The 72,089-nt window shown below is 38.4% G+C and overlaps 2 protein-coding genes, 1 long non-coding RNA gene and 2 pseudogenes across 3 annotated transcripts; 4 read left to right on the plus strand and 1 right to left on the minus strand.

Annotated features, from left to right (window-relative positions):
- LOC103960721 overlaps positions 1 to 2,536 on the plus strand; it is a 7,766-nt pseudogene extending 5,230 nt beyond the window's left edge.
- Positions 2,537 to 35,588: 33,052 nt separating this feature from the next.
- On the minus strand, positions 35,589 to 38,730 carry LOC103932340 (protein TORNADO 2-like). The gene is made up of 2 exons (XM_009341902.3): positions 37,720 to 38,730; positions 35,589 to 35,943 (listed from the first exon to the last, which is right to left on the minus strand). The coding sequence occupies exons 1-2, from the start codon at positions 38,215 to 38,217 to the stop codon at positions 35,632 to 35,634; spliced, it is 810 nt and encodes a 269-aa protein (XP_009340177.1). The 5' UTR covers positions 38,218 to 38,730; the 3' UTR covers positions 35,589 to 35,631.
- Positions 38,731 to 41,962: 3,232 nt separating this feature from the next.
- Positions 41,963 to 43,515, plus strand: LOC125472264. Its single transcript, XR_007254189.1, has 2 exons — positions 41,963 to 42,327; positions 43,142 to 43,515. It is a non-coding gene; the product is annotated as an uncharacterized LOC125472264 (long non-coding RNA).
- Positions 43,516 to 48,325: 4,810 nt separating this feature from the next.
- LOC103932358 lies at positions 48,326 to 51,264 on the plus strand (annotated as a pseudogene).
- Positions 51,265 to 56,547: 5,283 nt separating this feature from the next.
- LOC103932341 (RING-H2 finger protein ATL52-like) lies at positions 56,548 to 58,866 on the plus strand. The gene has a single exon (XM_009341903.3). It carries the CDS (start codon positions 57,423 to 57,425, stop codon positions 58,587 to 58,589), a length of 1,167 nt encoding a protein of 388 aa, XP_009340178.2. The 5' UTR covers positions 56,548 to 57,422; the 3' UTR covers positions 58,590 to 58,866.
- Positions 58,867 to 72,089: the final 13,223 nt, after the last annotated feature.

Genomic DNA, 72,089 nt, shown 5'->3' on the forward strand with positions numbered 1-72,089 from the left:
GAAGTCCTAGTGGACAATCCGGGTTGGGATGTGTCAAAATCTCTCCAATTCCCTCGAATTCCCTAATTTTTTTAAAAATCCTTTAAAAATCTATTTCTAATTGAATATACTTGCAATATTATAAATTCTTTAAAATTCTAATTAAGTACACCTAGACATTCAGAGAATCTCTTGAAATCCTTATTGAATATCCCTGGACTTGTAAAAAGAATTAAAATCTCTAAAAGTTCCAATTGAATACACCCCTCTAATATGCAATGACAATTTTGACCTCATAAGGTTTTGAAAAAATAAAATAAAATTCTAAATACACCCAAATCACTTTTAACATGTATATCCCAAGATTATTTATCTTCCAACTCTCAAAACCACTTTCACCCTACATTGTAGAACATAACCCTAATCAATGTAACTACAAATACATCAATTGAGCATCTATTTATCGAGAAAACTAAAGTAAACCCTAATTTTCCTATACAATCGATATAGTTCTTGTATCTTGAGCAATTGGTTTCTATATGCTTTTCAAGCGAAAGCTTCATTCCTCTTTGTGCATAGTTTCAATGCATGGTTCTTGGTTTAGTAAGTGAACAATTCAAATACAATCTTGACGGAAAAATCGAATATAACAAGCATAACTACAAATATATATATATATATATATATATATATATATATATATATATTCTTCTGGTTAGTTAATTCTTTCAAATAGTAGGTCACCGCCATTTGTATTTTCTTACAAATTGTGTCTTCAGGCACGAAGCAAAGCTTATCAGGAAAATTATTGATGAGAATATTTGGGAATGGCTCCCCAGCACAGACTAATTACATGTGGCCAAGCACCAAGTTGGAATCAATTCTTACATTCAAGATATTATCAGTTATCTTTCAGATGGTGGATTGGATGATGTTCTCATGGTTGGAATTCTAGGGATGGGTGGATTGGGTAAAACAACAGCTGCCAAAGCTATTTATAACCAAATTCATCATAAGTTCCAATTCAAATGTTTCCTTACTGACGTTCGCGACATTACAAGTAAACATGATCTGGCTTATTTGCAAGAAAAACTTATTTATGACATCTTGAAAAAGAAGTCTATAATAAACAGTGATGTTGAAGGCATCGGTCGGATAAAAGATCAATTGTCACATAGAAATGTACTTCTTGTTATTGACAACATAGATGAAGTGGGAACAACTGGATGCAATAGCTGGAAATCATGATTGGTTTGGTCCAGAAAGTAGAATTATCATAACGACACGAGATAAACATTTATTACTAAATGTGGACAAAGTATATTTAGCTCAAAAATTGAAGGATGGAGAATCTCTGGAGCTCTTTAGTTGGCATGCCTTTGAAAATAGTTGGCCTGATGAAGAATATCTTGAACTCCCAGAAAAGTTTGTTTCTTATTGTGATGGATTGCCACTAGCCATTAAAGTTTTAGGTTCTTTTTTGTTTAAAAGAACCATAGTAGAGTGGAAAAGTCAATTGAAGAAATTGGAAAGAACTCCTAAAGGAAAAATAATAAAAACCACTACGAGCAAGCATTGAAGGGCTAGATGAGACAAAGAAAGCTATATTCCTTGACATATCTTTTTTTTTTATTGGAGAAGACAAGGACTTTGTCACAAAAGTATTAGATGAATGTGAATTTTTTGCAACAATAGGAATCAGTGTCCTCTATGAACAATGCTTTGTATCTGTTGAAGGCAACAAGTTGAATGTGCAAGATTTGCTTCGAGAAATGGCCCGAGTAATCATTTATGAAAAATCCCTTGGTCATCCTGGAAAATGTAGTAGGTTGTGGAATCGTCAAGATGTTACCAATGTATTGACAAATAAATCTATAAGTACATTCCCAATTTAATTTTGGATTAATGCATCGCACAAGAAAATCATATATGTAATGTCAATTAAAACAACATTCATGTGTAATATATTCACCGTAGGTGATTTTGCGTAATGAATAATAATACATGTAAACATATGCAAATAATCCGTTTCTTACCATCATAACCTTTTTTTGTTAACAGGGAACTGGAAAAATTGGACGTGCTCTAGATTTGCAAAGCTCTGATGATGCTAGTTTCAGTACAAAAGCATTTGCCAAAATGAAGAAACTGAGACTGCTTGACCTCAGCAACGTAGCGCTCAATGGAGAATACAAACAGCTTCCCAAAGAGTTAATATGGTTGCGCTAGTATAATTGCCGTTTGCAGTCCATACCAGATGACTTTTTTGATCAAGATAAACTAGTTTTTTTAGAAATGATCAACCGCGATCTCGTAGAAGTTTGGGAGGCTTCCAAGGTACAATCAATTACACATAATGATGTTCTGCTTCTATTTGTTTTTGGATTCCCTTCTCTTTTTTATGCCATGTTCCTTTCGGATATTAATTTCTATTTTTCTTTGTTTTCTACAACAGTTGCTTCAGAAAAAATTTAAAATCATTCATCTTGGTAGTTCCCATTCCCTAATTAAATCACCAGACTTTTCACAAGTCCCAAATCTTGTGTTAGACAAATAAGGAATATGGTTGGAGTCCTTGTGTAATTGTATATAATATTATTATTGGAAGAATAAGCCGTCCTACAGCCGTCCTACCTTGTCCTACCTACACACTAGGACGGCTACCTTGTCCTCTACAGTCGTCCTACCTTGTCCTACCTACACATTTGTATCATGTATATATGTCCTTGTAATCTTGTAGAGAAAAAAATGAAAAATTAAGCATTCTCTTCCATTTGCATTCTCTTCCATAAGCATTCTCTTCCATTTTTCCACATTCACGTATCAATAACAAATATATTTTTTAGCCTACATACCTTTTTCTACATGGTATACAGAGCAGGTTTATAACCCTAGCCCTAATTTTTTTTTCGGCAGCTTTCTCTGCCGTTCCCATGGCTGTTCGTGGCCCGTCCCGTCCCTCCTCTGCTCGTCCTCCCCTCCACTGCACCTACTGCAATTTTGATTATCATACCCGAGACACCTGCCATAAACTTCATGGCTATCCCGTTGGCCATCCCCTCCATGGCCAACCGTGGCGACCACCGCGCCGTGCCACTGCTTCCAGTTCTTCCCGCAGCCATGCACCTTCCAGTCCTCCCCGGCAGCCACGGTTTTCTGCTTCCCGGCCCCATAATTTCACCCAGGCCCATCACGTGCAAGGCACCCAGGCCCCCGCCTCCTCTTCTACTCCAACGACCCACCAAGTGCACGGGACCCAGCCCACTTTGCATGACTTGCAGCTTGCCATGCCTGACCTCTCTGCCGAGCAGCACTCCTGTGTTCTAGCTGCTCTACGTGACACCACCACCCCTCCTCAGGCCAATGCCGTGCTCACTACTGATTTTGCCCAAGGTTTGTTACCTGTCACCTCTCGTCATGGTCAATGGATTCTTGACAGTGGTGCTACGGATCATATTACTTCTTCCGCTTCATGTTTGGTTAATCGTTCTCCTTCACATTTGCCGCCTGTTTCTTTGCCTAGTGGTGCTTCCGCTCCCATTACTTTTACCGGCACTCTTCCTTTAAATTCCTCAGTTACTTTGAAGGATGTTTTATGTGTCCCTAATTTCCGAGTGGACCTTTTATCGGTTGGTAAACTTATAGATGGATTATCGTGTTCCATAACCTTCTTTCCTTCTTAGTGTGTTTTGCAGGACTTGGTTTCGAAGGCGATGATTGGTGTGGGTAAGCGACGTGGCGATCTGTATTACCTTGTGGCCCTTACCTCTTCTCTCCCCACCCGTCAACCTCTCTGCAACATCATTACCATCCCCTCCTCCCTCTAGCATAGGTGTCTAGGTCACCCCTCCTCCACTCGTTTGCAAGCTTTAGCATCTAGCTCTCTTAATTGTACTTTTGATTCTTGTCATATTTGTGATGTTTGTCCGTTGGCAAAACAAACTCGTCAACCTTTTCTTTTGAGTTCAATTTCATCAACTTTCCCTTTTGCTTTAATTCATTGTGATATTTGGGGCCTGAATCGTCAATCTTCTCTTTCTGGTGCTCATTATTTCTTAAGCATTGTGGATGATTTTTCTGGCTTTACGTGGGTCTTCCTCATGAAACATAAATCCGACACTCAACAATTAATTAAGGATTTTTTTGCTTATGTCACTACCCAATTCCGCACTACCATCCAATGCATTCGTACTGACAATGGTGGTGAATTTTTATCTCTTCGTAGTTTTTTCTCTGATCATGGGGTGCTTTTACAAACTTCTTGTGTTTATACCCCCCAACAAAATGGCGTTGTTGAAAGAAAATATCGTCATCTTCTTGAAATCGCTCGCGCCCTTCGTTTTCAATCCCATCTTCCTATCAAGTTTTGGGGGGAATGTGTTCTTACCGCTACTTATCTCATCAATCGTCTCCCTACCCGTCTTCTCCATCATAAATCCCCATTTGAGGTTCTCTTTTCGAAAACCCCATCTTATGACCACTTCCGCATCTTTGGTTGTCTGGCATATGCCACCTCTGTCACTCCCACCACCAAATTTTCCCCTCGGGCTCATCGTTGCATTTTTCTCGGTTATCCTCATGGACAAAAGGCCTATACCCTTTACGATCTCGACAATCACCGCATTTTCACTAGTCGAGACGTCATCTTTCACGAAACTACTTTCCCTTATGCCGTTTCTCACCCTCCTATCCCATCCTCTTCGCCTACCCTACCCATCCCACCCCCTCTGGACTTTACATATAACCCACCCCTTCCTGCCCCGACGCCTCACCCTCCTCCACCTTCCTCCCCTTCCACGCCTCCCACAGATTCCCTTGCTGCCCCATTACCCATTCCTCCCCATGCCCCTGCCCTCTCGGCATCCCCTCCTTCCCCCCCCTGCTACTTCCTTACCTTTCACCCTTTTACCCACGGACATCCCTACCCCCCCACTACCTACCAATCCTCCCCTTCCCCGCACCTCTTCCCGTGCCCATAAACCTCCATCCTATTTAAAAGACTACGTTTGCTCGCAGGTGATTCTGCCATCCCACCCATCTTCGACTTCGCAACCCGGTTCTACACAAGGTACGCGATATCCACTTTGTAATTTTCTCTCTTATCACCGTTACTCTCCCAGGCATTTTTCTTACATTAACTCTGTCAGTCGGACTGTGGAGCCTTCCTCCTTTGCCGAGGCTGCCACTGACCCCAATTGGCAACGTGCTATGACTGAGGAGCTTCAAGCTTTACATGCTAATGGTACTTGGACTTTAACTTCCTTGCCCCCTGGCAAAATTCCCATTGGTTGTAAGTGGGTGTACAAACTCAAGCACAATTCCGACGGCTCTATTGACCGCTACAAAGCTCGTTTGGTTGCTAAAGGCTTCACTCAGGCTGAAGGTATTGATTATCATGACACTTTTTCTCCTACTGCTAAGATGATTACGGTGCGTTGTCTTCTTGCTCTTGCTGCTAGTCAGTCTTGGTCTCTTCATCATCTTGATGTTAATAATGCTTTCTTACATGGTGACTTACATGAAGAAATCTATATGTCTCCTCCTCCTGGTCTTCGGCGACAGGGGGAGAATCTTGTGTGTCGCCTTCACAAGTCACTTTATGGTCTTAAGCAGGCTTCTCGCCAATGGTTTGCCAAATTCACTAGTGTCATCATTTCTGCCGGTTTTCAACAATCCAAAGCTGACTATTCATTGTTCACTAAAAAGTCTGGTATTTCTTTCACAGCTTCGCTCATTTATGTGGATGATATTGTGATTACAAGCAATGATGCTAGTGCCATTAATTCTCTGAAGTCTTTTCTCCGTGATCATTTTCGGATAAAAGACCTTGGTGATTTAAAATATTTTTTGGGTATTGAGGTTTCTCGTTCCAAACAAGGGATTTATATTTCTCAACGCAAGTATGCATTAGAGATTCTCAAGGACTATGGTTTTTTGGGAGCACGACCCATTGCTTTTCCTATGGATGACACAAAATTATCTGATAAAGGAGAACTTCTCAAGGATCCTGAAAAGTATCGACGATTAGTAGGTCGGTTAATATATCTCACTATCACTCGGCCAGATATAACCTATTCTGTGCATGTTCTAAGCCGTTTTATGCACGAGCCAAGGATATCTCATATGGATGTTGTGCTTCGTATTGTTCGTTATTTGAAGGCTACTCCAGGTCAAGGTTTATTATTTCGTTCTGACAACCAGACCAAGTTAACTGCGTTTTGTGATTCTGATTGGGCAGGTTGCCCTATCACTCGCCGTTCGACTACTGGGTATTGTGTATTCTTGGGCGGTTCTTTGATTTCTTGGCGGACGAAACGACAGAAAACCGTTTCGCTCTCTTCAGCAGAGGCGGAATATAGGGCCATGGCAGGTGCTTGTTGCGAGATAGTTTGGCTTCGTTTTTTGTTGAAGGATTTGAACATTCCTTTGGATGGTCCTTCCATTTTATTTTGTGATAATCAAGCAGCGTTACATATAGCTGCCAATCCTGTTTTTCATGAACGAACTCGTCACATTGAGATGGATTGTCACTTTATACGAGATAAGATTGTAGATGGCACAATAGAGACCAAGCATGCGGGTACGACACAACAGTTGGCAGACTTGTTTACCAAACCTCTTGGGAAAGAAAAGTTTTCGGGTATGTTACGCAAGTTGGGAGTTCTTGACATCCACTCTCCAACTTGAGGGGGAGTGTTAGACAAATAAGGAATATGGTTGGAGTCCTTGTGTAATTGTATATAATATTATTATTGGAAGAATAAGCCGTCCTACAGCCGTCAAGCCGTCCTACAGCCGTCCTACCTTGTCCTACCTACACATTAGCCGTCCTACAGCCGTCAAGCCGTCCTACAGCCGTCCTACCTTGTCCTACCTGCACACTAGGACGGCTACCTTGTCCTCTACAGCCGTCCTACCTTGTCCTACCTGCACACTAGGACGGCTACCTTGTCCTACCTACACATTTGTATCATGTATATATATCCTTGTAATCTTGTAGAGAAAAAAATGAAAAATTAAGCATTCTCTTCCATAAGCATTCTCTTCCATTTTTCCACATTCACGTATCAATAACAAATATATTTTTTAGCCTACATACCTTTTTCTACATCTTGAAGAGTTGATATTGGAAAACTGTCTTCGTATGTTCGAGAGTCACCCCTCCATTGATGATCTTACAAGAGACTCATTGGTGAACCTTGAAGGATGTGACAAGCTTGTTTCTCTGCCAAGCTTCAATGGTGACCAAATCACCAACTTTCATATCATTCGTCTCAGAATGAGCGCATTAAATGATGATGGAATCCCCAAGGATCTTGGGATTCTAATTTCTTTACAATATTTGGATCTTGGAGGGAATGACTTTCATACCCTACCAAGCTTCAGTGATCTTTCAAAGCTTGAAACTCTATGGTTAAGTAAATGCGAGTTTCTTCATACAATCCCTGACTTACCTAGAAATTTGAAACTTCTGGATGCCGATGGTTGCCCTGCATTGGAAACAATGCCCAATTTTTCAAAAATGACAAATATGAGAGAACTGGATGTAATGAGTTCACCCAAACTCACTGAGGTTCTAGGCTTGGATAAGTCATTAAACTCCATGACAAGGATTGATATGAGTCATTGCACCAATCTCGCAGCTGATTTTAAGAGGAACATCCTACAGATATATATATCTCTCTCTCTCTCCCTCAATCTCATAGTTGATTTTAAAAAGAACATCCTACAGGTATATCTCTCTCTCTCTCTCTCTCTCTCTCCTTGCCTTCCTATAGTGCGCATGCACACAAACGCACATATTCTATATATACATATATATATATATATATATATGTGTGTGTATGTGTGTGTGTGTGTGACACTTGCAATGTGTATATAAGGATGGACTTCTTGTGGATTCGATGGCATTTTCCTTTATGTGAATTATGTTCCTAATTGGTTTGAGTTTGTCAGGGAAACTTCTAAGTTTATCTCAAGAGACTTACATTAGGAAGGTACTTAAACGATTTAAGATGGAGAACTCCAAACCCATAGACAATCCTATGGAAATAGGCGCAATATTATCCTTAGAACAGTGTCTGAAGACTAAGAAGGAGAAAGAACATATGGCAAACTTCCCCTATGCCTCTGTAGTAGGAAGTCTGATGTACGCGGTGCTTTGCACGCATTCGGACATTTTGAATACACGCAAGGAACAAAAAGGTTTAGCCCTAAGTTACCAAGAAGGGGATTTGAAGTTGAGAGGATATAGTGATGCAAACTGGGCAAGCGATAGAGATGAACGCAAGTCCACCTCAGGTTATGCTTTTGTCCTTGGAGGTGGAATTGTTTCTTGGTGTAGCAAGAAGCAAAGTTGTATTGCTTTGTCCACAATGGAGTCAGAATATGTTGCCCTGGATCAGCTGTTCAAGATGTTTGGCTTAGGAGGTTTCTACGACAGATGGGAGTTACAGCTTATGCTCAAGAAGCTGTACTTGTCTACTGTGATAGTACTTCGGCCTTAGCATACACTAAAGATCCTAAATATCATGGCAAATCTAAGCACATTGATACACGATATCATTCTTTAGGAACAAGGTTACCAAAGGTGAAGTAGTGTTGAAACATATCTCGACCAGCAATATGCTCACTAATCCCATGACTAAACCCATAATTAGAAACTTGTTTCTAGCTCATGTAAAGAATATGGGTTTATGTAGGGTTTGATGTGGTTTTCTTTGTATTTGACATTATTATTGAATACAAAGACATTGAAGTTTTTCATTTCATATTTATTTTTGAAATGATTGTTTACACATCTTTACGAGTGTCACCAAGCTAGAATCGGTTTTTCACACAAACGATTTGCCCTGGCACTAAGATAACGAGTAGGATGAGACATTTGTGTCCTTAACGCATTGGACTGTGAGACCGAACGTGTATGTTGAACATACCAATATGCACAAGGTAAACGTCGCCTTAGAAATGTCTAAGATGAGACTTAACAAAAGTCGAACATGAGATTTGTTTCATGATGAAGCTTGTAAAGCCGATATGAGTATCTAGGTGGGAGCCGTGAAGGCGACTAGGCTAGAAGACTCAGGTTAGGTGCTTGTGTAGCGACTAGACTAAGATCCATATGGTGTATGTCCAATGGACATGTGACACACTCATTGAAATGAGGATACACCATAGCATACAAATCATACTGTATGTGCCATAATCGACTGATAATGGGAGTGATGAATTGATCCCTGCTTCAATCATTGTGTGAACCACAAGGAATCTACACAATTCCACCCTTATGCCCTTTGAACTAAATCTATGTTAGAAAGATGAGGTTTAATGATCGCTACTTTAGCACGTTTATCTAAGATGGTCAAGTTAGCTACTGTCCCAAGATGTGACTAGACAAGCAGTTAAATCAAATTAGATTGACATGAGAGCTTAAGGAAGATAGTTTGAAGAAAACACCATGTCATGTGATTCATTAGCTGCACGGCGTCTTTTGATATTTGATATCAAACATAAGACATGGATACATGATACTTGTGAGACATGACATTGTTTTTTATTTCATAACGAAGGATAAAGAATATCAAGTCTGGTGTGTGACAAACAGTCTGGGGCATAAAGCAATGAACTTCCAAGTGATGCTCTGTTGTTAGTTTAGTGATAGCTTAATGGTAGTGCTCCTGGTTATGTACGTTCTTTCTAGCAAGGTAGCGCGTCCCATTTCCTATATAGAATGGATGTGAAGTGTGTTGATTGAGACTATGCCACACCCTATGTGGGTGAGTGGGAGATGTAGGATTTATTTTATGGGATAAATAAATATCAAAGGATATTCCATCCACATGACGATATTAACCTCCTAATTATCTATGTGATAATTAGATGAAAATCAAGAGATATCATATTAGAATAGACTTGGGATTTTCATGGCCTTTTCGGACTTGTACACTCTTCCCAACCACTATATAAGGAGACTTTGGGGAAGAGAGAAAAAAACAAGAAACACAAGCTTTTCCACAGTTCAAATATTCTAGTTAGGTCTTTAGAGCCATCACTTGTGGTTCTAGTTCTTGGGAGGTAAAAACCAAGGGGTAACTCGACATACCGTAGTGATGCTAACTAATTAAGCACACAAATTAAAACCCTCTTTTGACAATTGTAGTAAAGATGCAAGTAGGGATCGTTCTAGACCGGGGATTAGGAGGGATTACTAAATCACTTGGAAACTGACTCAAAAACGTAAAACACACGTTAAAACACTAAACTAGACTCAAAGAATGCAAAACTAACAATAAAACACTAAAACAAATCAAAAGACTCAAAGAATGCAAAACACTTATAAACACAAACTAAGACACTTTCTAACTGAATTGGACACTAAAATAAAGGGGGATTGAGGTTTTGACGAAATTAACTAAATGCGAAGATTGTAATAAAAAGGCAGAATATAAATATGAATGTGATGAAAATATGGATGAATGCTAGCTAGAAGGTTCTTCTCCACACATGTTACACTTGCATACAAGATGATTTTCAGTTGGTCTTTCGATGAATTATGAAACTCAACACCCCGGGTTAATTAGGTTCGCTTAAATTAACCGTCAAGTTTTCCTTAAGTTAATGAATTGGATGGGTTAGCGCAACGCAATTCAAAACATTCTCCAAAAGTCCTTTACGTGAAAAGCACAATAAAGATACAATCAAAGATCATTAAACATCATGAAAACTATAAGTGTTGACGAGGCATTCGTTACTATGATGAGCATGAAACTAGTGCCAAGAATTCATTTAACGCGATTGTTTATAAGCAACCTCCACTACTTGTGAATATAAGTTCATAACTATTAGGTGAAACTTACTTATATTCTAGCGTCATATTCATGCATGAAAATTAAGCGTGCACTCTCAATCAACATCCATAAATAAGTTATCGATCAAGCAGTTAAACAAATTGAATTCACCATTCATGAAATTCCAACCAAAAGTAATCAATTCATATTGCAAGCATAAACATGGTTTTGAATCACCCCCTAGCTAAATAGGGGATTAGCCTCTCATGTTCACAACAAGAAAAATAAAATTGAATTTAAACATAAAGAACAAAGGATAGATTACACCTAGAACGCCCAACGAATCCACTTGAATTTCTGGCGCGACTAAGCTAATCTTTCCTCTTCTCCTTGCTGCGGCAGAGATGGTGTAGGAAGGTGTGGAATGGTGGCTGCACGGTTTTGGGAGGAAAAATGGCGGCTGTTAAGGGAAAAATAGGGTGGATGTGTGTGACGGCTTGGGGAGTGGCAGGGAGAACAAAGTGCGGCTGAGAAGATGATGCTGGAATGGATGGTGATTGGCGGCAGAGAAGAAAAATGGGTGCAGGTGGCTGCGGCAGAATGGGAAAAAACTGGAATTATGGAATGGTGGGATGCGGCTGTGGGTTTTTGGTTTATTAGGGTAAAATAATATAATGGAATGGTGGTGGCTGCCTGAAAATATGTGTGAAGGGGGCTGGGAAGGTGGAGGAAGGCTGCGGCAATGGTTTTGGGTGTTGGTGGATGCACGGCTGATGGGAGAATGGGTGTTGGTGGCTGCGTGAAGATGGGGGAAGGCTGGAATTGGTGTGCCACCTGCACGGCAGAGAAGAAATAATAATATATGGTGCTGCGGCTGAGAGCTTTTGTTGGTTTATTAGGGTACGGTTTTAAGAATGAAAATGGGCTGAAAAGTGATGGCATGCACGGCTAAAAAAATGGAAATATGTGAATGTTGAAGTCCATGAAAAATAGTGCGGCTGCATGGGGAATAGAAAATGATATCATGGCTGATTAAAAATTGGAATGAATGGGATATATGGTGCTGCGGCAATGAATGATTTTTTTATGTTTATTAGGGTGAATAATTAGAGTGGTGGGTGATGGTGGCGGCTAGGGAAAGAAATGTGAATGCATGGAATCAATTAGGGTCAATATGCTACGGCTTAGAAAGGAAAAATAGGTGCGGCTTGGGTTTAGGGTTAGGGCTTTTGTACATAAAATTGGACCAAAGTGCCCCCCCTTGCACGGCAAGGGAAGGGAATTAGGGTTAAGGCACGGCAAGGTTGTGTAATTGGGCTCGGGCCTTGGTTTTGTGTCCTAAAATGCATACAAGGCCGTCAAAGTGGCTAGAAAATACGGACGTTTAAGTTTAGGAAAGGTTACCAAAACGGGAAACTTAGGGTTAACTTTCCTATATCAAATAGGAAACCTTGTTTGAGTAGGATTCCTCGTTTTGGTAAGAATTCATCGTTGGAGTAGGAATTCGTCGTTTCTTCAAGTCTTCAACTCATTCATTCCTCTTTCGCTCCAAAAGACTCCAATTTGCATCTTATTGCACACTTTGGCCTTATAATCTGAAAATACACAAAAGTAGCCTTAAACACTAAAATAGCTAAGTAAACACAACATAAATGCACGAGAACAAGCTAATTAAGTCGCACGAATCTGCTCCTATCAAATTCCCCCACACTTAACTTTTGCTAGTCCTCGAGCAAAACAAAACAACTAAACTAAACAAAATGAAACAAAACAAACAAAACATAACCTAAACCTTCCAACGTTTGCCTCAGGGATTTCCAATGAAACATGACATGTCAAAGATCATTACTCACATAACTTTTAGTCTTCCTTCCCCTCAAGCACATACTTAATCATAGTCACCATTCACTAGTTCGCATTTAATCAATTAAAACACATTTTGAATGTAGTAACATGCCTTAGAGAACTCCCTCAATTCCTCACTAGTTATGCACTCAATTTTCACTCAGATTTTCTGACTACACACCCTACACTAGTTATATGTGAGAAGATTGATGTAAACATGAAAGACTAATACTCACATATGTTATAACAAAGAACGCAATTTCTGGAGTAATTAAACGTGTTTAGATATGATCTCATGAATGGAACGCTACTACTTAGATGCGAGAACCAGTGACACCATATGCTCATACCAAATTCAAACTCCACAATTGAAATGTACAACACTCAAGATAGAAGTCAAGGGTTGTAACGGGGCTTGGGGTATTGGCTAACAACGAAAGGTAGGGATAAACAAAAGTTCTTTAAGCAATAGCAAGCAAAGTAATGAAATTAAGACCTAGAATTCCCTTAGAATGCAGAAATCAACTGTTAGACAAATAGGGGAGATTCAAACAACTCTTACGGCCTAATTCATTGTTTTGGGCCCTTACTTCAACAACCAATACTTTTCAACTATTTTCAACTCTTTTTTCACTTTTTTTTTTTCTTTTCTTTTCTTTCTTCTTTTCTTTTTGTTGTTTTTTTTTTTTCTTTTTTCTTTTTTTTTTCTTCTAACCATGCCTATGGCACATAAACTCATAGCAATAATCCTTCCCCCACACTTATTTTCTGCAACACATTAATCAAAGGGAATTCATTCATGCTTACTATGCTTCAAGAACAAGGATACGGATGATCCTAATCTAGGCTAGGTGAGGATGATATGGGTTAACAAAGAACATGGCTAACATGGCTAACACGGCTCAATGGGGTTAAACTTAAACACAAAATGAGTGAAGGGCACATGGTTGTTTGGCTTTTGGTGGTGGTCACTACACAACTTCATCTTGAATATGTGTTATGCAAATCAATGACATGCTTTGAATGAAATGGGCATGAGTTCTAGCATTTGGAACTAAGTGATGAAACGCCTTCTAGGTAGTAACCAAGCAATGAATAATGAGATCATGCAACGACTTTAGAAAACAATAATGCACAGATTTTAACTCTCCAAATAACGTTTAGGCTCAAGTCTCACCGGGATGTAGCGTTTGTTTAAGTTCCTTCCTTCAAGCATGTTACAAAAACTAATTTTTTCTTTTGTGATTACATGTGAATCCGTAAACTATAACTACAACCAAGCATAAACCAAAGAGTATATCAAACGTCCATCCATGTTTATAACTTTCTTTAACCATCATGCAATTAAAAACCAAATCCTCATCATTGTGTTGGAAGGTAACCTACGACACAAACAAACACACAAAAACAACTCTTTTTGGGTTTTTCAAAGCAATTTTTCAAATTTTTATGGGATTTTCGGATTTTTAAGTCAACACACTCTAAAACACTCTAAAATAGCCTAAAAACACTTAAAAACAGTGGGAAACAAGTTTAGACATGTTAGGTGGTAAAACCCTACAATTTCATGCAAAAATATCTCAAAACAGAATGTTACCCCCCCACACTTAAACTAAACATTGTCCTCAATGTTTTAGACACAATTAAACACATTACACATAACATAAAATAAGCAACAAAGGAAAGGGTTTAGGGACGCAAATCTGAGTGTGGAGCGATTCCCAAATTCTTCCTTTGTTGATTGCATGGGTTGCCTCCCAACTAGCGCTTGCTTTAACGTCTTCCAGCCGGACGAAACCTTCTTTTAATCTTCACTCTGGCTCACGGCATGGAGGGGTATGTCCTCCACGGTATACTTCTTGAAATTTCTCGTAGTATGGCTCACTGAATGGGCGGGGATAATGATCCTCCCTGATGGTGGTGTTTCGGTTCCGACAATCCATATAACTGCTCCCACCACCTTTATATCGATTGGGCTCCTGCACCAACGAAGGTAACAACCTATTAGTTGAAATAGGAATTGAGATTGGAATTGAAGACTTACAAACATAGTGTGGTGAGGGCTCAAAAATGGCAGCCCTTTCAACAATGTTACTATGGCTACTTTCGGCCATATTGGGTGGTTGTAGACCAATCACTCCAAGTTCTTCTCCAATGGTGGTGCTTGATACATCCTTCGTGGTAAGTGTGGATCCTTTCGGCCCTTTGTCCTTATGCACATCTACGACAAAGCAAGAACGGCTATCGTTAGGATTCTTAATAGAGTCATAAACATTAAATTTAATTACATCACCACCAAACTCCATTGTTAGTGCTCCTTTGGCCACATCAATCTTTGTTTGGGCCGTTTTCATGAACGGACGGCCTAGCAAGAGTGGCAATGATGGAGCATCGCTCGAATCCTCCATTTCTAAGACATAAAAATCTGCAGGAAAGATGAGATGATTGACCTGCACTAAAACATCCTCAAGGACTCCCTTGGGATAAACATTAGAACGATCGGCCAATTGAATTATAACGCCATCTTGTTTTAACTCACCCAGGTTCATAGATGCATAAATGGAATATGGCATGACATTAATAGAAGCACCTAAATCTAACATGCATTGTTTAAATCTAGTGTTTCCAATTGTGCATGGGATAGTAAAACTCCCTGGATCCTTACATTTTGGAGGTAACTTTCGTTGCAAAACCGCATATACATTTTCACTTACTTTCACAACTTCTTTGTTTGAAATTCTTTTCCTAGTTGTGCATAACTCTTTTAAAAACTTTGCATACCTGGGCACTTGCTTAATGGCATCAAGTAAAGGAATGTTTACTTGGACTTTCCGAAACGTCTCCAGAATGTCTTTTTCCTGCTCCTCCTTCTTTGTTTGCATAAACCTGCTAGGAAAAGGAACATCGGGTGGAACAAAGTTAGAATTAATCAATTTTGAACCCAACTTACCTTTGGTGGCCGAATGGGATGAGTTGGGTGCATTAATGTCCCTAGGTAGTTGCGGCAAGGGTGTTTGTACCCTTGCCATGGGCTTGCTTGCCTCCTCCTCTTCATGTTGCAGCTTTTCATCCTCTTCTTCGCTTGATTTTGGTGGTTGTGGGGTGGTTCCAACTTCCTTGCCACTTCTCAAGGTAATTGCGTTGGCGGTTTCAAAGCCTCCCTTCGGGTTTGGAATGGTTGAGCTCGGGAGCTTGCCTTGGTCTCGGAATTGCCCTACAAAATCCGCAATCTGCCCAATTTGCTTCTCCAATTGATCCACCCTCTTATCTTGGTTTTGCATGGCTTTGGCTTGGTTTTCTTGCCCCTGAGACAAATTAGTTAGTAACTTAAGAAGTGTATCATTATCTAAGGTGTTACCTGAACTTGTTTGGGCAGATTGTGGAGGTGCTTGTGTGGGTGCGAATGGTTTGGTGAAGAAGCCCGGGGGTTGTTGCCTAAAGCCTCCTTGTTGTGGTGGTTGTTGGGGCTCCCTCCATTTGAAGTTCGGGTGGTCTCTCCAACCTGGATTATAAGTGTTCGAGTACGGATCGTTCCTTGGTTGGTTTTGGCCCTGAAATCCAATTGCATTGGCGCTTTCCCATCCACCATTTCCTATGAGTTGTGGGCACTTCTCAGAAGCATGTCCTTGGATCGAACACACCCCGCATACAATCGGTCCTTGCACCCTCATTCCTTCGGCCATCTGAGACACAATGGAAGTAAGATTAGCTAACTGTGAATGAATATCGGGTGTGGAACTTACCTCATGCACTTGCTGCCGTGGGGGTCCTCTTTGTCCTACACCTTCGTATTGTTGAGCGTTCAACGCTCGGTTAGCGATCAAGACCTTGGCATCCATGGGCGTCTTGTCCACCAATGCTCCACCCGCCGAGGCATCGAGCATTTGACGTTCGATAGGTAGGAGCCCCTCGTAGAAGTATTGCAAAAGCAACTCCTCCTTCATCTGATGCTGTGGACAAGAAGCAACAAGGGATTTAAAACGTTCGTAATACGTAGGAAAAGACTCACCATCTTCTTGCTGAATGCCACTAATCCTTTTACGCAAAAGGATGATTCGAGAAGTTGGGAAAAACTTCTCAAGAAATGCCCTCTTCATGCTCTCCCATGATGTGACGGTTCCGGGAGCTAAATCGTACAACCAATCCTTGGCTTTGTCCATTAAAGAGAATGGAAAAGCCTTCATCTTCAATATCCTTCCGTCAACGTTGACGGGAGTCATGCTTGAGCACACCACCTCAAATTCCTTTAGGTGCTTATTCGGATCCTCCATGGCCAACCCATGGTATTTCGGAATATGGTGGAGCAAGCTTGACTTCAACTCGAACTCCTCTGTCTTCCCTTCGGCAGGTGGGGGATATTGGATACACAAAGGTGCTGCATTACCCAATCCCGAAGCCGCAAGCTCCTTGAGTGTCCGGGTGTCCACGGCCATGACTTGTGGTTCCTCAAAAATCCCTGCCGTGGGTTCCTCCTCCTCCTCTAGGACTTGTTCCTCGAGGTCAGATTCCGGGCTTGGTGGATTTGGTTCGTGTTGCTTCCTCGTCCGTCTCAAAGTCCTCTCAAAATCACTGTCAAAGTCTGAGATATGCTCACGAATCGGTTGAGAACTCCGAGTCATACACTAGTACCTAAAACAAGGAAAACAAAACGAGGTCAGAATCTTTAACAAAAACTAAATTAAACAGAAAATAACAATCCAAGGGATTAGCAAAGTTGCTAATCCCCGGCAACGGCGCCAAAAATTTGATGCTAACTAATTAAGCACACAAATTAAAACCCTCTTTTGACAATTGTAGTAAAGATGCAAGTAGGGATCGTTCTAGACCGGGGATTAGGAGGGATTACTAAATCACTTGGAAACTGACTCAAAAACGTAAAACACACGTTAAAACACTAAACTAGACTCAAAGAATGCAAAACTAACAATAAAACACTAAAACAAATCAAAAGACTCAAAGAATGCAAAACACTTATAAACACAAACTAAGACACTTTCTAACTGAATTGGACACTAAAATAAAGGGGGATTGAGGTTTTGACGAAATTAACTAAATGCGAAGATTGTAATAAAAAGGCAGAATATAAATATGAATGTGATGAAAATATGGATGAATGCTAGCTAGAAGGTTCTTCTCCACACATGTTACACTTGCATACAAGATGATTTTCAGTTGGTCTTTCGATGAATTATGAAACTCAACACCCCGGGTTAATTAGGTTCGCTTAAATTAACCGTCAAGTTTTCCTTAAGTTAATGAATTGGATGGGTTAGCGCAACGCAATTCAAAACATTCTCCAAAAGTCCTTTACGTGAAAAGCACAATAAAGATACAATCAAAGATCATTAAACATCATGAAAACTATAAGTGTTGACGAGGCATTCGTTACTATGATGAGCATGAAACTAGTGCCAAGAATTCATTTAACGCGATTGTTTATAAGCAACCTCCACTACTTGTGAATATAAGTTCATAACTATTAGGTGAAACTTACTTATATTCTAGCGTCATATTCATGCATGAAAATTAAGCGTGCACTCTCAATCAACATCCATAAATAAGTTATCGATCAAGCAGTTAAACAAATTGAATTCACCATTCATGAAATTCCAACCAAAAGTAATCAATTCATATTGCAAGCATAAACATGGTTTTGAATCACCCCCTAGCTAAATAGGGGATTAGCCTCTCATGTTCACAACAAGAAAAATAAAATTGAATTTAAACATAAAGAACAAAGGATGGATTACACCTAGAACGCCCAACGAATCCACTTGAATTTCTGGCGCGACTAAGCTAATCTTTCCTCTTCTCCTTGCTGCGGCAGAGATGGTGTAGGAAGGTGTGGAATGGTGGCTGCACGGTTTTGGGAGGAAAAATGGCGGCTGTTAAGGGAAAAATAGGGTGGATGTGTGTGACGGCTTGGGGAGTGGCAGGGAGAACAAAGTGCGGCTGAGAAGATGATGCTGGAATGGATGGTGATTGGCGGCAGAGAAGAAAAATGGGTGCAGGTGGCTGCGGCAGAATGGGAAAAAACTGGAATTATGGAATGGTGGGATGCGGCTGTGGGTTTTTGGTTTATTAGGGTAAAATAATATAATGGAATGGTGGTGGCTGCCTGAAAATATGTGTGAAGGGGGCTGGGAAGGTGGAGGAAGGCTGCGGCAATGGTTTTGGGTGTTGGTGGATGCACGGCTGATGGGAGAATGGGTGTTGGTGGCTGCGTGAAGATGGGGGAAGGCTGGAATTGGTGTGCCACCTGCACGGCAGAGAAGAAATAATAATATATGGTGCTGCGGCTGAGAGCTTTTGTTGGTTTATTAGGGTACGGTTTTAAGAATGAAAATGGGCTGAAAAGTGATGGCATGCACGGCTAAAAAAATGGAAATATGTGAATGTTGAAGTCCATGAAAAATAGTGCGGCTGCATGGGGAATAGAAAATGATATCATGGCTGATTAAAAATTGGAATGAATGGGATATATGGTGCTGCGGCAATGAATGATTTTTTTATGTTTATTAGGGTGAATAATTAGAGTGGTGGGTGATGGTGGCGGCTAGGGAAAGAAATGTGAATGCATGGAATCAATTAGGGTCAATATGCTACGGCTTAGAAAGGAAAAATAGGTGCGGCTTGGGTTTAGGGTTAGGGCTTTTGTACATAAAATTGGACCAAAGTGCCCCCCCTTGCACGGCAAGGGAAGGGAATTAGGGTTAAGGCACGGCAAGGTTGTGTAATTGGGCTCGGGCCTTGGTTTTGTGTCCTAAAATGCATACAAGGCCGTCAAAGTGGCTAGAAAATACGGACGTTTAAGTTTAGGAAAGGTTACCAAAACGGGAAACTTAGGGTTAACTTTCCTATATCAAATAGGAAACCTTGTTTGAGTAGGATTCCTCGTTTTGGTAAGAATTCATCGTTGGAGTAGGAATTCGTCGTTTCTTCAAGTCTTCAACTCATTCATTCCTCTTTCGCTCCAAAAGACTCCAATTTGCATCTTATTGCACACTTTGGCCTTATAATCTGAAAATACACAAAAGTAGCCTTAAACACTAAAATAGCTAAGTAAACACAACATAAATGCACGAGAACAAGCTAATTAAGTCGCACGAATCTGCTCCTATCACGTAGCCAACCCTACGACCTGAGAGGTTCTAGAAGTGCACGAAGGGTCAGAGCAGTTGTTCATGTTTGTAGGAGCGTGTTGAGATTCAAGCTTCCGCATTAAAGGTACACACGTCCTTTCAAATTTATTTATAGTCTTCCAACACGCAATATGTTCCCGCTGCCACCCTTCAAACCTCATCCCTTTCGACCAGGAATCAATCGTGCGGTTCAGCTTCTGAGCTCCTCTGGACACCTCCATAAGCTGAAAAGATGAAGGGCTCTGATACTCCCCTGTGATCACAACATCCTTCTCTGTGTTGTGATACAAACTTGTTCTCGAGTTCTTCGATTTTCCATCTTCTGCTCTGTTCTCAGGGAACCACTTTTCGATTTTCTAATCATTCCACAATCAACAACTCCTTTTGGATCATCACATGTAACAAATGATCTGTACACAGCCGTCTTGAAGCATAATTCTGTGACACAAAATTAGTCACTAAAAGTCAGAACATGTCTGATGCTACAAAAAACTATAAAATCCAATTAAAAAACTAACGAAATTACAAATAAGTTAAGTGAGCATGAAACACACATGGTCTTGGATATTCTAATCCCTAGCTTTACCAGCATCTGGTTTTCCTTTCTCTAAGGAAGAATCATAGAAACAGTCTTTACTGAAGTCAGATTATCGCACCAAAATTTGTCTCTAGGATTAGATGAAGAGAGAAAATGGACTAGAGAGCTCAGCAATGTCGAACCCCTAAGACCATTAACTAATGCAAGTTAGAATGTACCAATCAAATAATGGGGTTTAAGGAATGCATTTCAGAATGCTAGACCAAAAATGTTGATTCCAAGTTGTGCATAGATTGGAGTGAAGAAGCTATCCACAAAGCTAATAAACCACCACGTGATACTGAAAGCGATCGCTATTGGAATAAAGAGTGAGCAACTAATATGATATATAAGAGCAAAAAGCAATCTCAAAGAAAGAGAAGGAAGCTTTGATCTCATTAGCTACTGCATTAAACGGATGCATCAATAAAATCCACACAAATGACATGGTTAGCATAAAATTACATGAAATCAGCTCAATCTGGAACTTATAAGAGGCTAAGTTGTGCATTCTTGAAATCATCTATTGAGAGGCTATTTCTCTATCTTATCCAGCTATTCCTTTGCCTGCAACAAAACTCCTAGAGTTCAAACAAATGATATACTTCTGCTTTCGGAAAGAAAGAAAAATAGATTATAAATACCTCATGGCTCAAGCTAATAAATTTAACTACTCTCAGATCTAAATCTTATGAATAATCAGATATACAACAACTTTAAAGATATTTGACCCTCCCCACAACATAGAATGATGGTTTACACATGCAGTATCGAATGGAAAATAGTATTGCATATGAACATGATTTGAACGAAATAGGAGCCAGAAGAAAGAAATGCCCATCATCCTGTCACGAACATTTTTGATACCCAACTTCTAACAACTTTGGAAAACGTCTACACATAGATAAAAAGAGATCAGAATGATTGTTATCAAGAATAAGAAAAAGGAGCACAAACACTCAAAGTATGGGAAAACGTATACGGCAACTTGGGTCACCAAAATTAACAAACTTTGACACACTCTAACCGGTTCTTGATAAATTACTGCCGACTTACGAGACAAATTTTTACGTGCGTATCAGTGGCATAATGCAGCATCAACACCTTTAAACTGATTAAAAGTAAAACGCAACGATCACTACAAAAAATATGGGCAGTGCACACAATAAATTATTTGTGCCCTTTGAGGCCAAAGGGCACCAACTTATGTGCCCATAGACCAATGGCAACAGTGCAGCAACTATTATATTATGGGTGCCCTCTATAGGCTTTGCCTTTGATCATTGGGCACAATATGGTCTTTGCTGCTCAAAAAGCTCAGCACAAATAAGGGTTTTGTGTGCCTCTTTTCTGACACCTGTGTCAGATGACTTTTCTGTTAGCACAAGTTTGTTATTGTGCTCAGTAGGAGAAATATATAAAAATAATAATAATAATAAATTCAAATAGTAATACCATCAATAAGAAATTATTCATATAGATAATGAAAATAATTCCTAATACATTTTTCTTCCATGAAAAACTCTTAACTAAATCTAAGAATCTAACAAATACCATTACTCTCGAGTTCCTCGCATGCCAGACAACCCTCAACCACCGCAAACAACCTTCAGCCCATGCTCCAGCCTCTGAAAATGAACATGAGTAAGAAATCTATCGAGCAGTAAAAGCAGCGATGCTGATGCATTGCTACTTTCTTTTCAAACACCATGTAGCAAAGTGTTGACAGAAACGCAAAATACATAATATTTTTCAATCATTGCGTAAATACACACACCATAGACTTTAACGATTTCTTATGTAAGGGAGTAGCTAAATAGCAAGTTGTTATACTAATCTAAATTATAATAGTAGAAAGATATACTCATCGCAGCATAATGCAAAAACCAGCCAAATTGAGGAAAAGGCAAAGAATAAGTAAAAACAAATAACCAGGCAAGCACAAGCTAATAAATAAGTTTTTGGAAATTTAACCTGCTTATAATCAAGTAGTTTTCAACTTTAATGATGTCTTTCGGGCTTCCACTCGGTAGGGAACTATACAACAATATGAAAAATCATTATAATTTATCAATTTATTAGTTTATAAGTAGGAAGAGAGGAAAGGTAACTTATCAATTCTAATACAAAAAAAAAAAAATATGTAGTTACTCTCCAATGATTTGAATAAGTACATAATATCACCTAAACAAAAGGAATCCCCAACGGGAAATAATAATGCACTTAGTGTAGCACATACAGAAAGAATAAACTTTTATAATCCAATACAACAGAGGAGAAAACATATGCCCTTAAAAGAATAAAATTTACAGGAAGGTGAAAACCTAACCTGTTCTAGGATGGAAAAATCTGAATCTCAGCGTAGTCCTAAGGTGCACTGGCATCAATTCCCCTCCATGTTTAATGCGCTTAAAACTGAACCCAAACAGAGCAACCTGTATGGGAAAAGAGGGAAACAAAGTTTACGTAAAAAAATTCAGCATTTGAAAATGCAGATTTACAAAAATTCAGCACTTAAACAAACTAAAAGCCTGCGAATTCAGTGTAATAGATACACATACATACATACATACATACATATACATATACATATACATATAAATTCATAGATAAAGAAAAACCAAACAATTTACAAGAGCAGAGAAAATGAAGAGATAAAGAATGAAAGACATACCTCTATCATCTGTGGGAGGACTCATATTTGCTTTAGGGGCCTTTCCACCACCTGCTTAAAGATGATTCTTATATAACAACTCCACCATCCAAAACAACCAACAATGGAAGCAGAAGATTAATAGGGGAAACTAAAAGTACTCCTCATAAGAAATACAATTACAAGTGTTCAAGATAAAAAACAAACAAAATTTCTGAGATTTTCCATAAAGTAGTTCACACAACCAATAAGAGGGGAAACTACCACATATTTCTAGTGATGTTCAAGGACCAAAAAACTTTCAAACATTAAAAACTTAAAAATGCATTACTAGGTTGTTCAGTCCCATAAGACTTTGCAAAAGGTTACATGGCTAGTTGCCCAAGGTTCAGATTCGTTATATAGATAAATGTTATCATCTTCATTTTGATTCCAGTATTCAAGCACACAGACTAGAGAAGTTTTCCATCCTTTAAAGTTATGTAACAGACCAAAGAAATTGACCAACCGGAATTACTGCTATTGAAACCGGCTAACATAACCCCTAGCTTGATGTTAGTGGGTAAAAGACCCACTCGGCTAACAGACTACAACATTCATTATGTAGTCATCAAAAGAAATACAATCGAATTCAAAACCATTCCCACAATCAGTCAAAAATGACACCAACAAACAGAGTTAATTAAAATCAATACTTACAAGTTCCAGATCTGCCATGGAGTAAGGCTACCTCAGCATCTTTCAGAACCTGCAAATTCAAAATGTCTTAATCAAATATATAAAAAGAAAAATCAGGTAAGCAAATACAATAGCTCTCAAGGTTATTATCATAATCTCCTGTTTGTTGCAGAAGCCCTCCGCAAGGTTTGTAGGTTTGTGTTTTCTTGTGCTTCTTTTTCTTGAACATCCCTTAGTTCAAAATCTTCGCAGCCTACCAATGCAAGAGACCTGTAGAGTCAATAAGGGGCAGGATTGGAGTTAGAGAGATGGCAGCACCTATCTTCTTCTTAAGTAGAGAGACATGGAAGACTGGGTGTATTTTGGAGTCAGGAGGCAGATTCAAATAGTAAGCTACTTCACCTATGTGAGCTTTCACCTGGAATGGGCCATAAAACTTAGGTGCAAGTTTGTTGAATTGCCTAGTGGCCACAGATTGTTGGCGATAGGGCTGGAGCTTGAGATAGACCCAATCACCCACAGTGAATTGGCTTTCAGTTCAGCCTTTGTCGTAAACTTATTTCATTCGATTCTGTGCCAGCTGCAAGTTAACATGTAAGAGACGGAGGAGCTTGTCACGGTCCTGCAACGCCACATCAACCGAGTTAATTGTCGTAGTACCAGGTATGTATGATTGAATGGTTGGGGGTGGTAGTCCATACAACACCTGGAAGGGCGACATTTTAATGGCAGATTGAAAGGTGGTGTTGTACCACCACTCGGCATAGGGAAAGAGGGCATCCCACTTGTGAGGACGATCTGCTGAAAAGCATCGAAGGAAATGCTCGAGTGTGCGGTTTAAGACTTCTGATTGGCCATCAGATTGCGGGTGGTATGCAGAACTATGACACAATTTGGTGCCTTGTTTGTTGACAAACTCTTGCCAAAAGTGACTTAGAAAGGTTCGGTTATGATCAAAGACAATCGATTTTGGCATACCATGGAGAAGAAAGATTTCCTTGACGAATGTGTCAGCAACGGATGTAGCTGTGTATGGGTGTTTGAGCGGAATAAAATGGCCATATTTAGTGAGGTGATCGACAACTACCAAAATGACTATGTAGCCATTGGAAGACAGTAATCATTCGACGAAGTCAAGAGCAATATCCTGCTATATGCTAAAGGAATGGGGAGCGGTTGCAAGAGACCCAGCGGGTGAATATTCTCATGATTCTAGCGTTGGCATTCCGAGCATGTCGGGCTAAAGAAAGTTGCAAAAGACTCGGTTATAAGTACGGAGAAAGCCGGAGTGGCCACCTTGCAGCGAGGAGTGGAATTTGTCTAAGATCTTTGGACACCATTGTGGTGTAAGAGGGACAAAAACTCTGTTTGTAATGAAGGACACCATTAACAAGTGTGAAGCCTCGCACAAAACTATTTGGTGTTTGGAGCAATGAAGACCAAAATGTTTGAACCTGTAGATCTGTAGCATATAATTGTTGTAGGTCCGATATACAATCAAAAACTGGAGAGGACAAACCCATAAGAGGCAGCAGCTCATGTTGGCGAGAAAGTGCATCTGGGGCACCGTTTTGGCAAACCTGCCGGTAGTCCACTGTGTAATTACGCCCAAAAAGCTTAATAAACCATTTGTGTTGTTGTGGAGTCGTTATACGTTGCTCAAGGAAAAACTTGATGGGTTTGTGGTCAGTCACAATCTGAAATTGTTGACCCAGGAGATAATGGTGCCAATTCTCCACAGCAAAGACGATGGCAAGCATTTCCTTGTCATACGTAGAGAAATCGAGATTCCAACCGGACTGTGCCTTACTGAGGTAAGCTATTAGATGACCTTCTTGGCATAAGACATAACCTATACCCATACCAGGTGCATTTGTTTCCACTTCAAATTGTTTGGTGAAATTGGGGATAACAAGCACGGGTGTGGTTACTAGCGCATGCAAGCTTGTCAAATGCAGCAATAGAGTCTGGTGTCCATGAGAAATTGCCCTGTTTTGACATATCAGTCAAGGGCTTTCCAATCAGGCCATAATGACAGACGAACTTCCGATAATAACCCGTGAGACCCAAGAACCCACGGAGGCCTTTACGAGACTGCGGTTGAGGCCACTGTGTGATTGCTTGAATTTTGGAACTATCCACCACACCTTGGCCCGAGATAGAGTGGCCTAAATAGTTAATCATAGGTTGTCCAAAGGAACATTTGCTTATCTTTACCCTCAAGCTGTGAGTAGATAAAACTTGAAAAACAATCTCCAAATAGGAAAGGTGAATAGCCAATGAAGGACTATAGACAAGGGTATCATAAAAAATAAAAAATAAATAAAAAATAAAAAATAAAAAATAAATAAAAAATAAAAAATAAAATAAAAAATAAAAAAACCTAAGACAAACTTACACAAGTATGGCCTAAAAATGGAATTCATCAAAGCTTGAAAAGTTGATGAAGCATTGGATAAGCCGAATGACATCACCAAGAATTCAAAATGGTCGTGGTGTGTACGAAATGTTGTTTTTGGGATATCCTCGGAACACATGCGGATCTGATGATAGCCTGACCGAAGGTCCAGCTTGGAAAATATGGCTGCCCCATGCAATTCATCAAGTAACTCATCCATAATGGGATGGGGAAACGGTCCTTGATGGTTGCTACATTCAAAGCTCGATAGTTAATACAAAGACACCATGAGTCATCCTTCTTTTTCACAAGGAGGGCTGGGGAGGAAAATAGACTATTGCTGTTTTGAATTACTCCCGATTGTAGGAGTTCCTGCACTTGTTTCTCAATTTCGGCTTTTTGGGAGTGTGGGTACCGATAGGGACGTATCGAGATAGGTGTAGTGTTAGGTAAGAGTGGAATTTTATGGTCTATGTGGCGTTGGGTTGTGAGACCAAATAGTATGGCAAAAAGATGGTGGTATTGTGTCAGGAAGGAAATGATGGTTGGGTCGATATGGGTTGGTGGAGAAAGAGAGGTATCCGTGGGTTGGGTTGGTTGGGGAATGAGATGGTTGGGTGGGTAAGTGGGTTGCAGTGAGTGATAGGTGCTAAAAGGTGGGGTGGCTTTGACTAGTCTCTGAAGAGTGTGGGTTTGGCCTTGGACATTGAATATCATTTTTTATGTTTGAAGTGCCACCCTATAAAGCCAAGAGACTCCAACCACTTGAACCCCAAGATAAGGTCATAACTTGGTATGTTCAAAAGGAGGAATGAACCTCGAAGGGCTTAGCCTTCCAGATTTACATCAACATCATGAACTCGCGAGGATGCAACAACTCGAGTGTGAGAGGTTGTGGTGAAATAAATTGGGGCAATATGTTCAATTGGCAGGCCTAGGTGGTGTGCAACATCCGTATGGAGCAAATTGCAAGCAGCTCCAGATTCGATCAAGACCGTAATCGGAAAGGAGTTAATGGAGCCTTGCAATCTCATTGGTTAACCCATGCTAAGTCCAGCGAGAGAAAAGAGCTCTAGCATGTGACATGGGGGATCGGGAGGAAGTTCTACCTCCGATTGGCAATCATGAAATTTAGTAGAATCATCCTCAGTGGTAGGGGCATCAAGAATCACAATCATAGGAAATTTGCATTTGTGTCTACGGACATGAGGTTCAGTGCAATGGAAGCATTCACGTTTGCGAATTTTTTCTTGAACCTCAGCGGGGGTTAATCGTTTGAAATGAATGGTTTGGGGTTTAGGGGATTTAAGGGATGAGATGGTAGGGATGAAGTTGGGGTTGGCTGGTTTTGGAAAGCTAGATAGGAGGTATTGCCGAGAGAAATTTGGGCGAAAGGTTCTTTTAGACTGATTTTTTGTTTCAAAAATTTTGGCCAATTTTTGAGCTTGGTGTAAAGAATCGGGTTCGAAAGCTAGGACATCATGGAGAATATCCTCTTTTAAGCCCCCCAAGAAAACATGTTTAAGCTAATTTTATGTCCAATCAATCACCTTACAGGAAAGTTTAGTAAACTCTACTATATAGTCATCCACAGTGCCCATTTATTGGATGTGGATAAGCTATGATTCAATATTAGCTATGTCACCCTCACCAAAACGTTGTAGCAACAGTTCAACAAATAAACCCCAATTGTCTTTGCCATGTCTTTGTTCGAAACCCCTCATCCAAATAGAGGCATCTGACCCAAAATTATATGCTGCCACAAGAACCCATTGTTGAGAAGGGACCTCGTAATAGTCGAGATAGTGTTCTACCATGGCTAACCACCCGTAGGGGTCTTCCCCATTGAAATGAAGAAGTTCCATTTTGATGGATTTGACATGATCAGGAGGGTGTTGGTAAGTATATGGTGTTGGGTGGGTATGGGTAGTAGAAGTAGAGGTGGGGGACGGTGCGACATGGAAAGAATGGGAAAAGGATGGGCCCGAGGTGTAAGGGTGGAGTGAGAAATTGGATGAAGAGGCTGGGTTCAGTTGAAAGTGGGTGGGCCTATTTATAATTGTATTAGGAGATGGAGTGGGCCGGGTTGAGGGAGTGTAAGTGGGTAGTGGATTTAAAGTAGGTAAATTAGAAAGGCCTAAGCCCGTGTAGGTGGTAGTTGATGGAGGAAAGAGGGAGCGGAAAAATGGTTGGAGGTTGGGTGTAGAGGATCGCTGGGGGTTGGAGGTAGCAGTGGGTGGTACGGTGGTGGCTGGGGTGGAAGTAGCTGGTATGGTGATGGGTAGGGTTGGTGGGAGGGCTGATTTTAGGAGGTGCAACTCGTCAAGCAACAAGAACTGGAAGGTTGCAAACTGGGAAGTCATGGTATTTTGGAATGCAGTGTTGGAGTCACTGAGTTGGTCGAGCGACTTCTGGAATAAAACTTGCTGGTTTTCCAAAACTACAATGGTGTCGCAGGTATCATCAACCTGGTTATGAAGGTGCCTATGATGAACATCCACTGCGACAGGGACGGCGTCGAGGTCAGAGCTAACGAATGATGTGTTTTTGCCCATCTGTCGACGGGCTCTGATACCAACTGGTATGCCCAATCGAATCAGAAGCTGAAATTGTTAGAGAATAAATAACAGTGTAGGAATTTAAAAGAAGAGAAAGGAACAAGTCGAGACAAAGGGTAAGAGGATTTTTTCATTCATTCATAAGCCCTATGGGGTTGAGATTAACACACACACACACACACACACACACACACACCAAGCCAAGAAAGGGAAACCCTAGCTAATGGGCTTAGGCTTGAAGAAAAGACAATGTAATTATTAACAAAAGGCCCGAGACTGAAAGAGATGAGCAAGGCCCAACTGTCAGGTCCTAACAAGTCACGATTCAGGGGACGGATCCACAAGTGAGGACTGAAGACTGCTGTGGGTGGGTTCGCAATTCAACTGACAAATTTGGGTGATGTCACTAATGTGGGACTAAGGAAGGATGATAGCTCGATTGGGTTTCGATGGAAGAGACAGGAGACTGTGAGTGAAGTGAGGTCGAGATAGAGGTTATTTTAGGGTTAATTATACATAAACGGTCTAGAATGAGGGACTGTCGACCATGTGCTTGGGCTTGTCCTCTTTCGAGCCCCTTGGGTTTTGGGCTTTGCATTCTCTTATCTACCTTGCTGGGTTCCTCTCTTGGTTGGATCCATTGTTTGGGCCTAAAAGTGCCCAACGTTAACAAAGAAAAGTTGACTTAAGTGTTTTCTATAAAAAAAAAATTAAAATAAAAAGTAACTTTTTATTAGTTCTCTCTTTAAAATAAGCAGAATATTTTAGTTTTACCAAATCCTTTTTATTGCTTAATTAAGCAATTTTTGGTATTAAAAAAAAAAAACAAAAACCAAATGAGGCCTTTGTCACACTAACTTAATCCCTAAAAATAGTCTAGTCTGAAAACACTATGTTAAAGAGCCTCAGGTTAGGGCAAGTACAGTAACAATTTACAAAATGATTTTTTAAAGAATTGTTTTGTTCTTTTAAAAAAACGAAATTGTTATTGGCATCAAGATTTTCATTTTGCACTCCGCATTTTCAATATTAGAATGAAAAATAAATTTGTTAAGAGTGCAAAATAATATTTTTGAAGTGTAAATAGCAGTTTCCAAAAAAATAACTGTTTTGCAAAACGAAAACGAAACAAAAGTAACAACTTTGTATTTTTGTAAATTTGAAAATGTATTTGATAGTTTAACTTTAGAATTTAAAAAAAAAACATTGAAAACGTGTCCAATACTAATATCAAGTCACCCCTTATTATCTGTTGTCTAGTAAGATGAGTTTCAATCCAGTCGCTTTTATATTTGTTTGACTTTATAGTGGATTGAACTTTGACTGGAAAAGTGCCAGAAGATTTTTCGTAGTGGAAGAGTTTTACCTTGTTGAAATCCTTGTGCACGGAAAAGGATCCTTGCGGGATCCTTTTCCTATAAATCGTAGGAATTCTGCAATTATATTCGTTTATCGTACATTATACAATCAGAAATTATTTAAAATTTAAAATTTAAATATAAATAGTACATAACGAAAATTGACTACACGATGTACGATGAACAGACATGATTGCAGGATCCCTAGGATCATTAAGAAAAGAATCCAGCGAGATCATTTTCTATTGTGCACCTGGAAACTTAGTTATCCGTATGGAGAAAATTGCAAGCAGCTCCGGAATCGATCAAGACCGTAATCGAAAGGGAGTTAATGGAGCCTTGCAATCTCATTGGTTAACCCATGCTAAGTCCAAGGAGAGAAAAGAGCTCTAGCATGTGACATGGGGGATCGGGAGGAAGTTCTACCTCCGATTGGCAATCATGAAATTCAGTAGAATCATCCTCAGTGGTTGGGGCATCAAGCATCACAATCATAAGAAATTTGCATTTGTGTCCAGGGACATGAGGTTATGTGCAATGGAAGCATTCACATTTGCGAATTTTTTCTTGAACCTCAGCTGGGGTTAATCGTTTAAAATGAGTGGTTTGGGGTTTAGGGGGTTTAAGGGATGAGATGGTAGGGATGAAGTTGGGGTTGGATGGTTTTGGAAAGCTAGATGGGAGGTATTGCCGAGAGAAATTTGGGCGAGAGGTTCTTTTAGACTGATTTTTGGTTTCAAAAATTTTGGGCAATTTTTGAGCTTGGTGTAAAGAATCGGGTTCGATAGCTAGGACATCATGGAGAATATCCTCTTTTAAGCCCCCCAAGAAAACATGTTTAAGCTAATTTTATGTCCAATCAATCACCTTACAGGAAAGTTTAGTAAACTCTACTATATAGTCATCCACAGTGCCCATTTATTGGATGTGGGTGAGCTATGATTCAATATTAGCTATATCACCTTCACCAAAACGTTGTAGCAACAGTTCAACAAATAGACCCCAATTGTCTCTACCATGTCTTTGTTCGAAACCTCACATCCAAATAGAGGCATCTGACCCAAAATTACATGCTACCACAAGGACCCATTGTTGAGGGGGGACCTCCTAATAGTCGAGATAGTGTTCTGCCATGGCTAACCACCCGTAGGGGTCTTCCCCATTGAAACGAAGGAGTTCCATTTTGATGGATTTGACATGATTGGGAGGGTGTTGGTAAGTATATGGTGTTGGGTGGGTGTGGGTAGTAGAAGTAGGGGTGGGGGACGGTGCGACATGGAAAGAATGGGAAAAGGATGGGCCCGAGGTGTAAGGGTGGGGTGAGAAATTGGATGAAAAGGCTGGGTTCAGTTGAGAGTGGGTGTACCTGTTTATGATGGTATTAGGAGATGTATTAGGCCGGGTTGAGGGAGTGTAAGTGGGTAGTGGATTTAAAGTAGGTAAATTAGAAAGGCCTAGGCCCATGTAGGTGGTAGTCGATGGAGGAAAGAGGGAGCGGAAAGATGGTTGGAGGTTGGGTGTAAAGGATCGCTGGGGGTTGGGGGTAGCAGTGGGTGGTACAGTGGTGGCTGGGGTGGAAGTAGCTGGTATGGTGATGGGTAGGGTTAGTGGGAGGGCTAATTTTAGGAGGTGTAGCTCGTCAAGCAACAAGGACTGGAAGGTTGCGAACTGGGAGGTCATGGTATTTTGGAATGCAGTGTTGGAGTCGCTGAGTTGGTCGAGCGACTTCTGGAATAAAACTTGCTGGTTTTCCAAAACTACAATGGTGTCGCAGGTATCATCAACCTGGTTATGGAGGTGTTTATGATGAACATCCACTGCGGCGAGGTTGGCGTCGAGGTCAGAGCTAGCGAATGATGTGTTTTTGCCCATTTGTCGACGGGCTTTGTTTGTAAGAGGATTTTTTCATTCATTCATAAGCCCTATAGGGCTAAGATTAACATACACACACACACACACACACACACACACACACACACCAACCCAAGAAAGGGAAACCCTAGCTAATGGGCTTAGGCTTGAAGACAAGACAATGTAATTATTAACAAAAGGCCCGAGACTGAAAGAGAGGAGCAAGGCCCAACTGTCAGGTCCTAACAAGTCACGATTCAGGGGACAGATCCATAAGTGAGGACTGAAGACTGCTGTGGGTGGGTTCGCAATTCAACTGACAAATTTGGGTGATGTCACTAATGTGGGACTAAGGAAGGAGGAGAGCTCGATTTGGTTTCGACGGAGGAGACAGGAGACTGTGAGTGAAGTGAGGTCGATATAGAGGTTATTTTAAGGTTAACTATACATAAACGGTCAAGATTTAATCTCAACCAAGCCAACGATCCACATAAGTTCTCCATTATATATATATATATATATATATTTGGGATTACCGAATTCCTATACCATCTTTCGGTGTGGTTGGGTTAAGTTAAAGGAAAGAAAGAGAGAGAGAGTAGAAGGGGAGAGTGAGAAAGTGGGGTTAGTGGAAGAGAGAGAGAGTAAGGAAAGAGTGGGTCATAAGTCTTTGAAATAATAATAATAAAAAATATATAATTGTGTCTTTTGACGACACCAATGATACATTTGAGCCTATTTTTTGAAAAAGTAGGTAATGAGAAAAAGGGAAGGAAGGCAGGACTGGAGTTTTTGAAAAACTCATTTAATGCTACTGCTCACCATTGTCTGGTGTGGGGTGCGATGGGCCTTGATCAATAAAAACTAATATTAAAATATGATTTGTGTCCAAACTTGTGAAGGAAGGCCCGAACTTTGTGTTTATAAAATCATTTGATTTAAATATATTAAATCAAAGAGCACAAAAATTGTTTTTTGTGTTTTTATAAATTAATAAAAAATTATGTTTACTGATATCTATAAATAGGGGCACAATATACTTTACTGAAGACACAAACTAATATGTCTTTTTATTTAAGAAAGCACATTTGAGATATTTTTGTGCTCATTGACATTAAAAAGCACAAATATATATATATATATATATATATATATATATATATATGCGCTCAATGAAAGTGAAAAGGACACAAATCAATTGTGTTCTTAGACCACTTTCTTTGTAGTGGATGTCACTAAATTTCTTGTCGAAATGCCTATACATACCCGAATCAATTGTTTGATCTTCTTATCACATTACTTGGAAGCTGGAGCAGAGAAATAGAGATATACTCACAACCAAACTTTGAACCAATGAGCGGAAAGTAGTACTGAAAATCCAAATTAGCACATTACAAGTCCAAATGAACTGATGAAAATTTGACAAACAAAATAAGGTTGTCATTTTGCCCACGTGCTTACGACGTCCGTAATCCTTCTTGCGCTTCCTAGTCGTCTAGAATGAGGGAATGTCGACCATGTTCTCGGGCTTGTCCTCTTTTAAGCCCCTTGGGTTTTGCATTTTGCATTCTCTTATCGACCTTCCTGGGTTCCTCTCTTGGTTGGATCCATTGTTTGGGCCCAAAAGTGCCCAGCGTTAACAAAGAAAAGTTGACTTAAGTGTTTTTCTATAAAAAAAAAATTAAAATAAAAAGTAACTTTTTATTAGTTCTCTCTTTAAAATAAGCAGAATATTTTAGTTTTACCAAATCCTTTTTATTGCTTAATTAAGCAATTTTTGGTATTAAAAAAAAAACACAAACCAAATGAGGCCTTAGTCACACTAACTTAATCCCTAAAGATAGTCTAGTCTGAAAACACTATGTTAAAGACCCTTGGGTTAGGGCAAGTACGGTAACAATTTACAAAATGATTTTGTAAAGAACTGTTTTGTTCTATTAAAAAAACGAAATTGTTATTGGCATCAAGATTTTCATTTTGCACTCCGAATTTTCTATATTAGAATGAAAAATAAACTTGTTAAGAGTACAAAATAATATTTTTAGAGTGTAAATAGCAATTTCCAAAAAAAAAAACTGTTTTGCAAAACAAAAACGAAACAAAAGTAACAACTTTGTATTTTTTGTAAATTTGAAAATGTATTTGATAGTTTAACTTTAGAATTTTTTTTAAAAAACATTGAAAACGTGTCCAGTACTAATATCAATTCACCCCTTATTATCCGTTGTCTAGTAAGATGAGTTTCAATCCAGTCGCTTTTATATTTGTTTGACTTTATAGTGGATTGAACTTTGACTGGAAAAGTGCCAGAAGATTTTTCGTAGTGGAAGAGTTTTACCTTGTTGAAATCATTGTGCACGGAAAAAGGATTTTTTTTGTAATTATATTCGTTTATCGTACATTATACGGAAAAATGATCCTTTTCCTAGAAATCGTAGAGATTTTGTAATTATATTCGTTTATCGTACATTATACAGTCAGAAATTATTTAAAATTTAAAATTTAAATATAAATAGTACATAACGAAAATTGACCGCACGATGTACGATAAACAGTCATGATTGCAGGATCCCTAGGATCATTAAGAAAAGAATCCAGCGAGGATCATTTTCTATTGTGCACCTCGAAACTTAGTTACCCGTTGTTTTTGCATTATGTTATTTAACATGAATTGCAAGATTGTTTCAATCCTTCGATCTTATCTGAACAAATTTGTGTGATATTATTGTGTTATTTGTTTTATTGAGAAAGCAGAATTTTTTTAACACGTTCTATTTAAATTTCAATATCGAATGACATAATGCCTTTATATGAAATGACTAAGTTTTACAGAGTCTTTAATGATATTCTTGTGCAATGCAGAGATCCTTGACGAAAAATGTAAGCAGTTTTCGGAAAATATTGTTGAAGCTTTATACAATTTCAATTGGAAATTACAAAAGTTTTAAAAAGTAGGTGTCGGTGTGAGAGTAGTTTGGGTAAGTTACGTGGGTGTTCTAAGATAATTTTTTATTTAAAAAAAAAAAAAATGTGAGGTGATTTCAGTAAGTGACGTGTGTTAAAAAAATTGTGGAGTGCCAAAAAAACCAACCAGCCGACGTGTGTTCATGCCCTCTAATAGTTATATCACATTATTAGGGTTTTTATATCACAAATTGTCTTTTATGTTTTGTGAACTCATTAGTTTGGTTCTCAATATTTTAAACTGATCATTTTCATTCCTTATCTATTGCTCTACTCATCAATGTTGTCTCTGACAGAGTTGGACGTCAGAGACAATATTAGTGAGTAAAGCAACAAATAAAGGATGATGTTGATGAGTTTGAAATATTACCAAACTAATGAGTTTACGCTATTTGTGATAAAAAAAAATAAAATAAAATAAAAAACCACAATTGTACAATCTTTGTACTAAGCTTTCTTAGATGTAGAACCCACTAATACAAACAAGGCTCTATTGAAGATGTACTACGAAGTATAGTACAATAATGTAGTCTTTTATCATACGTAAATGTCATTGCAGCAGGTTGTGTCCTATAGTTGCAAAAAGTCTTACATGCATAGTTGATTTATGCATAAAAAGCATCAATGGGGTTTGTAATTCAAAAGTAATGACCAGCTTTCGGTTCCCTCCCGCAAATCATGCACGTATTGTCAACTTTACACGACAATCGAAGCTTGGAAAATCATAAAACTAAAACTAACAAATATGATAAGAATGTTCATGTCACGAGATAAATCAAATTAATTAAACAAGCTAGAGAAAGAAAAGGACGATTATTCATTAATATAGATTATATGATAATTAGGTATAGCCTTGCTTGTATTTGCGGAAAAGGTCTTCGGTTTTGGCATTCCTAAAGGCACAGCAGCCTATCAAATAAACGGCAACGAGAGAAATAAGAGTGATGAGCAATATAATGTTGGTTCTTCTCCATTCTTTCTTGAGATTAGCAAGTAATCCAGCTTTGCAGGAATCGCAGTTGAAGCAAAGTTGGGTCTGGTCGTTGCTCCATTGCAGGCAATCCATGTCGGCTGCGTTGTTTATGGGACTTATCCAGTACGTTGGATTCACGAACGTGTACCCACATTGTGTGGGTGGCTTACAGCATCCTGACTGTAAAGATAAAAAATTAAATTAGAAAAAGGAAGAAGCTTCACCACAAGGAATAAAGCATAAAGAGATCTGTGAGGACTTGTGAAAAAAAGAAGAATCTCTAAAATGAAAGAGTAAAGTGGGTTTTGCTGATAAGTTAGTTTGTTATTTATTATTGAGAAACCTAATTGAAGATGTTTTTGAACAAAATGGTTATCAAACACTCTTAATTTTTTTCTTTTTTAAACAAAGGATATGGTCGACATCAAGGGGTGGAAAAGTGAGTCAAGCATCACAATATGCTTGCAATAATGTGGTTCAAATTCGTTTTTAACGAAAATCAAATATAAAATCTTCCACTTACAAGAATCAAACATAAATGAAAAATAATCATTATTTATTAATTTGAAGAGCTGAAAATTATAGTGGGATTTGAAGAAGAAAAAAAATATAGAAAAGAAAGGAACAAGACAGGCAATTGGTAGATTTTGAGAATCCAATATTGTGCATAGTGTAAAAGTTTCAGAGACACGGTTTAAATGATTTAAAGCCGATATTATTTTTAGCTTAATTACTTGTAGCCTAAGAGGTGTAAGGTTTAACTTAAAAAGCCTACGTCATAATTAATAATGAAATTATTTGTATATAAATCATAATTTGTTTTATCAAACCTTCCATGTGGGATTTCCAACAAATTGGATGTAACATCCCACATCGTCCAGGGGAGTGATCCTTAAATGTATATTCTCATCCCTACCTAGCACGAGGCCTTTTGGGATCTCACTGGCTTCGGGTTCCGTAGGAACTTCGAAGTTAAGCGAGAAAGGGGCTAGAGCAATCCCATGATGGGTGACCCACTGGGAAGTTGCTCGTGAGTTCCCAAAAACAAAACCGTGAGGGAATGGTAAGCCCAAAGCGGACAAAATCCTGCTACGGTGGTGGAGCGGGCCCAGGAAGTGGTCCCCCCGGGCCGGGATGTGACAATTTGGTATCAGAGCCTAACCCTGGTCGTGGTGTGCCGACGAGGACGTCGGGCCCCTAAGGGGGTGGATTGTAACATCCCACATCGCCCAGGGGAGTGATCCTTAAATGTATATTCTCATCCCTACCTAGCACGAGGCCTTTTGGGAGCTCACTGGCTTCGGGTTCCGTAGGAACTTCGAAGTTAAGCGAGAAAGGGGCTAGAGCAATCCCATGATGGGTGACCCACTGGGAAGTTGCTCGTGAGTTCCCAAAAACAAAACCGTGAGGGAATGGTAAGCCCAAAGCGGACAATATCGTGCTACGGTGGTGGAGCGGACCCGGGAAGTGGTCCCCCCGGGCCGGGATGTGACATTGGATTTGAAAAAAGAAAAGGAATTGGTGCAATTAAATTTTTTCTTGCCACAAAAAATGGTACAATGGATTTGAAAAAAGAAAAGGAATTGGTGCAATTAAATTTTTTCTTGCCACAAAAAATGGTACAATAAATTACAGAAAAAGAAATTTTATTTGAATTCAACTTTCTTATCTTTATGCCCAACTACAAAAAAAATTAATCTACCAAATTTTTAAATTTGACCTTGCATAAATAAATAAATTAATTAATTCTATAACCCCAACAAAAAAAAAAAAAAACACAAATAGCAAGAATGTACTCTCCACCTTTTTATGGATTAAAAACACGTAACAACGTGCTTCATTCAAAAAAAAAAAGAAAAAAAAAAAGCGGGAATTCACATCCGATCCCTATGAAGAAAAACAAGTGAAAAAATAAAAATAAATTGATGTTGGAAGAAATGATAGAACAATATTTACCTGTAAGGGGGTAATGTGCGCGTTAAAAAAATCTTGAGCCATGCGATATCTCTGATTCAACTCATCACACATATTTGTTGAGCTAAGACAAGTTCTTATGCGTGCCCACTTAAAAGGGTTTCGAACTCTACGGCGAAGCCAACCGGAGTAATCATCAAGACGATATTCCAAGTAAGACCGGCTCGGCTCCAGGTGGCCAGAGCCTCTAATGGTGACCATGTAGATGCAAACCACCAGAGCAGCAAGCAAGATTATAAGAACCAGCATGGCAATGAGGTAAGAGATAAGGAGCCATGGGATCCTCCAAAACGCTCCCACAAAGCCTGCAATGGCCACAACCAGGAACAAGATGCCTAAAATTATGACAGGCCATTGTATAAGTTTTACACAAGAATTGTCTGGCTCTGTTGCGAGCCAAATTCCTGCACCAATGATTGGAATTGAGAGCAGCATCGCAACGAAGTTGATGGCTCCGATGACATTGTTGCTAAGTGCCATTTTGGTCTCTAGATCGATTACGTTCCTCTTCCGTTTGAAAACTAGATTTAGCAAGACATGAGAGATATATCTCAAACTATTTATCAAGGGGTAGGGTAACGAAAGCTAGGAGTAGCAAAAGCCAAAAGGGCCAAATTCTTTTACCATACAAAGGATAGTATGCATGGAAGAGGAAAATCGAGCATACAACCTCGAGTGCAGGTCTAACCTTTAAACCCTATTGGCATCAAAACCAACACTTTTTTGTTCCTTACCTTGGATCCATGTAAGGCTAGTAAAGTAATAGGTAATGGTTATTTAAAGCGCGTTTTGATCCTTAGGTGTAATCACGTACTTTGAGTATCACTTTTTTGAAAAGGAATACCTTGAACATAATGAAGGGATAAAAGAAAGAGACAAAAGATATGAGTTGCAAGCAACTAATGCATAAATCATGGAAAGATTTGGAAGAAAGCAATTATCTGAGGACAATAATGCTTGTGGCAGTTGCATCCATGTGAAAATGGCTTTGCCCAAGAAATTTTGCACTGCACAGGGACATCAACTTTTATGAAAAACGAGTTTACTGAAACGGGCATCATGGTCTACCTATACATTGTTATGTGTTGAAAATTTTCCTCATGTCATAATCTTATTAGAATGAGAAGCTACAGTAGTAGTGAATCTGTTTCATATGAGTCACCTCCTTACACAAGACCCTAACTCAAATATGGGTTTAAGTCCTTGAAGTTGGGCCAGTATAGAACTATATATTAATATTTTTAGTTTCCTTTAAATATGATGGATTACAATCTTTGTTTTACCATAAAATATGGACAACTTTGTATTAAACATTCTGTCTATGACTTGGTAGATTCCTTGTATGATTCTAATGAACCCATTGTGCATCTTAATCGAACCCATTATGCATCTTAATCAAAAGCTCATTATTGGTAACAATAAAATGCAAAAGGAAAGTTATTTATTTTCTATCTAAATGAGTCGCAACCTAAGCGGGTGTCTAAGCGAGTCTGGATGGACTAGGTGGTCTAGGCAGGCGTCTCAGCAGGTCTAGACGCCCTTTCTTAATTTTCAAATACCCAAACATTAATCGGGATGGTAGTCAGCTGCTTAGCGCTAAGGCAGCACTAGGCGGGGATTTTTAGAACAGTGGGTTTGGTACTGAGGTGCTTTAAAAAAAAAAGTTGGGAAAGTTTTTGATGTTTGGTAAACACTCCAAACCATCTTTATTTCAAAGTTTTGGATAAAAAATAAAATAAAAAAAAACCAAAAACCTGAAGCTGCAAAAACCAGCTTATTTAGCGCTAGGCAGGAATTTTTAGAACAATAGATTTGATACTGAGGTGCTTTTAAAAAAAATAGGTATAAAAAAATGTTGAGAAAATTTTTGGTGTTTGGTAAACACTCCAAACCAACTTTATTTCAAACTTACGAATAAAAAAAAAATCAAAAACATGATGTTGCAAAAAACAGCTTAAAAAAAGCAGCATATTTTGAAAAACACGGCTGAACAGTAAATTCATTAATAAATTTTTCAATTTCCCAACATTCCCTCCTTTCTCCTGCCTTCCTCTCACTCTCAGACTCTCGCACGCCCTCTTGCAAAACCCTTGCAGAACCAAACCTGAAACTTCATTCCCAGCTCAAGCATCCACCTCCTGCCACATCAAAACTCCTACACTATTCGATTCCAACCCATTTTCGAACTCCAACTTACCCTCTTGACCCAATCTCCTCCTAACCCTAGCATGGCTGAAAAGCTGAGGTACCCAGAATCCAATTTGATAAATTCAAGCTAAAATTTAAAATATTTCAAATACCCACAACTCAATTTAGCTAAATTTTAACAAATATGGTGAGAAATAGCTGCGGAAATAAATAATTTGGATTGGGTAATAAATTGAATTTGTTTCAGTGTTACAGAGAGGAGAAAGAGAGAGAGAGAGTTTTATTGGGGGTTGGGATGGAGTGTTTCTTGGAAGAGACACCTAATGATGGAGGAATTGGGGTTGTAGTGCCACCATGACCTCCCCATCACACCCAAGCCCCTTCCCCCCCCCCCCCCCCCCCCTCTCTCTCCCAATGCAACCACACCCAAATCTTTGCACCTTTGTTGTCCATCTTTGACTTGTCAGGAATCGCCATTTCTGCACCGCGGATGGAGGAGTGAAGAATTAATATTCTGGGTAAATGCTTTCACAGGTATTGGAAAGGCTAACTTCTTTGGGAGGTAGAGGTGGGATTATGTCGATATCACCGAGAAAGATGCCATTTTGAAATATGCCACTTTTTCTGGGTAAATGAAGATGGAGAAGATGGAGATTAAAAAGATGGAGAATACGGAGAAAAGATGAAGAAAGACGAAAAGGACTGAGAAAATGGTAGAGAGTTCTAGAAAGATTTCAAATAAAAAAAATATTATATTACACCTATTACAAAGCAATTTTATATAAAAGTTTACTAAACACTTAAATTCTTTTTTTTTTTTTTTTAAAGCGCTTTTACAAAAAAAGCTTAACAAACACTATCTACTTTATTTTACAACTGCTTACTTTCACAGCACATTAGAAGTTTTTTTTTTTTTTTTTTTTAAGCATAGTTATACCAAACTAGCTCTTATACTGCTTAAATCCCAAGGTTAACAAAGTAGACCCATAGGGCCTTTTCCTCTTCTCAAGTTTCACTTATGTCTCTTAAAATTCAAACAAGTGTGCCCCGTCATCCTGCAAAAACATGAATCACCTTTATGGAGCAATATTGACGTTGAAATTCATAGAGACTAGCCTTCATGCATGTGCTCATATATGCACAGAAGATATTTTTTGAATCATGGTACTACAGGAAAAGTGAGTATTAGAAGCATAATATTAGATGCAAAAATAAAATTTTGTCTCTAATAGTATTCATTGAGGGCACAGACATGCAATTGTCTCTATTAAAGTAATAGGAACAAACAATAAACCGCCTCTACTAATTTTATCACTTTGAGGAACAAGTAATAGGAATTCAATTAGCCTCTAATTCAACTAATAATTATAAAATTTGTTTATTTTTTTCATTAGAGGCGGATATTTGTACCTATTTATTTGAAAAAAAAAAAATCTATTTAAGATGGATTTTTTTTTTGAGAAGATTAAGACGGATATGTTTAATTACTAATTAATTTTTACAAAAAATAAAAATGAAGGATATAACTATTTACCCGGAAAAAAAAAACCATTAATTATCTAAACCCTAATTTGTAACATCCCACATCGCCCATGGGAGTGAATCCTGTAAACTTTATATATATATATTCTCATCTCTACCTAGCACGAGGCCCTTTGAGAGCTCACTAGCTTTGGGTTCCATCGGAACTTTGAAGTTAAGCGAGTTCGGGCGAGAGCATTCCCAGGATGGGTGACCCACTGAGAAGTTTTCGTGTGAGTTCCCAGAAACAAAACCGTGAGGGTGTGGTCAGGGCCCAAAGCGGACAACATTGTGCTATGGTGAAGTTGAGCCCAGGATGTGGTGGCGGGGTGAAGTTGAGCCCAGGATGTGGTGGCGCCCCGGAAGGGAATCGCTTAACTTCAGAGTTCCTACGGAATCCGAAGCCAGTGAGCTCCCAAAAGACTTCGTGCCAGGTAAATATGAGAATATACATATAAGGTTTAAAGGATTCACTCCCCTAGGCGATGTGAAATGTTACATAATTCGAATACATACCCACTACCCTCATTTTTCTCTTTTCTCTCTTCCACTGCCGCACAGTTCATCATTTTTCCCGTGTCCTTCATTTTGCTTCCCATCCCTTTTGCTTGTGCATTTTTCTTCCCTTCCCTTTCTCTTGTGCAGAACTCGTCCTCTCTTTCTTTCATTCTTCATAATCTTTTGTTGTCTATTTTTCCCTTGCTACTCCAAGAGCACCGGAAGAAAGGTTTGTTCAAGAGATGATAAAACTCATTTCATTTGGTTTGATCGAAGGGATTTTTCCATCTTGAATTTTTTGTTTTGTAGGCATACTTGAGGGGGTTTTGAATAATTTAGAGTGGAAGAAAATTTCATGAATAGTTTGGAATAAAAATATCATTTGATTGATAGGGAGAAGGAGGTTCTAAAGAATTTTCAGAGGTAATTTGTGACATCTCACATCACCCAGGGGAGTGATCCTTAAATGTATATTCACATCCTTACCTAGCACGAGGCATTTTGGGAGCTCACTGGCTTTGGGTTCCGTGGGAACTCCGAAGTTAAGCGAGAATGAGGCTAGAGCAATCCCATGATGGGTGACCCACTGGGAAGTTGCTCGTGAGTTCCCAAAAACAAAACCGTGAGGGAATGGTAAGCCCAAAGCGGACAATATCGTGCTACGGTGGTGGAACGGGCCCGGGAAATGGTCTTGCCCGGGCCGGGATGTGACAATTTGGTATCAGAGCCTAACCCTGGTCGCGTGTGTGCCGACGAGGACGTCGGGCCCCTAAGGGGGGTGGATTGTGACATCCCACATCACCCAGGGGAGTGATCCTTAAATGTATATTCACATCCTTACCTAGCACGAGGCCTTTTGGGAGCTCACTGGCTTCGGGTTCCGTGGAAACTCCGAAGTTAAGCGAGAATGAGGCTAGAGCAATCCCATGATGGGTGACCCACTGGGAAGTTGCTCGTGAGTTCCCAAAAACAAAACCGTGAGGGAATGGTAAGTCCAAAGCGGACAATATCGTGCTACGGTGGTGGAACGGGCCCGGGAAATGGTCTTGCCCGGGCCGGGATGTGACATAATTACCTTGTGTTAATCATTGTTTATTGATTTTTCTTATACATTTAATTGATTTGTGAAATTCAGGATTGATTTTTTTGTTTGTTCGTACGAATTAGTAAACTTTGTAATTTGGCTTTGTTGTTTGTTACATTTGATTTTTTTCTTTTTGTATTTGTTTATGAACAGTTGTTAATTGAGAAAGACTCGTGTGCTGCTGCAAAATAAGAAGATGAACTTAGAGATCTAATCTGCAAAGCTTGAGAGACTAAAAGAGAAAGGAGAAGATTTTGAGATCTGGAAAGAAGAAGATGAAGCATGTTGGGTTTCAATATTTTGAATGATTCAAAACCAATAACTAACGTTTAGGTGGATAATGCATTTATTATATTGTGAATTTTTTTATATAATTGAAAGTATTAGGAGCAGGTGTAATTATATGCTCGATTTATTTATTTTATATAATTAAAAAGTATTAGGGGCGGATGCTTCTGCCTGTGATGATGTGTATTTATAAAACTTGCCAACACGGCAACAAAAACATTAGGGGCGGATGTTTGACATTTTTTGTCTCTAATAACAATAGCAATGGTTCTTTTAGGGGCGAATCTACTATCCGCCCCTCCTTCTTATTAGGGGCAACTTTTCAACATATTTGCCCCTATTGGGTGTTTTTAGAGGCAAATATTTCTGCCAATATTTATTTGATTTCTTGTAGTGCGGCATGCTGCGCGCGACTTATATGTTTTAAATAAATAATATTAGATCATGATAGAAGAAACTCATTATAAACCAATCAAAGCAGCTAAATCTACATAATAAAATCGATTTTCAATTTCGATCTACATTCTATTAAATTTACATTAAGAACAGAGAAAATAACATTTAATAAATAACTAATTGAATCACATTATTGCAAGCCTATTGTGAGGTACTAATTATAAAAATAAAAAATAAAAATAAAAAAAAACACTATACAGGAAAAAGTTAAATATTAAAAACACTGTTTATCACTGTACAGTAATAGTTAAATATTAAAACACTATTCATCGTTATTTATATGACGAAAATACCCTGCCACATTTGATGCATTATTTTGGGCTGCTTTTGAAGTTTTTTGTTTGAGGGGCATTTCTATCCACCTTTTTTTGGTGAAGTTTGTGACCCCAAAAACCACCGTTCAATAGCCCTGCCAGCTTTAAATATAGATTATAATCCCAAATCTGGTTCTCTCTCTGACTTCATTGTTTCAAAAGATGAAATGTTTTTAGATTATGTGAAAGAACAAGTTTTGGAATACATTGATTAGGAAAGTACAGACTCTCAGCTGATTTCATGGATTCACAACCGTGTATTTATACCTGACAATTTCTTACATGACCTGTTAACATGACATATAAACGACACGAAAATAACGGGTTTCGAGTCACACGATAACTAATTGGGTCGTTATCGGGTTACACGATAAGAACCCGTTAATAACGGGTCATTAACAGGTTTACACGAGGATGACACGTGGATAACCTGTTTCGACACATTAAGAAAAAAAATTGTTTTGAAAATTTTAACTTTTCAAACTACTAAAAAAAATTTATTATAAAATACAATAGCTAGTTGTATATGTATGCATTGTATGTTAAATATGTATTATTTATTATTATTCTATATAAATTTAAAAAAAATTAACTTTTATTTATTAATTTATTTTTATAGAATTCTATGGGCAAAGAGTGAGATTAAAAAAATTATAAAACACATAAAAATAAAAATATCAAGTAATTTAAAAATAACAATCACATTAAAAAAACGTGCAAGGTTTGAAACGCAACTCCCTTCATTTTGCATATCCTTAAACATTCAGTATTTTGTAGTAATGTACTAATGTTTTTCATTAGGGTCTTATTTTAGGGTATGTAATATTTGAAAGACAAATGTCTTTTTTATGTTTTGAAGTAATATTTATGTGACAATGTGAAATGCATATACTAATTTAGTATTATATTTTCCATTTTATTTTGGTCAAATTATGTTTTTCATTTTCATTATTTATTAATTTAAAATATTTTTTTTTGCACAGGTAATAGATCAAATCATATTACCTGATAATATTAACGGGTCAATTTTGGATCGGGTCATATTACCTGTTTATTTTAATGGGTGTTACACGACATGACCCGTTAAGATATCGGGTATGTCACGAAAATGACACAGACACAAGAAATACGACGTCAATGCTAGGTCTACGTGTATTCTAAGGGAAAAAGAAATGAAGATGCAATGGTGGTGTTTTTTGGACAATGATCCTCTCTGGATCCTCTTTGTAGGGATCCGAGGATCAATCAATTGTGTCAGTTCATTGTACATCATGAGGTTAAAAATCATTTTAAATTTTAAATTGAATATACATAGTACCTAATGAAAATTGGCCGCACGATGTACGATGAACGGACATGATTGATCCTCCGAATCCCCACAAAGAGGATCCGGAGAGGATCCTATTATGTGTTTTTCAATGTTTAAGCTACTTTTTAATAATTTTTTTTAATTTCTAAAGATTTTCTTTATTTTTCATGTAACGACCTGTCTCCAAAAACTACGGTTTTTATAATTTTAAAATGTAAAATTTCAAAAATGCCCTTCGAGGCAAATGCATTGACTTTTGTTGATCGCCTTGTCGAGTTATGTAAGATCCATTTTCTTGGCGTATCCTCGTAGTACTCGTCGCTATGAACACGTGGACGTAAACGAAATGTAATTTGGAGTTATAACGAAGGAGTTATTAACGAATGAAGTCGAGGGCAAAATTGTAAATTTATTATTTTCTGGAGTGCTCCAGATTTTTGGAGCAAAATCTGGAAAGCCATGTGTGTGGCCTAGATTAAATGGAAGAAAAGATGGGTAGTGGAGATGAAATATAAAGAAGAGAAAGGAGGGGCGGGATGCCCAATCAGAAAGAAGGGAGAGAAGAGAGTGACCAATGAGGGAGAGAAGAAAGGAGGGGAAAAGAGATCGTGGAGGAGCACCGGATCACCCGTGACCCGGTTCCTCCCCGTCGACCTGATGCATTTTGTGATATTCTGACGTGATTTTCGTCTTCCATCACCTGGAAAACATTCCATGATCTCCTATCTTCCATTTCTAATCAAATTTCACTAGATTTAGCCTTGATTCTGTGAAAAACAAAACCCGTGGGTTACGTGGGTGTCACGACGGAAATCCAATGATTGTGAAGCTAACTCCGTCAACCACCACCACTAATAGACTATCCTCAACCTCAGGAATAAAGCCCATGCATTGGTTGGGGCGTCAGAGCTTGTTTGGAGTTGAATCAAAACCACCAATTTCTAGGTTTTTGACGAGTTTATGGCGATTTGAGGCATTTTTAGGTCAAAATGGACTTGGCGGCAGGGATGAAACTTGCTCTACTCATTGAGATCTTCATTTCCATGAAATTTGAGAATTTGTAGAAATAGTGGATTTTTCCGACGAGTCGGGGCAGCCGACCGCCACGTATGGCGGCGTGTGGGCTGAGGCATCTCCTGAATTTCCTAGGCTAAATTTGATTCTCCAATTTTGTATGTGAAGTCCGATTGACGAATTTCTATCGTTTGAACCTAGTTCCATTAAGGTCCGCCACTTGATTATTATAGTAATCGATGATCCGACCGTTGGATCGTCACCAAACTTTAATACGTTATAGTATGTAATTTATGAGGATCATAGGAACTTATGGATCGGGAATCCGACATACGGATCTTCCTGAATTGGATTTGTTAGTTCATAAAATAAAACGTTGACCGCTACTTGAATTTGCAATTGGCGGAGATCCAACCGTTGGATCGTAATGAAACTTTAGTATGATGTTTTAGAAGTATAATGTGGATCTTTGGAAGTTACGGATCATAAATTTGAGATGCGGATCTTCCGGATTGAGTTACATAGGGTTATGGACCCTACCATCGATCTTTGATTGACGGTTGACTTTTGGTCAATGGGTTTCAAATCATTCTAGAATGTCTTTGGGGATGTGTTTTACATAAGTTACGTGTTCTATCGATAAGAATTCTGAGTTGTGAATTGATATTTGTTCTAGGCGATGATTGTTCGTGACGCCTTGATATTCATGCTAGGGAGTTATAGCGCAGATATCGGTGAGTGGGTTTTTTTCTTTTCCTTTTTATAGTGTGTGTATGTGTGTGTGTGTGTGTGTAAACTTTACGGTTTCCAGAAACATTTTTTTATATGGAACTATGCTTTGCTTACCATGTCGTAAATAAGTTACATTTTAAATATTGTATTGTTACACTTGTGAATTGTATTGTGTGATGCTGTGAAGACTCAAGCAAGCTTCAAGTGAGTATTATGTGATTGAATGGGTTGTATTGCATTGGTATGCACACGTTTATTTAGAGCTCATCATGGCTGCACTGCACCCCGGTATTAGTGCTCTCGCCCGAGGCTAGGGCCAGCCTTCACGTGATTGTTCACCTCCCGCACCGCACACTCACCTTGAATCCAAGTTTGGTGCCAGCCGGTCGTATAGACCACAATAGGTGGTTTCGAATCGTAGGTGACCCGTGATTTATTGCATAGCTTTCACGTGATCGTAGCACTTGAGCGTACATATTTATACCCAGCCTGTCATGCAAGTCACACTAGGTAACTCCGACTCGTGTGCTAGCCTAGATTGATGAGCTACATGCCCAGTCGTACAGGTCGCATTTGGTGACTCCAACTGACATACTATTTTATATTGGTTTCACACCTGGCTTACATTTATTATTGCCGAGATATTATGATATGGCATACTTCAGTTTTCGCTGCTCTTGTGCGTTGGTTTTTATACCCACGTAGTAGTATTATTTTCTGGAAACTATACGGGTTTTACGGCGAGGGGTTATAACGCTTTCAAAAGGGTTTTATTAAAACTTTATTTTTAGGCCCACTCATCCTTTTTTTCCCCCTCCAGGTGTTAGTAGCAGAGTTTTCGTACCGACGAGGATTATTGACAAATCTTGATGTAGTCGATTATCATTGATGGTACAATTCTCACCCTATTTTACTGTACTGTACTTATGCTCTGTCATCACGTGTGAAATGAGTTTATACCTGCTCACCGCGCACTCTTGTATTTAGGCACTTTTAGGTTTAAATTTATTCACATCTTCCACATCCATACACTTTATAGCTTCGTCACCTTCCAGGTGTGGCTAACACAGCAGCTCGATTCGGAGTCCTAATGGACATCCTAGATCGGGATGTGTCAGTTTAAGTATTTAGTTATAAAGGTAAAGTTGTCAATTTATTAGCAGAATATTCGTTGAAAGATGATATGAGGGTGAATTAAAACCTGAACGGATGTTAGTGTATTTTCTCAAATACGAGGGGATACCGTAAAAACTCGATAGAAGGGATGTTGTATTTAATCCATGCAATATGAATTGAGTGTCGAGTGTCCACCCCGGACCTTTCCTTGTTCACTTCCTACTCTCTCTGCACACAACATTCAAAACAATGGCGGCATTTGAAGCCGCACTCTGTGTCTCCTCCCTCTACTCTTCTTTTCCTTGTTATTCCTCCAAATTCTTCTCATCCCCCAAACCGTCCGCTCCCCTCAAACTTCATATTTCCAATCCTACCCTCCCATTTCCCTCAATGAGTCAATTTTCCTCTTTCCGGTCCCCGACGCATCCCCACAAGAAAGCTCCTTTTTGAGCTGCTGTGCTCTGCGGTGGAGGAGATTACAGAAGAAAAAGCAGTAAAAGAAAAAGAAGAAGAAGAAGAAGAAACGGTGGGAAAAGCCAGCAGCAAAACCAGAAGAGGAAGCTGTACGTGGGGAATTTGCCATGGTCTCTTACTGTGGTGGATATCAAGAACCTCTTTGGCGAATGTGGGACTGTCCAAGACGTCGAGGTGCTTAATTTTTCAATTGATCATATTCTCTCCTTGTTTTGTTCTTTAATTATGTGGATTTTGTTATTGAAAATTGAAAGTTTGGGTATTTAATGTTAATAAATGTTGGATTTTTCAGATTATAAAGCAACAAAATGGGAAGAGCAGAGGCTTTGCGTTTGTGACAATGGATTCCGGGGAAGAAGCTCTGGCTGCCATTGATAAATTTCACTCTCATGTATGTTATCCTGGTATTCTATGATTGCCTTGGTAGTTTGTAAGTCTACTCTTAATTTAAAATGGGGTTTAATTAATTTGAATGTTAAGCTTGTACTCAGTTGTTTTTGTAAGTAACCGCGATATCAATTGAATTATGGTTACAAAGTTGGAGCTGTTGGGTTTGATAGGGAAGGTGATGGTAATTTACTAGATTGAAATGGCGTGCGATAGATACAAGTTTATCTCCTTTTGATTCATTGAAGTGGTCTGAATAAATGAGTTTGGTAATGGTTCGAATTGTATCAAAGTATCCTTGTATGAAATTTTCATCGCAATATTTTTGTTTTATAGAGATGGAAATGATCACTAAGATTGAAAAAATATAATTACTGGTGAATATAATTACAGGCTGTTCTATTTACTGAGGTGGCACTATGTTGCTTAATTTAGCAGCTATTTTTTGTTGCACGCCTCTTTTCTGTGACATGCACGAGGCTTTCGTAGGAGGATAGATGGAAAAGGTGCTATGGGGTTTTGGGTTCATGACTGTATTTTGGGATGTTTGGTTGGAGAAGATTAAAAGATTTCATAGGGGAGGTGTTGGATGTTCAATGGGACAAAGTAATGCTTTGTTATCAAGAGGTGACTTGGCTGGTTTGACATCACTCGTCCTGGCTTCCTTGAGTAGATCAAGTACATACTTTCGTTGGTTTAGAAATAGACCCTTATGAGAATAAGCCATTTCTATATCTAGAAAATATTTCAGTACTCCTAGATCTTTGATGTCAAACTGTTGTCTAAGAGCTCGTTTGAGATTGGCAATTTCTTCTTCACTGTAACCAGTGATAATTAAGTCATCAACATAGATTAAGACGACCAATTTCCCCACATGTCCTGTGTGCACAAACATGGAAGAATCTGCATTGCTTCTCTAGGGAATTCCCTTTTGTTTGCAATTGTTACGGATTGGAAAGCTGTTCTTATTTAGATAGAGTTTATCGTTTATGTTGTATGTTATTGTTAGCTAGAGAGATTCTACATTTGCTGGATTATAATTGTATTGACTTGATGAAATTCTATGACCAGGTTCATATATCTGGAAACTTTTTTTTCGCTTCCGAATTATTTGATACAGGAGATGTTCGGTAGGACTATCAGAATTGAGTTTACAAAGCAATTTAAGAAACCTTCTCCACTGCCCCCCAATCCCCAAGTTGGAGAGACACGCTATAAGCTTTACGTGTCTAATTTGGGATGGAAAGTAAGATCAAGCCATCTCAGAGATTTTGTCTCTGAAATTTTCATTTATGATGCACACACATATCTATAGGACTCTGGGTGTATGCTGTTATTGTAGAGAACATTGTATCACTTAATGTATGCTGGAATTTTACTCTTGGTTCAAAAAGAGGGGTTGGTAGTATCTGCTTAGGTACATACTTGAAAGCATGACAAATGAAATTGGAATCTTATTAATTATCCACGGAGCCGTATATATGTTCAGTATATTAATATGTAGTTCAATATCGTCGCTTGTTTTAGTTTGCATTCTGTAACTAGAAAAGCATTTTAGATGAAGAAGAAATAATTACACTGCATTTGGGTGCGAGGCTTTAAGTAAATGGATTCAGATTTCGGCAGTAGTCTACATTGGCTGAATGAGACATTTTCATACAAGATATCTGGAAAGGCTACATACAGTGTAACATAATAAGTAACAAAACATAAGTGCAATGAATAATTTGACTGTATTCATCAAATATGTTAGAGAAAAAAAATTACTAACCCGAATATTATGTGTCATTAACATAACACTTTTCTATAAAAATATTAAGGGAAATTCCTACATTTGATATCTTACATTCAAAATGGCACATAATACTTTCTTTGGCAGGAAGAATATTGGTGACTCTGGAAGCCAAAAGGAAGAGGAAGACAGGTTTGAGGGTCAACCTGAAGAATCGTAAGTCCACAAATAGTCTTTAAACAAATTGATCCATTTTTATTCCAGATTATAATTGGAATCTTGGGAAAGCAGAAATTTTGACCTCAACCAGCCATGTAGAGATGGAAGGTGTCCTCCTGTTGTCTGTACAATTATCATTGTTGTCTCCTTTCATTTTAGCATTTCTACCACATAGAGAGAGAGTAATTATTTAAACTTTGTGATTACTCAATGAAAGCCTCTTGACAGAATACAATTTAATATTACGTTTTAGGGTTTAGGGATAAGTTTCCAACATATTTCTCTTTTCTTTCAACATATATCTTCAGACATTTTTCTGGACGGATGCTAATTGTATGTATAACAAAGTCGATCCTTTCTTGGGACAGCTTCTTTAGAGTCTAAGCCAAGGTTTTGATTAGTACTTAAGTGTTGTGGATCACCTAAAAATTATGCTTGATGCCTTTGCATACTTGAATGTTTGGGTATGGACACATGGGTGTCCGTGTGCTGTGTTTTTTATCTTGTTTGGGCAGGAGGTAGACCTTCAGATTTTACAAATAGAAAGTTTTTTGTTCGTTGTGTTTCCTTCTTGAGGGTTTAATTGATGAAAAAAGTAGTCGGAGGCTGCAGGGTTGATGAGCACTGAAATGGGCTACAGCATAATCCAATCGTAGCTGTATGAAGGCAGGAGCATAGCTTAGTATAGATTAGTTGATGCTTTCTTTTCAAGTCACAGTTGATCATATATTGAAGGGGTTCATTTTGAACCTTTAAGTTACTTGTTAAGTTGGTCTACTGCAATTGATCTTGATTGTTATGCAGTATCTACTTGGAAATGAAGAAACGTAGATTGCTTTTGTTTAAAAATAGCTCATATCCAATACAAAGTGAATACAGTAAACTAATTGATTGATTCATGGGACTTTTCTAAGGTAAGCACTTCTAAAGAGGAGTTCTGGACTTACTTTTGCATTAGACATTGTCTATAACAATATGTAGTACTTGTCTTTACCTCAATTTCTTTCTTGCTTTTTTTCTCCCATAGGGTCGTTAATGCATAATAAGTTATTTCTTCGATTCAGGTATTGAGTAAAACTGATCAAGCATTCTGATAAAATTGTTTATCACTTACAATATGGTAATGGAGGAAAAGGTGGAAGGAGCAGATATATCATAGACTGTCAGGTACTTGGTTTACATTCGGGTTTATTAAGTTACACATTATGGGCTCACCATGGTTCTTTGGAAAAGGAAGGAATTTGGGTTATAAAGAAGAAGAAAGATCCCTAATAGATTAAACTCATAAATGTACAAGTACATATTACTTTGTTCTATTTTCTTGGAGATGTGATATCAGGGGTTGTATCTACGGCGATGAACAATGAATTCAGAGTCATCGCAAGCCACTGGTTTACTAAGCGTAAAATGCATCGACTGTATAGACCCAGGCTCCAAAAAAGCTTGTAGGTAAGACTGTTTCTCTATTGTGTTTTACATGTATTACATGTGTGTACACTTGAACATGCACATCCAAGTGTGTAGTTTCTTGTTTGCTGAGAAAGGAGCTGAGTATAAGGTAATTGTTAACGTTATTGTGTTGAAGATCGGTATCTTGTTACACATCTCAAATCTTGGCATTATACATTTTAGTTTTTCTTTACATTTTAGAATCATCAAAATTCTATCAAAAGCATGTCAAATTTCATTCTGTATGCTTTCTTTCCTTTTCTTTTGTGCCACTATTTTTCTAGCAGCATTTCTTTCTATTAGTTGATTGGAACCAAATTCACTTTAACAGATTTGTGTTGGTTTGGGAAACTGGACCACATGAAGGGGATTAAGCTCTTGGGGTAAAGCTCAAGTGGTTAGAGAGGGTTATATGATAGGTCGAGGGTTCTTTGATTCGCTCCAACACAGTCACTTTTTTTTTCTCTTCTGATACTGGAATCACTTTTGAGGATGTCCTCATTGCTAGGTTCTCTAAATTTAGATTTATATCTGTAAAAAAAGGTACAAATTGTTTATAGGCTAAGATGAATCTAGGGTTGGCGTGACTTTGGAAAAGAGGCGGTCCAAAGTTTAAGGGAAGGTGTTTAGCAGAGGGAAAATCCAGTCGTTCTTCGTGACGAAAGATAGCTTCGAAATTGTCTCATGGTACCGTAACTTAATGTCAAACCTCTTATTAAGGTTTTTACTCTACCTTCACATGGAAAATATTCAGTTTAGAGAAAGCAAAAGTTTGCCAATGTTGGAGGAAGTTTGGTAGAGAGACAAGTCTTCCTTTGGTCTTCAGGCTCCTGACACAAGACAGCTTCTTTTTGGATGAGGATCCTCTTCGGATCCTCTTTGTAAAAAATATGGGGATCACTTCATCATGTCCGTTCATTGTACATCATACGGTCAGTTTTCGTTATATACTGTTTGTGTTCAATTTTAAATAAAAAAATTCAAAATGATTTTTTACTTCAGATGACAAATGAACGGACACGATGAAGTGAGGATCCTGATAGGATCCTATTCCCTTCTTTTTAATACAATATCACATTTCCTTTAGTTTTCGACTCACTTTACTAATTTTCTTGACCAACAATATTTTGGGTTTTAGGAATATTAGAATCATGATTTCTTCTCTTTTTTTAGGGGACTGTGATTTGTTCAACAGTTAATTTGTTGGGAACAAATGTTGGTCCCTACAACACTCTTTAAGCGAATATATGCTCATCTCAAGAGGAATCTGAGGCCCCCTTTTCTTGAGACCCGCATTTTCACTTTTGTGGATTTTGAAGAGAAAATGGAGCTATAGGGGGATGCTCTCAATCTTCTCAGTTGGACTTCTTGTTCTATATTATTGGTTCTCCTTTTTATTCCAAAATGTTCAACCATGATGAGAACCATGTACTTTCTAGTCCACCCTTTAAAGATAAACTCTGCAAAAAAATTAATCAAATCAGAAATTGTGCTTCTCAGTCAAACGTTCTTGTTCAACCTTCTTGACTATTTTTATTCCGCAATGTTGCACCTCCTGGTGTTAACTGAATAAAAATGGTTCGTCTCTTTATTGGATAATTGTTAAATGACCAAAATATATTGGATTTGGTTAATTTTTTGACAGAGTTGATTTTCAAACGATGACTTAGAAGATAGATGGTTTGAATCATTATGCAACATTGCATGATCAGAAAGAGAACCATGAAGATAGAACATAAATATTCCTCTTTGAGATATTCTTTCAAACATTATATTCTCCCTTTTTCTTTTCTTTATTTATCCAACATAGAAAGGCTGTGTCATCATTGACTCATATGTTCTCTTTAGTCTAAAGTAGAGACTAATCAATGTTTGTCACAAATCTTGTAGAAAAACTTCCCTGCATATCCCCATTGTGTTGCTCTCCCTCTCCCTCTCCTCACAAGACAACACTCTATCTTTACGTGGCTTACGCAGAATAAAGAGAGCGGCACGGTGGTGATATGCAACCGTGACACGAAAGTTTGTTCTCCAAATTTAGGCTTTTGTGAATGTAGACTTCTATAGAGAAACTTAGTTGTGTGGATTACTTGCAAAAAATGCTCTTGAAAGTTTGGTACACCCATCATGGTGGCTCTAGTTTTAGTTTATAGGTAGAATGCCTCTTTCACCAATTTAATGGAAGAGAGTAGAGTAGAGGGATTTGGATCCCATTCGAATTCTCTGTGTGAGGATCCTAGTCCTAGGGATCCTTACATTCTCTGATGCAGGACAAAACGTTCTCGAGGAGATGTGGGATAGATGACCTAGGATTCACTCAACCAGGGGTAACGAAGCTTGCTCACATCGCTAATTGTAGATTCTCTCACACGACCAAGCCAAATGCTTGATTTTAGAAGAAGAAATCACTCTCTTCAAATGCTCAAGGCAAATAATATTTTAATTCATTCCAGTCTCCTTTCTCAAGGGTTTAATACATATATTTATAAGGAATACAACACAATGAAACTTTAGTCCGAATTGGACTTTTGCTCTACCCAAAATTTAAAATGTTCTTATATGACTACTTAATTATTTGTGTTGCTCTAAAACTCAATTAAATATATTTGATAGATCCAATACGCATGAGACTCTTGGTAGATTCTAATACATGCATGAGAGTTTTGGTTACTGCATCATTCTCCTCTTTTCTGAAGAAACTTGTCCTCGAGTTTAAATATTTGTTGACTCCGTTATAATCTTGAAATTGATTTTTACCTTTCCACGCGAATAAGTACTTGGAATATTTTCTTTTTCTTGAAGTGCTAAATTCATGCTCTATGAAAAATCTTGCAATCCAACTGATATCAATCTTCATTTGATTGACTAAATCGACTAAAACTTGAGAAGCCTTCCAATTAAAAATATCAAAACCAATAAAATGAACGTATTCATGAATAGCATCTTCCTTCATATCAACAATATCTTGGAATTTGATATCTCCCACTCAGCAACGTCACCGACTTCCTTCAAAGATTCGAGAGATGAAAACCCTTCTTCTCTCCCACCGAAACTTTTGTTATTACTCAAGTTAAAACCATCATAAATTTCACAATTACTCAAGCAACGATCAAATAAGGGAGGCATACTCAAATGAATTAAAGATGAAGCCTCAATATTTTCACACCCATAATGTGAACTAAGATAATCCAAACTAACCGTATCTTGTGCCACTTCATGGTAAAATGCTGAACAAAAATCTCCTTCTTCAGTTGATTCAAACCACATAGCGTTATCATGAAAAAGGTTAACACATTGCAAACAAATGCCTCCCTCCCCTTCGGAAGCCACAACGCCTCATCGTTGATTTTCGATGTGAGAAATTTGATTGGTGAGATGTCGATGCATCCTCTTAATCTCTTCCATGTCGTCATCAACATACTTGTCATAAACTGGTGGAGAATTCCAATCAACCAAGCTAATCTCTTCACATTATTTGATGTTCAAATGGATGAAAAATATCAGCCATGATCTTCTAATGCAGCGGAAAGCCTGCTTTGATGCCACTTGATGCAGGACAAAATGTTCTCGAGGAGACGAGGGATAGATGACCTGGGATTTGCTCAACCAGGGGCAACGGAGCTCGCTCACATCGCTAATCATGGATTCTCTCACACGACCAAACCAAATGCTTGATTTTAGAAGGAGAAATCACGCTTTTCAAATGCTCAAGGCAAATAATATTTTAATTCATTCTAGTCTCCTTTCTCAAGGGTTTAATACATATATTTATAAGGAATACAACACAATGAAACTCTAGTCTGAATTGGACTTTTGCTCTACCCAAAAATATTTAAAATGTTCTTATATGACTACTTAATTATTTGTGTTGTTCTAAAACTCAATTAAATATATTTGATGAATCCAATACGCGTGAGACTCTTGAGAGATTCCAATACATGCATGAGAGCTTTGGTTACTGCATCATTATCTCCGTTCATCGTACATCATATGATCATAAATTATTTTAATTTTTTATTATTTAAAATTCAACACAAATATTTCTAACGAAAGCTAAACGCACAATGTTGGATCCTCACAAATAGGATACAGAGAGGTTCCTCATCTAAAGCAGAGCACCTTGAGACGTATGTTCACTTGCAACTGTATTAGTCTTTTTTTCGGACAACTAAAGGCAGGCATTCATTAAATCAAACTCCCAACCAACACCAGCACGTTAGTCAACAACACTACCTCCCAAAAAGATAGAAAAAAATAAAAAAATAAAAAAAAAAAAAGAAAAAAGAAAAAGAGAATGAACAAAGAAAAAGAAATAAAAAAGGAAAAGCAGAAAACACAACACACCTCATCTTGTAGTCAAATATATCTGCTTTTGCTTTCCAAGTAAGCTGCTTTTTTTCTCCCACAAGTCCCAACCCATCTTGTCTCTGCAAACAAATTTAAATTGCACAAACTTGCTGTTCCTGCATTGACAACTCTTCAGAATCTCTACAAGTTCAGTGTGTGCTCATTGCTAGCAAGAAAAATCCCCAACCCATCCAATCTAATTAACAATCTTCAGGTGAACCCTTTTTGGTCTTTTGTTCTAATGTCCTTCTTCTGAGTTGTTGATTAGACCATCTCCAACGCTAAGGTCCACACCCAAACTTTTACGGCACTCTGAACAACTTTTAGTCATTTCAATAGCCAATTCCCTCAACTCTGCAGTACTAAATTTAGCACCTCAGCTATATTAATTGTCGCGCAACTGTTTTAGCCTCAATTAATTTTTTTCGTTAACATCTTTGTCTTTTAATCTTTGTGTTGATCTCTAGGGCATATAGTATTGAATTATTTGCCCCAAGAGTCGAAAAACAGGTTTTGCTTGCGAAGCAAGAAAAATATGATATTGAGAATGTGAGTATTGGGTGCTTGGGTGGGTGGGTTTTAGAATTCAGATTAGAGATGGGGTCTCAAGGCAGCCCTAAAACTTGGATACCATATATGAACACAAAAGATTGTTCTCAAGGCTTTTGTAGTTTGTATTGCCCACAGTGGTGTTACATCACAATACCACCCCCACCTGCCCTTGAGTTTCCTCGAGACGATTCATCATCATCGTCTCCAAATTTCTCTCCTCTTGTTATTGCAATTGTTGGCATTTTGGTCGGTGCCTTTCTTCTTGTGAGCTACTACGCTGTAATCTCCAAGTACTGTGGCAACGAGGACCAGAGGAGAGCAAGAAGAGAAAGTCATGGCCTGAATGAGGAGCTCGATGACACTTACAACCCATCGATCCATGAGCCGTGGCATGTAGCAACGGCTGGCTTAGATGAGGCTTTGATCAAGTCATTAACAGTTTTTAAGTACGAGAAGGGAGATGGATTGGTTGAAGGAACAGATTGTTCGGTTTGTTTGAGTGAGTTTGAAGAAGATGAGAGCCTGAGGCTGTTGCCTAAATGCAATCATGCTTTCCATCTCCCTTGCATTGATACATGGCTTAAATCTCACTCCAATTGCCCTTTGTGTCGCGCTAACGTAGTTTCTGTTTCTGCAAATGCTTTTCAATTGCCTCCCAATGCAGTATCTGAAAGTCCTCGATTAACCGATCACGATACGTCATCATTTGCTGAAAGCCAAGGAGCAAATGAAAATGCGGTAACGGCACAAGATTCAGAAAGGGGTTCTTCTCAAAACGTGGACGTAATTCATGGAGATCAAGTTATTCCGAAGACATCATCGGTACGGGCTTTTAGTGATTTGGGAAATGCAGAAGGGAGAGAGAGTACCATCATTGAGATTGGAGGAGACCATGAGGAATATCATCAAGTAGTTAGAAGGTCGGTTTCCATGGACGATTCACGTGGGAACCGTGTTTTAGTCGCAGATATTATTCGCATGAATGAGGAGTACGATGAAGAGGACAATGATATAGATCATGTGGGAGGCTCAGATGATGTTGCTCGTCCTTCGAAACGGTCTGCTGGAGGAGCTGGAAAATCTAGCCATACAAAAGGAGTACTCCTGCATTGTGTTATGAGTCCAGTTGCAATGAAGAGATCATTTTCAAGCGGAAGATTCTTTCAAATCAAGCCTTCAAGAGCAGGGCATACAGTAATTCCTCCAGTCTAGAAAACTACTATTGTGGGAATTCGGATTAAAGTGGAAAACCAAAGATTTTGTTCTGGATTAGGTATTATATTTATCTGTTTACAATCCATTGTACGACTTCGAGATTTTAAATCGAAAAATTGTTGCGTACGACGAGTGTATAGAATGTCCCTTTTAGGTTATAAGACCAACAATGAAGCGTTATTATTTTTAGACGGATATGGTATATGCTAATGGTATGCAAATATTTCTCCGATTAATATATATTTTCTTTTGGAGTATGTTTTACTGTTTTCTAATATCCATTGGACTACACATGGTGAACTTTGGATACTGCATGTCCAAATTTCTAAATATACGAAACATTCAACAAATCCAATGTTTCGCTAGTTATAAGTTTTACCTGGTGGGAAATGGTTAACACTTCACTCAGGTCTTGGGGATATATTTTGCAAGATTTTTTCATGTGTAGTAACTGTAGTGCCTAAAAGTTATCAATAAGTTTGGCTCGCCATATTGTCCTCACTTTATTTGCTCTCTGTTTGTTTGTTTGTTTGTTTGTTTATTCATTCGTTGTTTGGGCCATGGTCAAACTGTGTCTTTTCGTCTGTCAAACCCCTAGACCTCTCTGCAACTTAATCCATGTGACTATCTGCTGTTGCATCTACTGCTGCTTCTCTCACTAAACTTCATATTATTTACGATTACCCATAATCCAAGTCTCAGCATTCTCAACTTAAAGAGAATAGGATCCTCTATGAATCCTCTTTGTGGGGATCATAGGGATTATTTCATCCTATCCGTTCGTTAGTCATCTTGCAGTCAGAAATCATTTTGAAAATTTTATTTTAAATTGAACAGAAACAGTACCTAACGAAGGCTGGCCGCACAATGTACGATGAACGACTAAGATGAATTGATCCTATTTGGGTTAATATTTAACATTGGGCTTTGTGTTAGTGAAAGCCCAAAGGCACCAAAACAAATCAGATTTGCCTGAAGCCTAGTTGACAGGCTTGAAGCAATGGGAAGCCATATCAGTCGTAGCATGGGTCATATGCCTATGATTGAAGTGATGAGTGATAGAGACCAACTCACCACCAGCCAAAAAGCACTTTTCAACGGCATGGCAAGTAAATAAGGGATGACTCACTGCCCTCCAAAAGATATCAATTAAAGGCAAGGCAAGAATGGTTGGGCCAAATTGTCTATAAAAGGAGAAAGGGATACCGGAGACAAAGACACTCAACCAACCAATCAAAAGACATACAAATTCTGCTCTCAAGTCAGTTCATAACCAAAAAAGCTGAAACTTGTCCAGATTTAGTCCTTTTAGCTATAGTTCCCTTAGTAAAAGCCGTCTTTTGTCTAGTGTAGAAGCTCTACTACCTTCCCTTAGTGTTGTAGTATCGGTTCCCTTGTGTAAAACCTATTTACTTTCCATCTTCCTTAGTTTACAAACCTCTGTAAACACAAAGAGAAGTGGTTGTAAGAAGTTCAATCTTGCCCGAGACCTTTTTGTTTGTACTTATATGTAGTAGATCTATGGTTCAATGCATGTTCCCTTATGGATTTAAGTCATTTTCAACTACTTTATAAGTTAAAAGCTTCATTTGCAACTGAATCCAAAGAAGTTAACAAAACCAGTTTTCACTAAAGTAAACTTTGATCGAGAAAATGGTTGAAAGGGCATTGAACTCCCTTCGTTTTGGACATATAAGATTATGAACTAAAAGTCGTTGTTTACAAGGCAAGAAAAAGAACTTAATGCAAACTTAACCCATTTGTGATAATCCTTTGATAAACAAGAAGTTTGAGTAACTTAAGGCGTGAGCAATCAACTTAACTCACACTTAGTAACAATTTGTTATACTAAGATAATAGTGGCACGCTCAGATCCTTGTTAATTTGATTGTGAGCCTCAAGGCCTACACCAAAGGCCATACAAAGGCACATTTCCAACTAACTGTAAACTCTTATTGCAATACACCAAGCAACAATAACTTGTCTGACAACCAACAAAGTGCCATCTCCTTGGGAGCTGTGCAAGGGAAATCCTGCCCGAACATAGTTTTGACACTCTGGTGGGATCCTGGTAGTCTTGTATGCCAAGAAGAAAAAGGAAGGAGTGAACTTTTAGGTGGAAAATAGAGTACGGGCAACCCCATTGTCCAAAAGGATCAGATATGATAGATCACTCGAAAAATTTTCCCCCCTATGAGGTCCTGCTATTCTGGAGAGCCTAACTTCTTTTAAAAAGTCGGGCGAAAAAGTTACGAATGAAGACTTGCAAGCTACTATGGTGCAAGTGTTGAGAAGTATGGAAAATATCACTCTGGAAACCAGATGAGAGGTCACCAAAATAGAAACTCTGTAGAAAAAGTTGGAGTTATAGTACTCCACACCAAGAAATGGTTAGGCCAGGGAGGTGATTATGGAAGCAAGCCCTGAGAAGGAACCAGTGATCTCTTTATTTCCCTTACTCGAGGAAAAGAAGGATAAGGGGAAGACGAAGGAGAAAATTTGGGCCAGTCGACTAGAGGAAGAAGAGATCCAGGAAATAGGTTTACTTGACCCTCTATTATTCCCAATAGATGGTAGGGGATAGATCGGGTTAGAAGAAAGGAAGTTTGGGATGACTAAGCAAGTGTGAGATACTAGTGGAAAGAGTTTGCCCATAACTGTAGGCAAACCCCTCCCTTATAGGCCATCATCGTTGGCTAATAGAGGAGGAGAAGCTAGGTGAAGATAGCTAGACCAATAAAATGAGGCTTTCTCAGGCAATAAGCATAGCCCGAAGTGGGGACCTCCTTATACCCCACACAACAATATAGCTAACCAGCAACTTAGAAATGAGTTGACCAAACTAAGAAGGATGGTGGTCGAAAATGCTCAACCACAGGCTCGCCCGATGTTCAGAATAACATACCAGAAGCTCTACCCTGAGTACATTGATGAGCAAAACCTTTTTCTCCTTAACTTCAAGATGCCCGCATTCCCAACCTTCAGTGGAGATGACTGTAATGTGTCTTCCAGATACAATACCTTCAAGTTTTTCCAACTACTGTGTAGCATTTGAAGACAACCCTAACTACAAGTTAAGACTATTTGGGAATTCATTGGTAGGCTTGGCATCTCAGTGGTACTCTCCATTACCCCCTAATTCCATTACCAATTGGGGGCAAATGGAGATTGCCTTCCATAAGCAGTTCTATAGGGTGGAGCCCGAGATGACCATAAATGATTTGGTGGAGGTGAAACAGTATGAACATGAGTCTACAGATGACTTCATGATGAGGTTTAGAAGGATAAGGATGAACGTGCTAGTTTCCAATCAATCATGCTCAACTCATAGTCATTGCCCAGAAGGCTCTAAGGCTACCTTTAAGGAAAAAGTTTTATGATGTGCAGTTTAATGAGCTTCAGGATTTGGTGATTGCAACTACTAAGTATAAGAAGTTGTTAACAAAAGAACAGCAGGTGAAGCACTCGTCCAAAGTGCCTCATTTCTACAAGAGCAAAGCCCAATACACCAGTTGAGGATAAAAAAGCAAAGATGCCAAGATGGATGGATGTGAAACCTCCCCAAACAAGTTATCATGGCAGTATAAAGCAAGGATAATGAGAGAGAACAAGGAAGCTAATTTCCCTAGCCACTAAGAAAGATTCAGCTCGACTTGGTCGAAAATGGTATATAGTTGGGAAAGATAGGAGACCTATTAAAGAGATGAGGGGCATCCATGATAAGGAAGGTTCATAGACAACACAAAGCTCACATGAATTTATTGAAAATCCCTACCATATCAGAAGCCTCTGAGAATGTCAAGTTCGAGAAGGTTCTTTAAGGGGGAAGGAAACAACTTCAGTGGAAAAGTAAGAAAGAAATAGAAAAAGCCAATAGTAAAGCTGAGGGTGAAGGAGATCATGTGCCTCAGAACCTTCATCCAGGGAAATACAGAATCCTGAGAAGAGCTCAAGAGAGTGTAGTGATGATGCCTACACCAAGTTGAAGTCAATAACATATCTGTTTTGGGATTATCTCCCCTAATAGAGGGTTACCTTCACCTTTATTGGTAGATACTCTCTGTGAAAATCCCAAGGGAGTTACATAACTTTGGTGTAGCCAGAGAAGAGAAGGTGCTCGAATTGATGTTGACAAATGATGTATAGGCATGGATGTATCAATTTGTGTATCAAATTGGAGGAAAGAAAGAAGAAGAAGTACCTGTGCCTAACAACTTCCATGTAAACATTGCTTATGTTTTATCAGCCATGTTTTGTGCCGAACCAGATCAGCCAGCTACAATGAAGGGTGATTATTTGGTACCAGAACCAATGATGGCACTTGTTAACATTGAGGAAGCTGGGAAATGAGGATTAAGCATGGTACACTTGCCCGAACTTCCACGAAAGGAGCCCGATATGGTATATTCTGACCAAATTGTGTTTAGTAGACCAAGTCTGGCAAACCATCTCAAGCCTATATAGATGACTGCTCATTTGGAGGGAGTACCTTTTAAGCGGGTGTTGATAGATAGGGGAGCAGTGGTTTACGTGCTCCCACTCAAACAAATGAAGAGGTTGTGCAGAAGTGAGGAATGTCTTATTCCCACTGATCTAACAGTTTCTAGTTTCTCTGGGGCCATCACTAGAACATATGGGATATTGCCCTTGGAGGTAGACTTAGGGTCCAAGCAAATCATGTTGGCTTTCTTTGTGGTGGACATCAGCTCTAACTATGAAGCCTTGTTTGGGAGAAATTGAATTCACCAAAGTCTATTAATACCATCTACTTTACATCAATAAGTTGTTGTATACCACAAGGCTAGAGCCGATGAGCCAGGATTTTAAAAGATTGTGGAGGCCAAGTCACGACCATTTCTTCCCGCAGCCAATGTTGCAGAAGCAAACTTTTACAATCCTGGTGTTGGGATCTTACAATGCCTATGAGCTAATAAGAACGACCACCCTAGTAAGGTGACAACCCAGAAGCTCCTAGAACAAGGATTGTCTCTTATCAAGAAGGAATGGGACATACCTCACATTGTCGTAGCCTACCAACACCAATGATATCAGAACAGAAGAGAAATGACCAAGTGATTGCAGTCAAGTCCTTAATCAAGAGATTGTTGGTGTATGGGAGAGAAAGAAGAAAAGATAATGAGTGCTTAGCCAAAGAGATGGTAGAGTGGAAAGGAATAACTTCAAGCACCAAGGACAGAGAAGAAGAAAAATTTTTGGGAGAAGAAGTAAAAGCAGCCATTCACATGGCTAAATGTATATATAACTTGGACTGGCTAGATGATGTGCCTGAAGGTCCAAAGTCAGTTGAATTTTTTTGTATAGAGCCTGATAAACCAGCACCAAAAATACAAGACCCCTTGGAAACCATTAATTTGGGGACTAAGGAAGATCCAAGGCCAATACAACTTACTGGCTTGTTAGAAGCTGGGGATCGGGTAAAGATAGTAGACCTTTTGCATGAATTCAAAGATTGCTTTGCATGGCATTACATAGAGATACCTGGATTGGACCCTAGTTTAGTAGAGAACATAATACATATCAAGGAAGGGTACAAACCTGTGAAGCAAACACTAAGGAGAATGACGAAGAAAATAAAAGAGAAAGCCAAGGAAGAGATCGAGAGGCTGGTGAAGGTAGGATTTATTAGGCCTGCAAAGTATGTTGAGTGATTGGCCAACAACATTGTACCTATATTAAAAGCTGTAACTAATGCCATCTGGTGTTGTTTTGACTATAAAAACGTTAATGAAGCCACACCTAAAGATGAATACCTTATGCCTATGGCTGATCTATCCATAGATGCAGTTGCAAAACTTAAAGTTCTATCCTTCATGGATGGAAATGTTGGATATAATCAGATAAAAATGGCTAAAGAAGATATACATAAGACATCCTTTAGGTGCCCAGGACATGTAGGAGTATATGAATATATAGTCATGCCAATCGAGCTGAAAAATACGAGTGCTAACTATCAGAGAACAATGAACGCCATTTTTCATGATTTAATCGGGCATACCATGGACGTATACATTGATGAAATTGTGGTAAAGTCTAAAACTGAGGTGGAACACTTAGAAGACCTCAGACAAGCCTTAGTGAGAATGAAGACCCACAAGTTAAAGATGAACCCTAAGAAATGTGCCTTTGGGGTTAGATCGGGTAACTTTCTAGGATTCTTAGTGCATCAATGAGGAGTGGAGATAGACAAGGATAAAGCCTGGGCCATAATGGAGTTACCTTTTCTTACTAAGAAAGTGCAACTACAAAGGTTGTTGGGGAATATCAAAAGCTTCTCTAGCCTCTCCATCAGTACTAATGCCCTCTCAGAGAGGGAGACATTTGAAGCTCTATATTTTTGTATCTGAGAAGTCAATAGGAAGCTTATTGGCTCAAAACAATGAATGAGGGAAGGAACAAGCAATATATTACCTTAGTAGGATCCTTACTGAGGTAGAAACAAGATATACCCTAATTGAGAAGCTATGTTTGGCTTTGTACTTCACTGCTTGTAAGTTAAGACATTACATGTTGCCTTACCACATCCATACCATTGCCAAGACTGAAGTAATCAAATACATGTTGTCTAAACCAATGCTAACTGAAAGAATTGGGAAGTGGATTCTAGCACAGTCAAAGTTTAGTTTTCAGTATGTGCCTTAAAGAGCAATAAAGGTACAAGCAATTACAAACTTTTTATTCGAGCACCAAGAAAAGCTTGTTAACATCCCAGGAACTCTGGAAGTGGCCAGCCTTTAGATTCCACCTATTAAGGATCACTCGAGAAAGTAAGAGTGGATTCAGCAAGTAAGGAAAATAACTAGCTTATGGATCACTCCTTGGAAGTTATGGGTCTTGTACTCAACATGCTGCTGGAGCTGAGATTGTCATCACTGATCCAACAGGAATTCAACATTTTTATTCATTCCTTTTGGATTACCAAGATACTACCAATAACAGGGCAGAGTACAAGGCATTGATCATTGGCTTGGAAATCCTGATAAAGTTGGGGGTAGCTGAAGTTGAGTTGTTTGGTGATTCAAAGTTGGTGATTAACCAGTTGAATGAAGATTACAAGTTCCCAGAGAAGCAAATTTAATTGCCAATGAGATGGCACAATTGACTTTTGGAGCACAAATTTAAGAAAGAAAGTTCGAAGTGAATGTGAAAGTACAAAGAAGAAATCTCCCTTCTATCTTTAAGAGAGGGTTCAACTTAGATATAATGACCAAAGAACCTGAGTTAGAAGACTGGAGAACACACATCACTTAATACTTGAAAGACCATTCATCTCTCAGAAGTAAAAAGATTAGGCAGCAAGCAACTAAGTTTGTCGTGCGGGACATAACTTTGCTAAGAAAGACTCCATATGGACTTCTGTTGAAATGTTTAGGCCTAGAAGAGTCAATGAAGGTAATGGCTGAAGTGCATGAAGGCAACTGTGGAGCATATCAAGCTGGAACTAAGATGAGATGGTTGTTAAGGAAGTATGGCTACTTTTGGCCCGACATGGAAAAAGATTGTAAAGCTTATGCTAGAGGATGTGAAGAATGTCAAAGACACGGACCTCTCCAACATATACCCTCAATACCCTTAAATCCAGTAGTGAAGCCATGACCTTTCAGAGGGTGGGCAATGGACTTCATTGGGCAAATTTATCCAGCTTCCAGCAAAGGGAACACCTTCATAATTGTGGTAACTGACTACTTTACCAAGTAGGTAGAAGCTTCAGCTGTGAAGACTATCACTTCAGTTGCTGTGAATTCAAACCAAGATCTTAAATAGATATAGGGTTCCCGAGACAATTGTTATAGACTGAAGGCCATCTTTTATCTCGAAAGAAGTGGAGGAATTTGTAAACAAGTTCAAGATTAAGATGATCCAGTCTATGTTGGAAATGTGCCCTAAAACCAATCATATGATGATACTTTACGGACATTTCACAAAGTTAAACTAATGTAGTTTAAATGTAAAGGGCAAAGATTATTGTTTGAGCCGTCTCATATAAATGTTATATGCTTAAACGATAAGTCCAAGGAATATGTGATTGGAAGAATGCGATCTAAAGAAGTTAGATTCATGAGACCATTCTTTCGTTGACACATCCTAAACGTTCCTGATCATAGGATTGTCAATTGGGCATTGACAGTCCGTTAAGATCAGTACGTGCTATGTCTTCTCTCAGGGAGAGTGACTAGTCTCGAGTCATTGGTGTGTGTGACATCAAGACAATTACGTAGGTGCTCAATAGAGAATGAGTTCACTGAACACGATCAACGAAGAGTTCTCATATTCATGTCACATGAGAACTCATGGTTGGGATAATGCAAATTAGTCTTTTGACCTGAGGCATCATAGTTGTCTTGTGGTTAGGTCCTTAATCTTTGATTATGTCAAAGTCACTCCATCAGGAGGGTGTCCACGGCATCGTTGGGGTTAAGCCACTTAGCCATGGAGGCAAGTGAATGCGCAACAAGGGATCTCTAACCTTCAAACTGTTTGAGGGAGAATACTCTATGATATGATTAAGAATCTTTGGCCAAAGTATGAATGAGATTTAGGAATGTGTTCCAAATCACATTCAAGGTAATCATATAAGCACAAGACTCACATTGGATAGTAGACATGAATAAACTATCAAACCAAACAATGTGGTCAAGAGTATTGTATTAGAGAAATACCGTATTGCATTTGTAATCCTAAAACTGAATAGGTTCTCCACCTCTTCTGATTAGCTTGGGTAACCATGACATGCTGTTAGGCGTCAACCATGGTTTGTGGAAGCCCTAAAAGTGTATTATCACTAACGGGAGAATTGAAAGTAAGTTTCAATTCACAATCGATTAGAAAGAGTTTTAATCGCCCACTGCCTCGCTAAAAGGAACCTAATGGATCGTTCACCGAGTAAGGTAGAGTTTGAAGAAACAACGAAGATGAGTAAGAATAATTAAATGGTTTAATTATTTATCTAAGGCTAGGATTAATTAATATGTTAATTAATCAAACGAATAAGTTCGTTAAAGACCTCGGGTTAGTTTTGGGCCGCAAGACCCAATGGGATTTGAATGTCAAGCCCATTAACTCAAGTTGTATGACAACTTGAATAAACAAAGGGCTTGAAAGCCCAATAAACCCTATAGGCCGGCCATGTTAGAAGAATAGGGCTTTTGGTCCATTAGGTCACTTATTTGAAGGGACTATATAAAGGACTTTATAGCCTAAAATTCATTAAGGGTTGTTTTTGGGGAAAGGATGAGAACACAAGCTCTCCTTTCTCTCTAAAATTTCGGCCACCTTGGAGGGATCATCTAGCAATCAAACTCCTCCAAGGTCACTCATTTCTTCTTCATTATGCCTTGGTGATGAATCATTAGAGGTTCTCAATTTTGGGAACTTTGGAGAAACCTTTTTTCATCCATCCAAATCCATAGATCTAAGATGCAAGGAATGAAGGCCCTCTCTTTGGGTGATTAGCCTTTGTTTAAATACAAAGAGGAATCTACAAAGGTATATATTTCAACTCACTTTGTTTTGAGTTGATTATTGGTTCACCATTTTACTAGGCTTTGAACATTCATGGGTAATGTTTTGTTTTTAAGTGCATGCTAGCATGATTCCGCCTTTAATTTGTTAATTGCATGCTAATGATGTTGCTTAAATGAACATGTCATCTTACAAAAATAATCCTTCAAGTGGTATCAGAGCCTAGGCCTAGTTTATGGTGGATCCTTTTTTGGGTTTTGTGATTTTTCATATTTTGTGATTTAAGTGTTGTAAATGTTACAAGCTTTGTTCTTGCTTTGAATATAAATTTTGCTTGAAAATTTAGCATCTCAAATGTTGTAGATGTATTTCATTAAAGCATGAATATTGGAACTAAAAGTTGGTGCCAAGTGTTTTGGGATTTTCGGCCAAATCCAAAGGGTGATTTTTTGGGTTCTTGTTAGTCTTGTTAAAATGGTTTTAAAGTGCTTTTTGGAACCCCTAAGTACCCTAGGATATTAACCCTCTTTTGAGTTGTGAAAATTTGAGTTTTTGGTGAAAGAAAACATCCATTGAGCTATTATGAGTTTTCATGTATGTTCTTCATATTTCTTGAAGTTCTTCATATTTCTTGAAGTTCTTGCCAAGAACAAAAAGGTTTTGAAGTTTTGATTATAAAGTTTTATGTTTTTCATAAAGTTTTGTTTTTCAAATAGTGGGTGATAGTTATTGGTGAGATGTGACTAAAAGAATTTTAAAGTTTTATAAAAAACATTTTCTTACAAACCATCAAAGTCACCTTTGTCTCACCTACCAAAAACCACTTTCAAAACTTTAGATTTTTTCAAATTTTCAACAATATGGCCGGCCACCATTGGAAAAGGTGTTGGAGGGACTTTTGTGCAATTACATAAAGTTTTGATACTTTTGTGTATTTGCATTTTGACCCCAAAAGTTTTTTTTGTTTTAACAAAGTGACCCAAATTGTTGTGGTCATTGTTTTTGGCCCAAAACAAAATGAGAACAAAATTGTTTTGTCTCTTTAATGAGAATTTGATTTTCATTATATTTAGTTCCATTTAAATCAATTCTATGGATCCAAAAACCAAATGATAATTGTTGCATTCTATTTAATTAGTTAAAGTGTTAATTAATTAAAGGGTGATTATGAACCTTAGCCTACGATAATTGAGCTATGTGAATGGCCGTTTCAAATTTGTTTGAACCATGGGAATGAGTAGATTAGATTTTGGTTGTAATTTGATTTGATCAAATGTTGTAAAAGGGCATAAGCTCTTCTTTACTTTAAAGTAATTAGTTATATTCAATTGTTGTAAAGAGCATAAGCTCATATTTACTTTGAAGTACTTCTTTCTTGCTTTATTTGATATGCATGAAATGAAGTAGTTGGGTCCAACGCCCTAAGACAACACGCCTTAATGTGATTAAACGAGTAACTAAAATCAATCTCCATCCCTAGTCCGAGATTCAACACAAGGCTCGTGTTGGATCTAATCAAAGGTTCATAGTCATCCTAAGGCCCTAAGGCAACTATATAGTCCATCAATGAATGCAAACCTTATGTTAGTAGTATCATATACTCTTGCTTTAAAAACCGTTTTAAAAGCTTAGTGGGAGTATTATATACAACTAAATCAATCATATGGACCAATAGTTGTAATAGGACCAAAATTGTTTTAATTATGATTAAAATGAATATATATATGTGATGAGACCTAAAAACCTCAACAAACCATTATTAAGTTGATAAGCGAGAGATGCTTTGAATATCTCTTCGTGGCCTTCCACTGTGATAGGCTCCAATCGTTTATGACTTGTACACCACCTTCACCCTATCATGGGGAAGAGCATCGTGCATGCTTATATTCAGGAGGAGTTTATTTACATTTGATGAGGTGAAGGTAGGCAACGAGTATGGCAAACATCGTATCATCGTGACGTTATACTTGAACCCCTATCTAAACTTGCATGGTGGGAAAGAACTTAACTAAGTGAAATGGTGCCAAACATCGTATCATCGTGAGGCAACATTCTCTAGAGGCCAAAAAGATGGGTACTTGCATTAGATGCAAATGAGTAAGCGTACTCTCTCATTATTATTAATGCTAGCCAAACATCGTATCATCGTGAGGTGGGCTTGGTAATGGTGAGTCTCCCATACCCCGCTAAGAGTTCAACAAAACTCTCGAATTCCGATGAGGGATATGGAATTTGCCAAAAATAGTGGGTGGTGCTATTTGATTTAAAGACCCGAATCAAATGGCTTAAAATCAATCAATTTATATTCGTTATGTATTTGTTTACCAATATATTTGCAAACGCTATCCAAAACTTGACAAAGAAAAGCCGAATGCTTTAATTTCCGGACTTAGTTCTACAATCCCATAGATTGTCTTTAATGGCTTGTAGATGTAACTAAGTAGTCTCATCCTCACAATCTTCCTATTGATAATGTATCATTGGAAGAATATGTTAGATAAGTCTGACATGAGAAGGACAACACTTTTAATGTCATAATTCTTCAAATACAAATTGTTGTATGAAGAAATAAGAGTTGCTTTGAACAACCCTTAATCAACACAAACTTTAGTGCTTGTTTCTTTGTTACATAAACAAGGAACTTTTGAAGTAAGCACAAGGGCATAGACGCTTTATGTCCCATGATTCTTCACTTACAAATTGTTGTATGAAGAAATGAGAGTTGCCTTGAACAACTCTTGAAAGTTTGTAATTATGTTTAGAACATAATGGTTGGTTGACAAAAATAGTCCATCAACATGGACTTATGATGATTTTGAATCATTGAGTGTTGAAGTGTTAAACCACTTAACGAGACGGAAATTAGGCAAGGACTTCACCTTTGTGTCCCTATCCTAATGGTTCACTAAGTTTATTGTAAACTATATAGTGAACAATAACCACACACTCTCCAAATTGTTTGATGTGTATAACACAATTGAAATAAGTTTCAAGAGAGATAGTGGGAGTTTAGGGACCATGACTATTGTAGTAAAAGGAGAAGTCAAATGAAGAAGGCAAAATAACTCCAAGGGAACAAACTTTCTTTATGAAAGGATGGACATTGGAAGGGGTATTTGCAAGAAATGTCTTGCAAGTGTCAAGAACACACCTTTCGAAGGTGTTGTAATATGTTCTTGAAATAGTTCAAAACAGTTGGTTCTTCTACTTGAATGCTTGATTCCGTATTAGTAACTATGTTTTACAATTGTTGTAAAAGTGTGCTAATAAAAAGTAGAAGATTAATGAGAGAAGAGAAAGTACTTCACATTCGGAAAGTGAATAAAATATAGATCTCTACGAAAGCGGATTGTACTTACTTCCTCATATGAACTACCAAAGAAATTGGAAAATACTAAAGATTGTCTTTACATTCCAATTTTAAGGAACTTAAATCCGTCACTATAGTAGAGATGGATAAATGTTTTGTTTGACAAAACATTGTTCTTTATTAATCAATAATTAGATTATTGTAATTTAATTGCTTGTCTCTATAGTAGAGATGATGTGGTAGTTTAACTGTTTAGAATACGATGATGCTTAAAACCCAAAAGGTTGCAAGGTAGTGACTAATCCCAACTGAGTTGTGATACCTCTAAAACATAAGTTACGAGTTGGTCATAGATGGATGCTTTGGATCGTTAGATCCGGATCCAATACCTTCTTGTTAAAATTGTATAGAGGCGAAATGTTCGAATCTTTATTCTTTTGGAAAGAAGAAAGAATCACAAAGTTGTTGAGGTTAATTCACTTAGATGTTAGTGGCACTTGTCCACAACATAATACTACTCATGTTGTATGACATTCACCGAAGATCACTCTCGGTTGGACTATAGTTTATTTTGAATAAACACAAGTCCGAATACTTTGCAAAAGGTTTCAAAGAATTCAATAAATGTAAGTAGATGAGTAAGACGTCTAAAATATTTACCTCCTTAGATTTGATCCAAGGAAAAAGTAACACTTTAGATTAATTTC

The sequence above is a fragment of a genome, unplaced genomic scaffold (genome assembly GCF_019419815.1).
Source record: "Pyrus x bretschneideri cultivar Hongxiangsu unplaced genomic scaffold, Pyrus_bretschneideri_v1 Contig69, whole genome shotgun sequence".
Taxonomy (NCBI): domain Eukaryota; kingdom Viridiplantae; phylum Streptophyta; class Magnoliopsida; order Rosales; family Rosaceae; genus Pyrus; species Pyrus x bretschneideri.

Coding starts and splice junctions, on each gene's coding strand:
- LOC103932341 (XM_009341903.3), top strand. CDS start 57,423: ATGGGGTCTCAAGGCAGCCCTAAAACTTGGATACCATATATGAACACA.
- LOC103932340 (XM_009341902.3), bottom strand. CDS start 38,217: ATGGCACTTAGCAACAATGTCATCGGAGCCATCAACTTCGTTGCGATG. Junction 35,944..37,719: donor CGCACATTACCCCCTTACAG/GTAAATATTGTT, acceptor TTATCTTTACAG/TCAGGATGCTGTAAGCCACC.